Source organism: Rattus norvegicus, chromosome 2, assembly GCF_021556685.1.
Source record: "Rattus norvegicus strain SHRSP/BbbUtx chromosome 2, alternate assembly SHRSP_T2T, whole genome shotgun sequence".
In the NCBI taxonomy this organism is placed as follows: Eukaryota; Metazoa; Chordata; class Mammalia; order Rodentia; family Muridae; genus Rattus; species Rattus norvegicus.
In genome coordinates, this window is record NC_141535.1 from 211,675,354 (window position 1) to 211,736,301 (window position 60,948).

At 46.1% G+C, this 60,948-nt stretch overlaps 1 protein-coding gene and 1 long non-coding RNA gene across 3 annotated transcripts in view; both read left to right on the plus strand.

Annotated features, from left to right (window-relative positions):
• Positions 1–1,067, plus strand: part of LOC103691685 (uncharacterized) — a 5,444-nt gene extending 4,377 nt beyond the window's left edge. The window contains exon 3 of the long non-coding RNA XR_015676839.1: positions 575–1,067. This is a non-coding gene — a long non-coding RNA (uncharacterized LOC103691685). The remainder of the gene's footprint in view (positions 1–574) is intronic.
• Positions 1,068–29,388: 28,321 nt separating this feature from the next.
• Cnn3 (calponin 3) lies at positions 29,389–60,539 on the plus strand. 2 transcript variants are annotated; one of them, NM_019359.2, is given in 7 exon segments: positions 29,389–29,676; positions 52,476–52,597; positions 52,776–52,842; positions 54,497–54,634; positions 54,985–55,101; positions 57,343–57,489; positions 59,444–60,495. In NM_019359.2, coding segments are annotated over 7 exon segments (993 nt in total). In that variant the 5' UTR covers positions 29,389–29,619; the 3' UTR covers positions 59,789–60,495.
• Positions 60,540–60,948: the final 409 nt, after the last annotated feature.

The window sequence follows — 60,948 nt, forward strand, 5'->3', positions numbered from 1 at the left end:
CAAGGCCCTGGGTTCGGTCCCCAGCTCTGAAAAAAAAATTAAAAAAAATGTAAAAGAAATATTCATAACAACCTGTATCTATGCAGAGATACATGGCAAAGACCCTTTATGTCAGCCTGCATGTTGCGTCTCCCTTTCAGCTCCTCCCTCTCCTTCTAAAACCTCTGTTCCCGCCTCCCTTTCTTCTCACCCAATGACAGGCCTTGTTTTATCTTGTACCTGCCTTCAGTTGCATAATGACATCAACCTACAGGAGACTGCCGGGAGAGGCCGGGAAAGGGTGGCTTGCAGACCCCATGGTAGAGTAGTAGCAGGAGGGAGCAGATCTGACTCCAGGGAACTGACAGAAAAATGTTCCTTTATTTAATTTTTACTGCAACACAGGAGAGCAAGTGACAAGTAGAAATATGTCCTGAATGTGGGCAGCATCACCCACTGAGCTGGGGCCCGGATGGGATAAATGTTGGGGAGGAAGCCAGCCAGTATATGTGAGCTCAGCTCTGAGCCAGTGTGTTAACTGTTGCTGCTGTCGTCCTGGGCATCCGACTCCAGCTTCTTCATCCCTTCAATGTAGACTGACTTGGACAACTCTCCTTCAGCCTGGGCTTGAGACCGCATCATTGTGCCCCCTGGTTCTGAGAAGCCTGCAGGGGGCCACTGCTGGACAATTCAGTTTCCTATTGTGCAAGTCACTTGAATAAAGCCAATAGTCTACTGGATCTGTTATGAGAGACGGCCCCAAGGCACGGACATATTCTCAGCCTGAATCCACAAAGCCCAGGATAGCAGAAATGTCAAAGCCAGTACCATGGTCAAACGTTTGCAAGAGACTCCAACAGAGCTGCTGGTGACGTGTCCCTTGAAAGAAAGCAGTAAGGGATTGTGTTGTTCACGGTGTCATTCTGGGCCCTCAGAACCCCGGATGCCCCTGGGTTCGGTCCCCAGCTCCGGAAAAAAAAGAACCCCGGATGCACAGTTGGCCCCTCCTGGTTCAGCCCCCAGACATGACAATTAGTTGTGGGTTTTTTTTTTTTCTGATTTTATTAATTTTATTTGTGTGTATGAGTGCTCTGCCTACGTGTGTAAGTGTGTAGCATATGTATACCTGGTGGTGGAAGAGGCAGGACACAGTATAGGATCCCCTAGGGCTGGAATTATAGACAATTGTGAGTCCCATCTGAGAGCTGGGAGCCGAACCCCAGCTTTGGATAATATTAACCACTAAGCCATCTCTGCAGGCCCTCGCTGTGAGATTTGGGGGTTTTGTTTGTTGTTTGTTTTGAGACAAAGTCTTACTGGGTAGCTCTGATTGTCCAGGAATATGTAGACCAAGCTGGCCTTGAACTCACAGAGATCCTTCTGCCTCTGCCTCTGCCTCTGCCTCTGCCTCCCAAGTGCTGGGACTAAAGGTGTGCGCCACAATGCCCGGCCTCTAGATGTGAGATTTTGAACACATTTCCATAACACTAACTGGGTCTAAATATTCTCATCTATAAAATGAGGGAAAGGAAGAAGGACTTGTTCTGTGGTTTATTATCAAACTTTAATGATTTAAACAGTATACTGGCCTGCCTTTGGATCCTTTTCCCCTGCTGGGCTGCCTCCTCTGGCCTCAATGGGAGAGATGTGTTTGGTCCTGATGAAACTTGATGTAGCAGGGCAAGTTGGCACCAGCGGCTGTGGGGGAGAATCCTCTTCTCTGAGGGGAAGTGGGGGATGGGACGAGGGAGTGGGAGGGTAGGACTAGGAGGAAAGGAGGGAGAGGGACTGTGATCAGGATGTAAATTGAATAAATAAATGAATTAATGAAAATAAATAAATAAAAATATAAACAGTATCCGGGCGTATGATAAAGAGTCCATAAATATTACTTACAATATAAGTTTTAAAAGACCAGATATCACTTTATGAGGGAAGGATACAAAAACTTCAAATGGTGGCTGAAAGTGTAGCTGAGTCGTGGAATGCTTGCCTTCTGTGTACAGATACCAAATAAAAGGAAAACCCTTCCCGTTTACAACTGCCATTCTCGGGATTATCTCTACTGATGGTATGCATGCAGAAAGAAATTAGCAAAAAGGACCTAAACTCTCCCACAGGACAGGCCTGCTTGCCAGGTTGCCTCTCTGCTGGTGCCTGGGAACTTGAATTTTGTTAGGGTTCCTCCTGCCCTTGGTGATAAGAGGCTGTCTGTGCCTAAACTATGCAAACAATATGCTTTATGCTGAACACCTGCTTTCCTCCTGGGAGTCTCAAATTGGCACCTGTGTCAAGCAAGCAGAGGCTGCCTGTGTGACTGCCCCCTCAATAAAAACTTGGATGTGGAGTCTCTAATGAGTTCCCTGGGTGATAAGATTTCAAACAGTTTCCACATGGAGAAGTCCTTGCCTGAGGTTTCATTTGCGTCTGGCTCTCTCGGGACAGCACACACACACACACACACACACACACACCACACACACACACACACCACACACACACACACACACACACACACACACACACACACACACACACCCGGGAACCTATGCCTAGGTTTGCCCAGAGCTCCCCCTCTATGGTCTTTCTCATTACTGAATGTGTAGACATGTGTTTCCTCGCAGTGAGTCCTCATCCTGACTGGGGTTACACATGTGTCCTGGAACCTCTCAACACAATGCTGAACTTTTTACCTCAAAGAACAAACATTTCAAGGGGAAACAGCATATTACCTAATCCAGTGAAGATAAGTGAACATGTTTTCATAAAAAGACTCAAATATATAGAGTCTGAAAACTTTTTTTTTCAGGTGTGGAAGGATGGCACTGGGATCAGGAAATCAAACCCCAGGGCCTTATGCACGCTGGGTAAGCACTCTCTCTCAAAGTTCCATTCCCACCTCTTGGAAGAGCTATTCCTAACTGAATGAAGGATACAAATGCCACCAAGTTCGGTGACTTTTCCTTGATATGATAAAGTCATCAGGAGCCTTCAGGACCTTAGGGTTTAACCGCCTTACATACACTGAAACAGAAAGTGGCAGGGCTATCATTCAAATCGTTTAGGTCGTTATACACTAAAAAGCTTTCTGGTTCTGCCCCACCCATATATGACTTTTTCCCTTCCTCCTCCTTTTCCCCCTCCTTTTATGAGACAGGGTGTCACAACGCAGCCCTGACTGACCTGGACCTCATATGTAGATCACGCTGGCTTCATATTCATAGTCAACCTCCTGAGTGCTGGGATTATGGCTGTGCACCACCACACCTGGCTGCAACAACGGCTGGGTTCGTCTGGAGTTCTTCCCTTTACTTAGTTCTCACTACGCTTCACTCGACCAGCTTTTCTACTCAAGTGAAGGGAAATTGCACGTTCAGTCACAAACCCCGTGTGTCGTGGGAGTTCTGGGCCGATGTGTCAGATTGTGAATGTGCTATCACGTCTGTGTCTGTTTGAAACGCACTCAATCAGCCAGAATTAATTGAATACCTTCTTTCGTGCCCAGCAGACTTGTAAATTTCTTTGGTTGGACATGAATCCTGCAGCTTATAAGTCCTTGTTAGAAAATCCTCTGAAAATCCTGCTTTCTCCTCTTGCAGAAGAGAATCAACAAACCACGTGTTTGGCAACGTTGTGCTAGACTTCATATCCAATGTGCTAGGTATAGGTGTTGTTTTCTTTTCTTTTTTTAAGATTTATTTATTTATTATATAAGTACACTGTAGCTGTCTTCAGACACACCAGAAGAGGGCATCATTACAGATGGTTGTGAGCCACCATGTGGTTGCTGGGATTTGAACTCAGGACCTCTGGAAGAACAGTCAGTGCTCTTAACCACTGAGCCATCTCTCCAGCCCCCTGGGTGTTGTTTTCTATCTCTTTGATGGAACGCAGCATGGGAAAGAAAAGCAAACCTTCATTTTACAAAAGTTTAATAAAATGGAACTTTTTTGAGGCTGACCTGTCCAAGCCAGGGGATTACAGCCACGAGCTACAATTCCCAAAATGGTACTTTTCTCCAGCTGGTAAAATTTAAAACACTGGGAAAAAAATAAAATAAACAGTTTCATGCAAGGCTCTTCAAATCTGGCCATGGGCATATTCTCTTGAGGGTGAGCCAAGAGATTGCATTGGTTTGCCACTCACTGGTCTGCAAGCATTTGTCTACTCTGGAGGGGACTGAGCCCTCCAGCTCTCCGTAGCCCCTCTGGTTCTCATAACTGTGGTTTGCATTACCGCTGCAGCTGAAGGCCCCTTCTCTTTGAGTGCTGACAGGTTTCAAGGAAAGGCTGGGCCAAAACTGTTTCTATTTTCCTCTGCAAGTTCCGAACAGAGACATTCCCTGACGTCCTCGTGCCTTTTTCTTAGGCAGCTCGAAGCCTCCCTTACATAAATTGGCAGAAATGGTGGAGACAGATAATAAGTGCATCCAGCTGTAACAGGAAGTAAACACAGTTAAGTCAAACAATGTTTACCTACTGAGCACAGGCGCTGCTCCCTAGCCTACACCCACGTCAGGAATGAAAGAGGAAAGTGTAGGGTGCAGGCCACCAGGAACAATGGCTGCCTATCTTAGTGCTCTTTGATGACGGGAGGCTGCTGGGACTGGCTTCTGTAGGGTTGTTGTGAGCTGGGGAGGAAAGCTGTTGGGTCTCCATGATCTACCTGGTGCCAGCAAGAGGTCTGAGGATGTTGTCCTTGACTTTTAGAGGTCCCATCTCCTGCTGCTGCCTTTTCTGCATCTACTTGATGATTACCCTGTGCTCACCCACTGTCTCAACTTGAGGCAGTTGAGTCGGCTTGTCTGCCTATGACCTCACCTCCACCTTCTTGGAGAAGATGTTTTTCTAGACATGTGTCTGCACAGCTAATGGACACACTTCTGATGAGGCTCTGACCAGTGCAGTACGGGCAAGGAGGACATGTACAACCTCTGGGTCAAACTCTTGGTGTCTTCTGTCTGTTGTAAAGACAGACTCAGTTCAAAGCCAGCTGGCCTCCGACATGGGATCTGCTCACCACTCATATTTATCTTAGGTAGACACAGTTAACTCTTTCTTTTCTCCTGTTCTTTCCTTGGTCTTCATGTGGCCGAGATGCAGCAGGTGAAGTCACTGTCTTTGACCAGAGAGACAGGACCTGAAAGCTGAAGAGGGGTAACAACAGCAGAGACGTCTGGGCCCTGACCCCCAGAGCGGGAGTGATCATTAACCCTTGCTAGACCGCTTCACACTTCCCTGTAAAAGGAAAATCTCTACTTTGTTTGAGCTATTCTTAGATTGGGCCTTTGACAGAGTCTAGAACCTAGTGAGATGGTTCAGTGGGCAAAGCACTTGTTCCTCAAGCCCAAGGACCCAAGTTCTAGCCCTGTTTCTCATGGAAAGGGAACCTGACCTCCACATATGTACTGAGTCATGCCTCTTCCCCACATGTCTCACACACGCGCACAATAGAAAATAAAATAAATAAACATTTTTAAACATCTAAAACCAAACTAATAAACCCATTTTCTTATGTTCTCTATATCTGAGAAGGAAAATGATCACCTTGTCACTTCTTTTTTTTTTTTTTTTTTTTTTTTTTTTCCGGAGCTGGGGACCGAACCCAGGGCCTTGCGCTTGCTAGGCAAGTGCTCTACCACTGAGCCAAATCCCCAACCCCCACCTTGTCACTTCTAAATTTACCAGACCTCAGTTGAACTGGCCATATGAGAATTTTCATTTCTAACACCAGAAACTTTGGTCCATCTTCTGCATTCTGGTTAGCTAAACTAAGAAGGGAGAGTCAAGGGACACAAGCCTAGTTACTGGGCACCATGGGGAGGGCATTTCCAGAAGAAGGTCATCTATATTACTGACCTCTTCTCTCTCTCTCTCTCTCTCTCTCTCTCTCTCTCTCATCTATCTCTATATCTATCACTACATCTACATCTGTCTCTATATCTCCATCTCCATATGCATCCCATAATTAGTCAGGTCTCCTGGGCATGTGACATGAGACTGGAATGGCTAGTGTTGGGTGACCTCTTTCTCTCATGTAGATCTTCCAGAACATGTGGCCGTGTAAACGATGATAACAAGTCCCAACCCCTTTTGGTCAAGAATATTCAAAAAAGTGGGTATTCGTGGAATCTTAATTCAGACATAAGGAATGTACATGAGACCTGTTTGACAGAAGAAGGTTTTAGATGAAAGGAAGTTACCACCAGCGTTGATACTTCAGCCACTTCAGCAAGGCCACTCAGCTTGGGTAGTGTGTAGCATGGTTCTGCAGGCTGGAGTTCTGAGAGCAGAGTCCCTGCAGAGCTGGGCTGTGAGGAGAGGCATGCTCTCTGCCCACAGACTGCAGGTGTCTCTTTGTGTCATCACCAGGTGGAAAAGGAGCCACTTCTTAGAGAGTACGCAACTCAACCACCAGAGTCCCATTCTCAAGACCCAGTGACTTCCTAAAGGCCCAACTTCAAATACTATCACACTGGGATTAGACTACAATGTGAATTTAGGGGAGAATGGGCAAAAATTCATGGACCCTCCCCAAATGTATGCAATATCCTGACAACCAGTCCCACCAGCTCCAAATCCTTGACTCATTCCGGTGTCAGTCCTTAAGTCCAAAGACTCATTTAAATGCCATCTAAATCTTATATGGGTAAGACTCTAGGCACATCCTGAGGTGAAATCCCTTTCCTTCAGTGAACCTGTAAACCCAGTCAGCTGGGTTACTTTCAAAACAAAATGGCCACCTACTCCTCTTCTGAAGGGAGATAAGAGGCAGAAGGAAGAGGTGAAGGGTCTTGAGCAAATCCCAAACCTAGCAGACTAAGAACCACACATTCTCAGAGCTGAAGAATGACCTCTTCCGATGCCTTTCTTCAGTCAGTCAGTGGTCCTTCCTTTGTGACCCATTGGGGTGCCCTTCTAATCCCTTAGATCAGCTGGGATGGCAATCTCTCAACTGCAGCTTCCAAGACTGAGGTGCTGCACTTGGACTCTCAGTGGTAGTGCCTGAAAGTCCACTACTTTGAAAATAGTACATTTTTGCCTTCCAATAGCTCTAAGGCCTCATCAATAAAAGCCACAGAACCAATGATGACTTCTACTTCTTCTTCCTCCTCCCCCTGTTCCTCCTCTTCCTGTTCCTCCTCCTCCACTTGTTCCTCCTGCTCCTCCTCCCCCTCACCTCCTCTTCTTCCTATCCCACCTCCTCCTTCACCTCTGTCGATCTCCTCTTTGAAACAGGATCTTGCTATGTAGCCCTGGTTGACCTGGAACTCACTAGATAGACCAGGCATGCCTCAGATGTGCAATAATTTTCTCCCTCTGTCTCACAAGATCTGGAATCAGAAACGTGTACCACCATGCCTGTTCTGAGACAGGACTTACTATGTAACTCAGGATGACTCTGAACTAACTTCCCACCTCAGCTACCTAACAGAAATAAACTCCCGTGCCCAGTGTGCACCATTCACTCTTACACAGATATTCCTATGAACTTGGGCTATGTCAGTTGGCCACACCCTAAATGACTGACATCTGAGCTTGCTTCCTTGCTTTTCACAGAGTGGGTAGGGCCAGAATTTTCTAAATCTTTTACATTCTAGTTCCCTTTGCTTAACAATTCTGGCTTCAAATTTTTTCTTCCTTTTCACATTTAACTAATAGGACTGGAGCCTCTTTTCAGTGCTTGGCTTAGAAATCTATTCAGCTAAATAGCCAATTTCCCCTCTTCTCAGCCTCCCAAAAAAAAAAAAAAAAAAAAAAAAACAATAGAGCACAAACACAGGCTCTGTGCTTGGCAAGAATTGTCTTTTCCTTATTGGCCAATAACAGGTTCCTTTCTTGGAGACCTGATCATACTGGGGTACCATCCACCCATTTGCTGGCTGTAGTGGTTATAACTCTCCAAGAAGACACTTGGCAGCTTCTTTTCTTTCCTTTCAAAGGCTCTGGGAGACTTGACTTTAAAGTCCCTTCTTGGCAATCTGGACTGCTGAATCAGTCTCACCTAGACTATCCTTTACCTGGTTCCAAAGCTCCTTCAGCACTGCTAAGTGCATACACAGAACCAACACACTTCTCAGTACCAAGTTCCATCATAACGCAAGTCACAATGGCAAAGTACCCCAAAGCTGAGAAGCTACCAGCCCAGTGTCTGATGAGGATTCCTTTGCATTTAGAATTCTAACTACATAGCACACACACACACACACACACACACACACACACACACACACACACACACACACAGAGAGAGAGAGAGAGAGAGAGAGAGAGAGAGAGAGAGAGAGAGAGAGAGCGCTAATTCCACAACTGGGTATATGTGGAAAGAAATCAAAGTGAATGAACAAGAGCATGAACACACCCACTATTACTATTTACTGCAGCACTGCTCGAAACAGCCAAGATAGGAGTCAGCCTGGCGCCTATCAGCACATGAAGGGATAAGGAAAATGTGGTGTATGTGCACAATGCAGTTTTATTTCGCAATAAAGAAGAAGGAAAGTATGCTGTTTGTAAAATGAATGAACTGGAGAACCATGTTAAGCAAAAGAAGCCAGATTCAGAAAGACAAAATTCCATGTCTTCTCTCACACGACTAAACTAGATTTAGCAGCAATAAAAAGATACATAAATAGGAGGGAGGCCAGTTAGAAAAGTACGGGAAGGTAGGCGTTCTAGGTGTATATGAAAATGTCACAATGAAACACGTTATTTTGTAAAATTAATATATACAAGTGTTGGAGCACAGTCCAAGGAGTCATGTGAGAATTCTGAGGGCTGGTGAGAAAATTCCAAGAAAACAAGACAAGAGTCTCACGACTTCAATCTCTTCAAACCACAGAACTGTTCATGGAATGTGTTTGTGTGCTCTTCCCAGGTATAGCAGATAAGAGTGAGTTTACTTCAGCTGTTACTCATGTGCCTCTATGGGAAAAAACCGTTTTTTCCATGTGTGGCTTGTCCTTGTGTTTGTACACTTTATTCTGGTGAGTCTTCTTTAATCGTAAGAGTATAAATCGTCTGATGCTTGGAATAAAGTTGACTGTTGCATGAGACTTTAGTCCACCTCTTTTTAGGCTCCACAGGCTTTTTAGGTCCGTGGCACAGACTAGATCTGTAAACACACATGCATGTGTGAACAGAGAGAGATAAGGGGAGAGAGATGGAGAGAAAGAACAGTCTAGCTCTGGTGCTTCCTCATACAAGGGCACGAATCTTATTCAAGAGCTCTACCTTCGTGACCAGTCATCTCTCAAGGATGCCACCTCCTAGTACCTTCACCTACTACTGGTTTTGATTTCAACATGGATTTGGAGGACCACTAGGAGCGGTCCATGGCAGACAAAATACAACAGACTGCAGATGCTCGTGCTGGGGACTCTTCCCGCCACAGGAGTACCTGGGGCAAACGGACTGAGGATGGTTTTGTGAATGAGGATAGGAGTCTGTGTTCATCACCCTCCCTCTCTTGAAACTAACCCCAAGCAGCCAAGTAGAAACTCTAAATGAACAGGCCCTGGAGTCCCCTTCCCAACAGAAACCCTGGTGAGTTACCCTCTCAGGGCCACCTTTCATATATAGAAGGAACATAACCACAGGATTATGTAAGATTCGGAGGGAAAAACAAAACTATATGGAACATTCCACACACAGTAACCACTATGTGTTAGCTTCATTAAAATTAAGCCTCCAGAGTAGGATGTCGTAGCTCACATCTATATTCCTACACCAGAAGGCTGAGGAGAGGCTGTTGTAAATTTGAGGCTACACTGGGTTATAGAGCAAGATTCTGTCTTTAAAAACAAACAAAAAATTAAAACTCTAATTAAGTAATTAGTATTCTTTCAAGGGCACATGCTTATTGTTTATTGCCAGGAAGAAGGGACCCTCTGAGTTAAATAATTTAGTAGTACCACAACTAATCATTCTCCTTGGCTTGGACCAAATAAGTACAACTCTAAAAAGCAGGTACTGGGGAAAAGTCTTTCTCCTTTCTCCTACCCCCATAACACCACCACCACCACCACCCACCACCACTCCACCCCCGTCTCATTTTCTCTCCCTCTTTCTCTCCCTCTCCCTTTTCCTCTCTCTGTGTGTGTACATGTCCTGGCCCATGCATGGAAGTCAGGAGACAATTTGCAGGAGTTAGTTCTCTCCAGGGATCAAACCCAACTGTCAATCCTGGGAGCACATATCTTTCCAGGCTAAGCCATCTCCCCAGCCCTTAGAGAGAATTCTTATCACTAACACATCCTCCCTGCCTCATTCTCTACTACCTCCTGTACCTTCTCTTTGTTTGATATTGTTACCACAAATGAAAACAAATTACTCTCTAAGTTTAAGAACCCATAGATGGGTGAAAAAGGACCACTAGTCAATTATGATGCATTGGGTTCTAGGATGTTGTCTTAGGGTTTTACTGTTGTGAACAGACACCATGATCAAGGCAAGTCTTATAAGGACAACATTTAATAGGGGCTGGCTTACAGGTTCAGAGGTTCAGTCCATTTTCATCAAGGTGGAAACATGGCAGCATCCAGGCAGGCATGATGCAGGAGGAGCTGAGAGTTCTACATCTTTATCTGAAGGCTGCTAGCAGAGTACTGACTTCCAGGCAGCTAGGGTGAAGGTCTTAAAGTAACACACCTACTCCAACAAGGCCACACTCACTAATAGTGCCACTCCCTGGGCCTAGCATATACAAACTGTAACAGATGTGTTAAAAACTAAGTCTTGGTTCGGTCCCCAGCTCCGAAAAAAAGAAAAGAAAAAAAAAAAAACCAAAAAACTAAGTCTTGGAGTCAAGTATGATGGCTCACACCTTTGATCCCAGCCATTGTGAGGCTAGCCTGGTCTACATAGGGAGTTCCAAGACAACCAGGACTATATAGCGACCCTGTCTCAAACAAACAAAAAAACTCAGTCATGGGAAATGTCTTAGTTAGGGTCTGATTGCTGTGAGGAGACACCATGACCATAGCAACTCTTGAACGGGAAAACATTTACTTGGAGCTGGCTTACAGCTCAGAGGTTTAGTCCATCGTCATAGCTGGAAGAAGAGTGGCGTCACCCAGGTACATGGTGCTGGAGTGGTAGCTCAGAGGTCTACATCTGGATCGGCGGGCAGCAGGAAGAAAATGCAAGCCATTAGGTCTGGCTTGAGCATCTGAAACCTCAAAGCCCACCCTCCGTGACACACTTCCTCCAGCAAGGCCACACCTCCAGTAATGCCACTCCCTATGAGTCAGAGGGGGGCATTTTTATTCAGGCCACCACAGGAAGCTAGCAGCAGATCTGCAGCACTGTGAGCACATGGGGTCAGGAAAGGCTTCCTAGGGAAGATGATAGAAGAGATGAGGTAAGGCCAGTGAGCTAGAGCAACACGGGAGAACATGAAGGAGGCCTCCAGACAGATGTGTTGCTTGATGACTGAAAGTAGAATGTAAGTTAGGAACACCCACCCAGGTAGGAATGTCCGCAAAGCTCAGAGACACAATTATTCCAGGCTGCCAGCACTCAGGGGACTTCTGTAAGAGGATGGCTATAAACCCGAGGCCTGTCATAACTACGTAAAGTCCTGACACAAATACAAAGAGGGTGTCTTTTTTTTTTTTTTTTTTTTTTGGAGCTGGGGACCGAACCCAGGGCCTTGCACATGCTAGGCAAGCGCTCTACCACTGAGCTAAATCCCCAACCCCACAAAGAGGGTGTCTTAAGCCCTAAGATGTTTGGTGCTGTCCTCCAAGCACAGTTGAGTCCCCCACTAGAAGAGCAGGGTTGGTTTTGCAATTGTCCTTTTGCGCATGTAGATTTGGCTAGATATAAGATGTGAAAATAGGCCTCTGGTGGTTCAGTTGGTGGAGTATTTGCCTAGGCGTGCAAAACCTTAGGTTTAATCCTGGCACCACTAATAGTCAGAAGGTAGAGGTAGTATGATGAGAAGTTCAGGTCCATCCTTGGCCTCCTTGGTGGAGGCCAGCCTTGGGTACATGAGACCCTGTCTCAAGAGAAAGAAAGAAAAATACCTCTTGAGTTTCATAAATTAGTTTGAATAATAAATGTCCAGTAAGGTAACCCATGCTTCTCAAGGCCCAGACTTTGTTGTGCTTATAAGCTAACTTCTGAGTCCAGGACAGAACCTGGCACACAGGAGACACTCACTGGTTATTTGTTTGTTGAATGAGTGACTGAGCTAGATGAAAAGATGTGTGTATTTTAAGAGGACTGTTTGTTGACCTTTGTTCATCCTTTTGGGTTGGCCCTGATTGCAACCGTATTTTTGGCTCACGTCTGAAAGAGGCAACAATTTTTTAAGTTGTATATTAACCAGACTTTTGAATGGTTATGTAAGTGGAAACACAGTCTTCAAGAGGTAACTTTGAAACTTTAATTAAATAAAATCTAAAAAAAAAAAAAAAGGAAAGAAAACAGAAAAATGTTTTTTAAAAACGTATCTGGGCAAAATTAATAGTTGTCTTGCTAGTTTTTCATCATTATGACAAAATGCTGGAAGAAAATCAATTTACATGGAGGGAAGGTTGGTGTTGGTTCATGCTTCCAGAGATTTTAAACCTGTCATGGTAGGGTAGTCCATCATTTTTTGGCTTCTGACACATGTCAGAGCCAAAGCTGGTCACTTACTTCACCGTGGCCAGGAGGCTAAGGAGAGGAAAGGGGCTTAAGATCCCAGGGTCTCCAGTGACCTCCTCCCTCTGGGTGGTGCCTCCTCAAAGTTCCCCTTCCCTGTAACAACACCGGCCTCGGGACCTACAACTGGAAATAATGGAACAGTTTAATTCTCACAGGTCAGCCTGGCCTAGGAGCCAAATGGTCAAAGCCTACAGAGGTCAAATCTCATCTGCATAACAGCCCACAGCTATGCCCCTTCCACCTCTGCCAGGAATCCTTCCCTCACTTAAGGAGGTTTAATAAGAATTGGCTCAAGAGGCAAAACAAAACAAACAAAACCAGAAAACATTGACTGGAGTCAAGAGAAGAAGAAATCACATTTTCCACAAGATAATAAAATGTAGCTTCCTTCCTTCCTTCCTTCCTTCCTTCTTTCCTTCCTTCCTTCCTTCCTTCTTTTCTCTCTTTCCTTCTTCTTTTCACAGCGTCTTGCTATGTTGCCTAGGCTAGCCTTGCTTGCACTCCTGAACTCAAATGATCCTCCTGCTTCAGCCTCCCAAGTCCTGAAACTACCACTAGCACACAGTACAGCTCTTGCTCTGACACCCACGGTTTCTTGGGGGTGATTTATAAGCAGTAAAAGGTGATCTCTCAGTGCTCTGAGGTTGGGAAGCCTGCAGTTCAGTGCCTGCACTGGGCCCTCCTTCACACAGCACAGGACTGAGAGCAGAAGTCTCTTTTATAAAATCTTTAATCTCATCCAAGGGAGGGGCTCTCAGACCCTGCCAGTCCAATCTCCATTGCAGAGTAAGTTAGAGGACACAGTCAGACCACAGCACTCTTGGTGAGGCAGCAAAACCGGGCAATTCAGAAATGCATTTCAACAGCTGAAAGGGATTTTTTTTTTTTTTTGGCGGGGGTGGAGGATGGGGTGGTATTTGGAATAATACCTAGAAATCACCCCCATACACTCTTCTTGTAGCTATCCCTTTACTAAGAAATTTCCTTGAAAACTATTTTTTGGGAGGGGGGATTTTAGGTAAGGCCAAAATAATTTAAAAAAAAAAATCTATGATCACAATCCAAGCAATTTAAAATGCAAAGTTGGAGAAAGAAATGGAGACGAATGTGGACGCCAGCTCTGAGCGCACAAAGGGGAGTGGAAAAATTCTTTCCTATTATGCTGACCACATTCCTCTCCTAAAACATAAGCTCTCGGCTGAACCAGTATTATAATAGGCGAGTTTTTATCCAGGGCGGCTGGACAAAGGGTCCACCTACCTCTTTTTTCCAACACCGGGGGTTGAATGTAGGCTTCCCGCCTGCTATGCCATGCTCCACCACTGAGCTGCAAACTCGGCCCTCTTGACTTTTTAATTTAAAACCAGATATAATTAGCTTGCTTAGGCTGCCCTTGCCCTCTGGTTCAGGCAGGCTGTGAACTCGGGATAGTGCTACCTCAGCCTCCCAGGCAGCTGGAATTACAGGCCTGAGTTACCAGATACACTCAAGACTCCATTTTGAAAATCACCTTAATGCCTAACTAATTTGGGCTTATTTTAATCCTTCTTTAATTCAGAAAAACACACAGAGGGTTTTTTGTTTTGTTTTATTTTTTGTTTGTTTGGTTTTTTTTGTTTCTTTTTTTGGGGTGTGTGTGTGTGTGTGTGTGTGTGTGTGTGTTTTGTTTTTAACCTTTTTGACCTCCTGTCTTGTTACTTAAAGTTGTGTTTCTTGATGTTAAAATATATCTGATTCTGGTTTAAATAAAAGCTTGGGCCGAGAGGTAGCTCAGTTAATAAAGTGCTCTCATCACAAGCACAAAGGCCTGGGCTCAAGGCCCAGCGCTGCACATGATTAGACATGGTTAAGCATGCCTGAAATCCTAGTGCTTAGAGGTAGAAGTTCAAGGTCATCTCCAACTTGTTAGCAAGTTTAAAACCAGCCTGGGCTATAGACTCTGTCTCACAAAGAAGAAAGAAGGGGGACAGGGGTGGGCAGTGTGTTCCTTAACTGGAAGTTTTGGAGGCTAAAAATACAAAATCACGCAGCTAGGATGGCCCCTGGAGCAGTCTGTCAGCATGGCAGATGACATCATGGTAAGAACTTACACACCAAGAGCGACCACCTATTGAGACTGGGCGCCAGAAGCAGGCAGGGACGGACGGACGGACGGTCTTTCTCCTTTTATAACAACCCATTCTTGTGAGAACTTAAAGTTCCAAGAGAACAGCACCAATCCTTTCAGAGGGTTGTGCACTCAGGACCTAACCACATCCCACTAGGCCTCCTTGTCTGTGGGCGCATGCGTGTATGTGTGTGCGTATTCATATGTATGCAGTGCATAGAAGGTCAGAAGTCAACCTTAGGTGTCACCTCTGTTGCTTTTGGCTGATGGGTTGATCCCTTCCCCTCCCCAGAGCTAGGGTTACGAGGGTGCACCACCACCCTGGCTTTTTTATGTTGGAGATTGAACTTAGGTCCTTAACGCTCTTCCAGTAAGCACTTTACCTAAGGCCAGCTTCTTAAGGATTCTACTCTCTTATCATCACCACACGAGAGCAAGCCTCCCGCACTCGGACTTCAAGCGCATACCCTCCATCCAGCCAAACCATATCATTACCCTTTTAAGGCCAAACTCCTCACAACTTCCAAGCAACTCTTGCTCTGATGGCTGCCTGACCCTCCTAGGCCACCATCCCCCCTTACCCCCCAACTCATGCAACTCTAGCTACTTCTTTTCTGTGTTTCAAGCTGGACCTCGCCCAGGAAGCACCCTCCCTCTCTTCATCTTCTCAGTAATCTCATCTCCATTTGAACACCCAATCTTCTCCAGACTGCCCTCCCTAAAGCACACACCCAGGCCTTCAGCACAAGCTGTTTTGCCCTGTCCCTAGTAGTACCTGACTATTCCATATCCTGCTAGGTCTGATAGTTGTTGACTCTATTCTACGTCCTGCTGCCTCTTAGATTGGAAGCTCCAAAAGATCTTACCTGTCTCATTTCCCAAGTATTCCGGGAGCCTAAAAATGTCTGCCACAGGGACACTCAACAAACACTAGCTGACTTGAATGATAGCAATTCACCAGATGACAGGACTCTGTAAACTGCTTGTTTTATGCTCATTTATTAAATATGAAAAGGTACTAGGGGGCATAGATACAGCCGAGAGGTAGAGCAAGCAAGGTAACAAGGGTAAGACCTGGGCTTCTTTCACCAGGGCCTGAGGTAGAGACAGGAGGATCAGGACTATGAGGTCATCCTCAGCTACACAGTCTATTCTGGTCTGCTTGAGACCCTGACTCAGGTAAAAAGAAGAAACAATGACTCTTAAGAGTGCGTTTGAATGCAGACATATTCATGAATCAGACAGCATTGGACTCTAAACAGTGCACCTCCACACAGAGGCATCGAAGAGAAGTGTTTGCAGAAAGAGGTAAAGGAAACATCTCATTGCTTAAACCCAAAGTCCTATAAGGAGTTTAGCTAGTGGTTTCTGATTGGTTAAGCTGAACTTTCTTTGCACTACTGACAAGGTTTCATTTTACCGTAGGGCCTCCCAATTCATTACTGTAGTTGCTGCCTTGCTGAGAGGTAAACCAGGGCCTTTGCACATGCTAGGCAGAGCTCCTACCATCATAGAGTTGGCTCCTAGCCCCAACAAGATAAATATTCAATAGTGGTCGCCTCCTGTGAAGTATTGAGGTGATACATTGTTGGACAGAATGGTTCCTGCCCTCTTGAAATTTATAATCTAACGAAGGAGAACAGGGGGTTAGGCTTCCTGTATGAATGCTTTAAATGTCATTGATGGGATCCAAGCATCTTCATTACAAAAGGGAAACCGAATTGCATTCGTGTGTGTGTGTGTGTGTGTGTGTGTGTGTGTGTGTGTGTGTGTGTGTGCACCTAAACATAATTACTTTAAGAAAAAGGTGCCCAGCAACTTTGAACAGACTGGGAGCTTCCCTTGTCTCAGTGCTGGAGGAGTTGTGTGTCAGAAAGGTGTTCTGGCTTTCATATTCAGAGTAAACAAGTTTACGAAGGAATTAGACGGCATTAGTATTCTGATCCCTTCTTAAATCAAATTATCTAAGGTTTTGGTAAACCATAAAGAGGACTGGAATGTGGCACTGGAATGCAGACCATTACTTTACTCCATCCCTTTGTTCGGAGTATCTGCACTGAATAAGCTGTCTGTCATAGTTACCTTCAGTTGTCTACTCTCCATATCGGGACACTTGGAACCTTAACTGAGGAATTGCCTCCACTGGATTGGCCAGTGGGAACCTTGTCTGAGGCATTTTCTTAGTTGTTAGTAGATGGAAGAGGGCCAGCCCACTGTGGGTGGATAATTCCTGCGCAGGCAGTCCTCAGTTGTATATGGAAAGTAGCTGAGCACGGCAGAGCCAGCAAGCCAGTGAGAGCAGTCTTCCATGGTGTCTGCTCCAGTCTCCACCTCCAGAATCTTCCCTAGAGCTTCTGCCCTGACTTCCTTTGATGATGAACAGTTACCCAGAAATACAATATTTTCCTGCTCAAAATGCGTTTGTTCAGTGTTTTATGACAGCAATAGGCAAACTGCTCATTGCTTACTCTTGGGCCTGGTTATCAGATCAAATAGAACACAATGGCTGTGTTCAAGGAAGCTTTATTTTACATCATAACAGCCGTAATGGGCAAGGACTGTACTGACGGTGGCAGTTTCACTATGCCAAAGAGAAGATGAAAAGTGCTTCTTTTCAAAAAGTTATTATTGTCTTTAATTATGTGTATGTGGGGCTCTGCATGGGGAAGGACAGATGTCATATCCTCAAGCTGAAGTTATAGGTGGTTGTGAACTTCCCGAAGTAGATGCTGGTATCTACTTCCTCTGGAAGAGCAGTATGTGTTCTTAACCACTGAGCCATCTCTCCAGCCCAGCAGTATGCGTTCTTAACCACTGAGCCATCTTGAACATCTGGTTCTTCCTTTAAGTATAAATGCCATGTCATCGGAAGGCAGGGCGACTACAGTACAGTACAGACAATGTTCATAAATAGTACAATGTTCACATTGTGTTCTTACCCCTTGTTGTTACTCTCTTGTACCTAATGTATAAATCAAACTTCACCATTGCTATCTACATAGAATTAAAAACATTACACTTTGTTTAGGGTTCAGTTCTATGCTGGGTTGTTGGCACCCCCGAGGGTCTTGGAATCTGTTCAAAGTGGGTTAGGGAGCTGGTTATACTAACAGAATTGATTGCCTCAAGTAAGGGAGGAACATTCCCCAATGGGGACATAAAAGAGAAGTGTCTTCTAGAGCGATGTCAGCCATACCTGTGTGCTTCAGGAACATTCAGGAACATCTGGAACACAGGCAGCAGAGGTGGGCAGTGTGCTGCTCCCTGAACTCCACTGTGAGGCCCACGGCTCTGCCTGCCTCCCTCAGGAGTCCTGCCAGCATCAGGAGCATCCAGCCAACACCAGGGACAACCAGATGGCTAAAGGCCAGCATAAGAACATAATCAACAAGAGCCAGGGCAATACGACAACACCAGAGCCCAGCTGTCCTACTACAGCAAGCCCTAGATATCCTAACACAGTTAAAACACAAGACCACAGCTTAAATCCAATCTTATAAAGAGGATAGAGGCCTTTAAAGAGGAAATGAATAAATCCCTTAAAGAAAAACACAATCAAGCAGGTGAAGGAAATAGTGAAACTGTTCAAGACCTGATAAAGGGAATAGAAACAATAAAGAAAACACAAACTGCGGGGATCCTAGAAATGGAAAACCTAGGGAAGAGAACAGGCACTACAGACATAAGCATCACCAACAGAACACAGGAGGTGGAAGAGAGAATCTCAGGCAAAGGAGATACAATTGAAGAATCAATGCAGTGCTCAAAGAAAATGTTAAATCTAAAAAGTTCCTGGCACAAAACATCTGGGAAATCTGAGACACTGTGAAAAGACCAAACCTAAAAATAATAGGAAAAGAAGACTCCCAGCTCAAGGGCCCAGAAGATATCTTCAACATAATCATAGAATAAAACTTCCCTAACCTAAAGAAAGAGGCTATAAACATACAGGAAGCTTAAAGAACATCAAATAGATTGGACCAGGAAAAAAATCCTCCTGCCACATAATAATCAAAACACTAATGGGGTGGGGGAGGCCAAGTAACATATAAAGGCAGACCTATTAGAATTATATCTAACTTCTCAACAGAGATTCTAAAAGCCAGAGGACCTGGGAAGATGTCTGGCAGATTCTAAGAAACCACACATGTCAGCCCAGATTACTATACCCAGAAAAAGTTTTAATCTCCATAGATGAAGAAAATAAGATATTCCTCAACAAAACAAAATTTAACCATCTATTTAGCCCTACAGAAGATACTAGAAAGAAACTGCAACCCAAGAAAGCTAAGTACACCCAAGAAAACACAGCAAATAAATAATTTTACACCAGCAAAATCCAAAGAAGGGAATCTCACACACACACACACACACACACACACACACACACAATTTCCAACAACATCAAAACAACAGGAATTAACAATCATTGGTTGTTAATATCTCTCAACACGAATGGACTCAATTCCCCAATAAAAAGACACAAACTAACAGAATGGATGTGAAAACAGGATCCATCTTTCTGCTGCATATTAGAAACACACTTTAGCAACAAAGATAGATATTAACTCAGAATAAAGGCAAGCAAACCCAAGAATCAAGCTGGAGTAGCCATTCTAATATCTAATAAAATAGACTTTCAACCAACATTAATTAAAAGAGATAGGGAAGGACACTTTATACTCATCAAAGGAAAAATTCACCAAGATGACATCTCAATTCTGAACATCTTTGTCCCAGAAAACAATATTAAAGCTTAAATCTAACCCCACACAATAATAGTGGGAAACTTCAACACCCTACTCTCACTAATTGACAGGCCATCCAGACAGAAACTAAACAGAGAAAGAATGAAACTAATAGATGTTATGAATCAAACAGATACCTAACAGATACCTACAGAACATTTCACCAAAGCACAAAAGGATATACCTTCTTAGCATCTCATGGAACATTCTCCAAAATTGACCATATAGTCAGTCACAAAGCAAGCCTCAACAGATACAAGGAGATTGAAATAAGCGTGGGCATCTTATCAGCTCACCATGGACTTCAACAATAGAAACAACACAAAGCCTACAAACTTATGGAAACTGAACAACCCTACTCAATGATCACTGGGTCAAAGGAGAAATAAAGAAAGAAACCAAAGGCTTTCTAGAGTTCAAGGAAAATGAAGTCACAGCCTCCCCAAACCTATGGGACACACTGAAAGCAGTGCTTAGAGGAAACTTCACAGCACTAAGTGCCTTCATAAGGAAACTGGAGAGATCTCATACTAGCAGTGTAAAAGCGCACCCCAAAAGCTCTAGAACAAAAAGAAGCAAATACACCCCAGAGGAGTAGATGGCAGGAAATAATCAAACTCGGGGTTGAAATCAGTGAGTGAGAAACAAAGAGAACACCAAGGATCGATGAAACCAAGAGTTGATCCTTTGAAAAACTCAACAAGATAGACATAGACAAACCCTCAGCCAAAGTAACAAAAAGGCAGAGGGACAGTATCCAGATTAACAAAATCAGAAATGAAAATGGAGACATAACAAACACTGAGGAAATCCAAAGAATCATTAGGTTTTTACTTCAAAAGCCTGTACTCCACAAAGTTGGAAAATGTAAATAGAATGGACAATTTTCTTGACAGATACCACTTACCAAAGTTAAGTCAAGATCAGGTAAACAATTTAAATAGTCCTATTCCTCTAAGGAAATAGAAGCAATCAATAAGTCTTACAACAACAACAACAACAACAACCCAGGGCCAGATGGTTTTAGTGCAGAATTCTACCAGACTTTCAAAGAAAAACTAATACCAACATTCTTCAAACTATTCCCCAAAAAAGAAACAGAAGAAACATTGCCAAACTCATTCTATGATGCCATAGTCACCCTGATACCTGAACCACACAAAGACTCTACAAAGAAGGAGAATTTCACATTGATTTCCCTTATGAACATTGATGTAAAAATGCACAATAAAAAACTTGCAACTCGATCCAAGAACACATCAAAAGCATCATCCACCATGATCAACTAGGGTATTCCTAGGGATGCAGGGATGGTTCAATACACAGAAATCCATCAGTGTAACCCACCATGTAATGAACTGAAAAAAAAAATCACAGGATCATCTCATTAGATGTTGACAAAACCTTTGACAAAATCCAACAAAATCCCTTCTTGGAGAGATCAGGTATACAAGGTCCATACCTAAACATACTAAAAGCAAAATACAGCAAACCAATAGCCAACATCAAATTAAATACTGAGAAACTTAAAGCAATTCTACTAAAATCAGAAACAAGACAAGGCTGTCCACTCTCTCCATATCTGTTCAATAGAGCAATAAGACAATCAAAGGAGATAAGAGGGATATGAATTAGAAAGAAAGAGGTCAAAGCATTGCTAATTGCAGATGATATGCTAGTATACATAAGCAATCCCCAAAATTCTACCAGAGAACTCCTACAGCTGATAAACACATTCAGCAAAGTGGCTGGATGCAAAATTAACAACAACAACAGAATCAGTAGCCCTCCTTTATATAAATGATAAATGGGCTGAGAAAGAAATTAGGAAAACAACACACTTTACAATAGCCACAAATAATATAAAATATCTTGACGTAGGTCTAATCAAGCAAGTGAGAGATCCAGATGACAAGAATTTCAAGTCCCTGATGAAAGAAATTGAAGAAGAGATTAGAAGATGGAAAAATCTTCCAGGCTCATGGTTCAGTAGGATTAACATAGTAAAAATGGCCATCTTACCAAAAGCAATGTACAGATTCAATGCAATTCCCGTAAAAATTCCAACACAATTCTATACAGACCTCGAAAGAGCAATTTTCAACTTCATATGAAAAGACAAAACAAAAAAAGAAACAAACAAAAACCCAAACAAACCTAGGATAGCTCAAACAGCTCTGTAAATAAAATAACTTCTGGATGTACCCATCCCTGATTTCAAGCTGTGCTACAGAGCGAAAGGGACGAAAACTGCATGGTATGGGCATAAAAACAGACAGGTTGATCAACCCACAAATAAACCCACACACCCACAGACACTTGACTTTTGACAAAGAAGTCAAAACTTATACAATCAATCTAATAGAAGAGGAAGTGAGGAATAACCTTGATATTGGTACAGGAGACAACTTCCTGAACAGAACACTAACAGCTCAGGCACTAAGATCAACAATTAATAAATGGGACCTCACGAAACTGAAAAGCTTCTGTGAGGCAAAGGACACACACCGTCAATAGGACAAAAGAGCAGCCTACAGAATAGTTAAAGGTCTTCACCAACCCTGTATCTGATGGAGGGTTAATAGCCAAAATATATAAAGAACTCAAGAAATTAGGCACCAACAAACCAAACAACCCAATTTTAAAAATGGGGTACAAGCTAAACAGGGAATTCTCAACAGAGGAATCTCGAATGGCTGAGAACACTTAAAATGTTCAGAGTCCTTAGTAATCAGGGAAATGCAAATCAAAATGACTCAGATGCCATCTTAAACCTGGTTAAAATGTCTAAGATCAAAAACTCAAGTGACAGCACATGCCGGTGAGGATGTGGAGCAAGAGGAACACTCCTCCATTGTTGGTGGAAGTGCAACCACTCTGGAAATCAATTTGGCAGTTGCTCAAAAATTTGGGGATAGTTCTATCTAAAAGTACCTTTTATTCATCTGATGTAATTGTCGTCAGGAGGCTCACTGCCTCAGTCTGCCAACCTAGGCCTGGTCTGGAAGCTTCTAGCCTCTACAACCTTATCTAGGCCTAGAATGTTTCAGCCTGTGAGACTTACTGCTGGATAAGCTCACCCTTCCTAGTTCTTTATGAACACGGTTTGGGTGATTCAGCTCAGCTGCTCAGGCTCCCGCTCCTCTCCAAGCTGACTGTCAGTCTAGCGTCTATCAGCCTCTCCTGAACTGCTCTGCTTGGCCTCACATTAACTCTGGCTGTATGCTGTAATCTCCTGGCTCCTCCTTATTTTCTAGGTTGTTCTGTCTTCACCTGTGCTTAGCTCGTTCTCGCTCTGCACCCTGTTTCTGTACAACTCTTCTGGTAAAACTGCCTCCTTCTTTTTTCTTCCTGTGCTGCTCTCTTAAGTAGCTTCCCTTCCCTCTCTCTTCTCGCGAGAGTTGGGCAGATCCCATTCTGTCAAATCTTTCTCGGATTCGTCACATTGTCTGTCACTCAATTAGACATCGCTTTCAAACATAGGCGCTTCCTTCCACAAACTAACTTTATTTTCATTGTTTTGGATTAAAGATGTGCACTAAAGGCCTGTCTGCATTCCAGCTAGAGGGATTAAAAGTGTGTGCTAAGGCAAATAGTCCAATCTTGGGGTTCACAACGTGATCAAATGTCTCAAAACAGTTCTACCTCAAGATCCAGCTATACCACTCCTGGGCTCCAACATACCACAAGGGCATGATTCAACTATGCTCACAGAAGCTTTATTCGTAATAGTCAGAAACTGAAAATATCCTAAATGTTACTCAACTGAAGAATGGATAAAGAAAATGTGGTACCTTTACATAATGGGATAGTACTAAGGTATCAAAACAAGGTCATCACGAAATTTGCAGACAAATGGATGGAACTAGAAAATCATGCCAAATGAGGTAACTTAGGCCCAGAAAGACATGCATGGTATATACTCACTTATAAGTGGATATTAGCCTAAAATACAGGATAACCATGCTACAATCCACAGACCCAATGAAGCTAAGTAACAAGGAGGGCCCAAAGGAAGATGCTTGAATCTCACTCAGAAGGGGAAATAAAACAGTCGTCAGAGTTGTAAAGAGCAAATGAACTGCTTGGGAGAGGAGGTAGAGAGGGAATGGGGTGGGGATCGGGTGTGTGGGAGAGGTGGGGTGGGGGCTGGAGGGAGGACTGGGAGAGAGAAGGAAATCTGTGTGGTGGTGGTGGCCGTCGATGGAATGCCTCGATGGAGGAGGCTCTGGGAGTCCCTGAGGGTTGGTGATCTAGTTGAGAAGCCTGGCAGTAGAGGATATGCAGCCTGAAGTGGCCACCTCCTGTAGCTGGGCTGGACTTGTAGTGATGGGAGACGGAAACCAACCGCAAAACCTCGACCCAAAGCTGGTACTGCCTATGCAAGGGTAAAGATGGAGCAGAGGTTAAGGGACCAATTAGTGGCCTAATCTGAGACCCATCCCATGGGACAAAGCCAACCCCTGACACTGTTAATGATACTATGCTATGCTTGCAGACAGGAACCTAGTGCAACTGTCTCCTGAGAGGCTTCACCCAGCAGCTGATGGAAACAGATGCTGAGACGCCCAGCCAAACACTAGGCAGAGCTCAGGGGGCCTGGTGGAAGGTTAGAGAAAGGGAGATCTGAGGAAGCCAGAGGGGTCAAGGACATCCTAAGAAGACCTACAGAATCAACTAATCTGGGTCCATGGGGCTCACAGATACTGAACCACCGACCAAAAGTATCCTTGTGCTGGACCTAGGACCCTTACATGTATGTAGCTGATATGCAGCTTGGCCTTCATGTGAGTCCCCTAACAACTGGAGCAAAGGCAGTTTTTGACTCTGTTACCTGCCTTTGGATCCCCTCTCCTTGACTGGGCTGTCTTATCTGGCCTCAGTGGGAGAGGAGCACTTAGTCCTGAACCGACTTGATATTCCAGGGTAGGGTGGTACCCATGAGTGGTTTCCCCTTCTCTGAGGAGAAAAGGAGGCAGGCAAGGTGGGAAGGGGGTACTGGGATGGGGGAGGGGGGCTGCAATCAGGATGTAAAGTGAATAAACAATCTTTAAAGTAAAAACTAGGGGTTGGGGATTTAGCTCAGTGGTAGAGCGCTTACCTAGGAAGCGCAAGGCCCTGGGTTCGGTCCCCAGCTCCCAAAAAAAAGAACCAAAAAAAAAAAAAAAAAAGTGAAAACTAGAGTATTTTTCTAACATATCCCAAAAGATATCAGCTATAAAGCAATTATTCAAATTCTCCAGGGATTCCAGGAGTTTTTTGAAAATCATCCTATACCAGGCCTGGTTTTAAGGTTTGTGCATGTGGAGCTCAGAGCTGACCTCAGCTGTTCTCCCTCAGGCCCCATCTATCTCCGTCCCCCATTGGCCGGATGGTCAGTCATTTGGCTGGGCTGCCTGGCTGATTAGACCCAGAGATTTGCCTCCTCCTCCTCAGGATTATGAGCACAGCACACCACCCACTTTTACCTTTTTTAATAGGAGGTGTGGACCCGAGATTCAAACTCAGACCCTTGTGCTTCATGCACTACACCAACAGAGCTATCTTCCCAGCCCAGGAGAATGCATTCTAACAAAAAGCAAACGTCCTTTACAGCTCTCCAAAGCCTGCTTTCGACTAACAAATATTTGAAAATGAAGTTACGCTGTTTAAGAGCGCCCACTTCAATTCAAAGTATTCTTCACATTTGAACATAAAATCAGTGAAAATGCCCTCCCTGGTGACATACTCTCTTGTTAGAATTTGGTCAGGGTTTATCTGAATTTATCTTAACAGTAAGTGAAAGACGCACTGTAAAAAGAAAACAGTTGGCTAGGCATGGGGACTCATGTCTACAACACCAGTACTTAGAGGCTGAGGCAGGAGAATTGCCATGAGTTTGAGGCCAGTGTGTACTACACAGTAGGGCACTGCCAGTTAAAAATTAATTAATCAATTAGCAAACAAATAAATATCCAGGCATGTTAATGCATGCCTTTAACCCCAAGCACAAGCAGACAAATTTCCACAAATTCAAGACCAGCTTGGTTGACATATTGCTGTTGTCTCAACCTTCCCAATGCTGAGACCCTTTAATACAGTTCCTCAGGTTCTACTGGCCCAAACCGTAAAACTATTTCATTGCTATCTTATAACTGTAGTTTTGCTACTGATGAATCCTAATGTAAATGTCTGATATGTGACCCCTTAGAGGGATCTTAACCCACGGGTTAACCCACTGACATATTGAATTCTAGATCATCCAGGCTGCCATGTGGAAACCCTATCTCAAAGGAGAAGGGAGACTTCAAAGAGAATTAAAAAAAAAAAAATTCAGGTAGCAAGTGAGTACAAGAGATCCTAAACATGCTGTTAGAAATCCTGAAATGTAAACAATGAAGTACCACTCCATAGAAACACACCGCGTGCTGGCACCAGTTTAAATCATGCTTGCTGCTGGGAACATGAAACACGACCATGATGTTGGGAAAAGATAGGTTGTTTCTTTCAAAGAAACTTTTTTTTTTTTTTGGTTCTTTTTTTCGGAGCTGAGGACCGAACCCAGGGCCTTGCGCTTCCTAGGCAAGCGCTCTACCACTGAGCTAAATCCCCAGCCCCATCAAAGAAACTTTTTAATTACCACTATTTGTGAGTGAGTGTGTGCGTGTACATATGAGCCCGTGAAGCTTGGAGGCAAAGCCTCTGCTTTCTCAGCCATCTCATTCATTCAGCTGTTTGTTAAAAAGTGAAACACACGCCTCTCATCTGCCAGCCTCTCTTGGAGTTTGTATCTAAGAGGAATGAAAGCCTATGTTAATAGCATGTTCATGAATGACTGCAGCACCTTTTTTGGTGGTCCCTGATTGAGGGTGTTTTATGATCTCGCAACTTACAGTATTGTGAAAGTGACATGCACCTAGTAGAAACTCCGGTGGAAATTACAAATTCTTTATATATATGTACACCCCCCCCACCAATATAAAGACAGAGCGTCTCTACATAGCTTGGACTTCCTGGAACTTGCTACATGGACAAACTGGCCTCCAGTTCACAGAGATCTGCCTGCCTCTACCTCCCCAGTACACCCTCATGCCCAGCCAAATTACAACTTCCTATCTTCTCCCAAGAACGTGCTAGGCGTCTAAGGCTTTCTCCTGAGCAGTAGCAGAGAATCACAGCTCCAGACAACCAGGTGATCCAGACAGTAAACAACCATTCAAACCTGGTAACTCACACCGGTAATCCTAGCATTTGAGACAACACAGGTGGGTTACTGCAAATGGGAGGCCAGCCTGGGCTACAGTGAGTTTTAGGCTAGCTTAGGTTACAAGTACCCTGTCAATAATAATAATAATAATAATAATAATAATAATAATAATAATAATAAATAATAATAATAATAAATCAACTGAGGATGATCTGTGGCACACAGTGCACTGCTCAGCTGTGGCGCTCTGTAGATTGGGCGTGATAACTTTATTTCCGTTTATGATATTTTCAATTTACTATGGGTTTATTGAGATGGAATGTCATTAGAAATCAAAGTACACATGAAGATGACTTGATGGAGTGGGCTCTCTTCTTCCTCCATGTGTCCTCTGTGACCAACCTCAGGTCGTCAGGCAACGCCGCACGCACCTTTAGCACTGAGATATTTCTTGGCCCAGTTATCCGCAGTTCTAAAAGTCTTCACACCCCTCCCTTTTCATTCCTTCCTTAGGACCAGCTCTGGCTGGTTTTGAACACACAGTGATCCACCTACCTCTACCTCAAGGGTCCTAGGACTGAGGGAGTGCTCTGTCTGTCACATTCATTCTTGAACACAGCATTACTTCTGCCTGGCAGTGAGTTAAGTGACTAGAGGAACCTTCAGGTGCGCTGACAGAGCCCACGAGGACTAACAATACTCTGTGAGTGTTAGCAGCAGTGACCAGAACACCATGTACTTTGGAGAGGATAATGGTTGTCTAAAGGAACAGAGCAAATGTTAATGCTGGTTTTGAAGCCACACAGGGGGACAGGAGTGTTAAATTCCCATAGTTGTGACAGCCGATACTATCGACTGGCAGTATCATTTCATGTCACAAACCTTTGAAACTCTGCAGTCCTTAATGACAACCTGGAAAGTGCTAGAAACCACACCTCCAATGACAGAACCGAATAAAAATCCCCAAGCTTTCTTTCAAGTATGATTTAGGAGAGTCAAGTGGCATTACCCACGGCTCCTTACCCACTGCAGCCAGAGGCCCTGAGGTTTAGGGTTCTGGAGAAGAGCTAGGGGGTGAGGGCTGTAATTTCGACTTCATATCTGGCTCAAGTATTGGCTCTAGAAAGTGGGTTTGGTCTTGTGGATGACAGAGAGCCACTATCACCGGACTGGAAAAACAGCTCCAACTGCTTGTATTGTCATACTGGGTCAGCTGCATCATCTTTCTGTGGAAAGAATGCCCTAATTATTCTAAGTACCTTCAGAATCAATCAGTAAATCATTGGAAGTCCTTTCACGTTTCTGCCAATTTGACTCGTTATTGGTCTATCACATTGTACCTTACATCCTTGATGGAAAAGTCTTTCAGCTAACAGAAATTTTGTGCCCTTTCTCTTCTCTGTAGCTCAGACAGACCTCGAGTTCAAGTGTACAGCAATCCTCCTTGTGCCAGCATAGAAAGCTTGGGACACAATGGACGCTGCACTCCCTTATTTCTATCCCAGAAAGGTTTCAACTTGGGCTATTTGGGTTTCTCTTTCCATGCAGGCAGCAGCCTCTTCTGGAATGTCAGCTTGTATTTGGGAAACATAAACCAACATACTGGGACTCAGAGGACTGAAACCTGTCCTAGATGTGCCCAAAGACACCAAGGCAATCGGTGACACTCTGGAGGCAGTGGTGGTGCTCACATTAGGAATTTGAGTTGCAGCCTTCAAGCCACTAAAACGGATTATGAAGTCTACCGATTAAGTTTTGGGGAAGTAAACGAGCTAACCTTTCAAAGACATACAGTCCAGTGTAGTTCCAGGAACAAGGCAGGGGACAACGCTCTGTTCTCATCTTTCCTTTATCAGTTTGCCTTTGAGATCAGAAGAAAGGAAAGGGACGGGAAAGTATACAAAGTGCTGGATTCAAAGAGATTCCTGATTAAAAAAACAAACAAAAGCAGGTAGACTTCACAGTCAAGGCAGTCCTCTAATTAAAAACAAACGAACCACCTAGACTCTTGGGCTGGCTGAACTCCTGGTGAAGATGATTGCTGAGGGTAACTGGTGTGAATCCAGAAAAGGACTTGAAAAGTCGCCCCAACCCCTGCCCCTGGCTTTGCCACAGCATTTCCCCACTTTCTTTCGCTCTGCATTCAAAGTTTAGACAGAATGAGGATTTTGGCCAAGAGGCAGAGGTCAATCCCACAGGTACGACCCACAGGGGAGGGAGACTTGGCAGGTGTCGGTGCAGGCCTCCCGGACCTGGCACGTGGGCTTGAAGGCTGATCCCGGGGTTTCCAGCGCAGCATCTGGGCGCGCTGTAGCCGGGGAGGAGACGGATGGAGTGGCTGGTCAGCGGCGGGCCAGCTCGGGGAGCTTCCTGTCCTTTCCATCGTACCAGTGCATGAACGCCTGAGAGTTGATGAGAACCAAAGCGGCTGGGAAGCCCCTAGGCGCCGGGGCGGGGCGGCCGCAGCCCGCTGACCAGCCGGGAGGAGGGGCGCCGAGGTCTTCGGTGGCGTGAGGGCGGGGCCAGGGGCTGGGACCCGCGGGAGGGAGCGCCGCGCCCGCCGCGCTGCCATTGGCGGGGAAGCCCCGGAGCAGGCGAGGGGGAGGAGGCGGCACTCCATTGGTCCGGCTCGCTGGCCAATCCCTAGAGGCCCGGGTGCGGGGGGGTGGGGACCTGGCTGGGGCCAGAGCGTGCGGAGCGGCAGAGCGAGCAGCTAGCAGGGCAGCCGGTCCCACTCCAGTGCGACCCGGAGCCTCCGCGGGACTCGAGTCCGAGCGAACCTCGAAGCATCATCCGCGTCCGTCTGCCGCGTTCCGGCTTCTGCGCCGCGCAGAGTAGCGAGCTTGTGCATCACCCGCGCGGCCACAGCTGGGGGCTAAGAGCAGGGACACCGAGGGTGACTGACCCCGACTCCGAGCGCAGCCCCTTCCTGTGGTCCGAACAGCCATGACCCACTTCAACAAGGGCCCTTCCTACGGGCTCTCCGCCGAGGTCAAGAACAAGGTACGCGCGCGGGGGAACTGGGGGTCTCCCGGGCCGGGGGGTGGGGGGGGAGGGCTGCGAGCCGCGGCGGAGCGACTTCGAGGCAGCGGGAGAGATAGATGCTTCCCGGCTCGCTGAGCCGGCTCGCACGCGCTGGTCCTGGCTTTGTTCCCGCGCCTAGCCCCCGGCGGGCTGTGGGTTCCTGGACGCCTGGAGTCCCGCAGCGCCGCGGGGCCCGCTCGAAGGTTGTAGGGTGCGCCCCTCCGGGAAGGGGGCGCTCCTGAGTGGCCTGCGGCCCTTAGGCGGGGCCGTGCCTCGCGGCTGGGTCTCAGAGAGTTGCCGCCCCCGCCATCCGCCAGGGCCCGGGCTGCTGTGGGACCCTGCGTCTCCTCCCATCCCCTCCTGGCCCCCTCCTCCCACAAGCGAAGTTGGGCGGTTACGTGTCCAAACCGGGCCCCTCATTGTTCCTTTCCTCCTCCATGGGAGGGGACGCAGAGTGTCCCGCCGACCCCTGGGACCCGCGGGCGGAAAGGAAGCCCGTCGGTGGTGTCTTGATGCAATCGTCGCTGGTGCGGGAAACCCAGACAAAGCCTGAATGCGCAGCAGCCTGCGAGCCGGATCAGCTGTAGATGGGAGACTTAGAAATGCAATCCTGAGAAGTTTGCAGCGCGTTGAATTGTCACGATATCTCGGCAGGGTCGCTTTTGTTCGGGGTTTATTTGCTGTGGCGGGTAGCAATTTTGGAGTGATTGGAATCTGGCTACGCTGCTTTGCCGAGTACTCATCTCAAGAATGCATCAGGGTTTATCTTTCAGACTTTTGGCCTGGGGAAGAGATGAGAGGCGTCCCCCTCCCCAAATCCTCTCCTTCCTTCCTCCCTGCCTGCATTCCAAGTCCATGACATCAGGGGTTTCGGGGAGTGGGGGTGACCAGCCAATCGGCGTGGAACTGCGCACAGACCGCTCATTGTCTCCCTTTTGCTGTTCCGGCCATAGCCCCACAAAGGAGGGCTGCTGTGGTTTAATTCCCATTAACCTCCCGGGAGCCGAAGCATGTCAGGATTGTCACGACGCTGTCCCACCTCCGGTAGAATACTTGGGCATCATCAGGGCAGCGAACACCCCTAGAGTTGGGGGTGTCTGGGGTGTGAAGGGAATTACATAGAAGTAATGAAGCGCACCGTTGTCAGACCCAAGCGAGAGTGGTTTATTCCTTCCCGCTGCTGTGTCTGCCGCACCCCTTTGTACTTCATCTAGAAGATTCTAAGCAATCTTTGAAGCAAAGGGGCTAATTTTATTCTGTGTTAAAAAATTGTAATCTTTGGGGTTTTAGCCTTTTCAAGTGTTTTTGTCTGTTTAAAGGTTTCCCTAAAGAGGCAGAAAAGTTTGTTTGGACGACAGCTCTCGACAACTGAAAACGTCGTTGCAAAATAGCGGTCCTTCCAAGTTTATAGCCCTAGCTTTAGGAAGTCGAGGGCGTTGTCGTGTGAGAACTGGGTGGTTTGTGCCCTGGTGCCGCCTGGCCCAGGATTTGCAATTCCTTCTGGGATTCTGGCGCCCACTGAGTCTCTTTACCTTTGCATTGTAAATGAGGGACTGGTGACTTTGGCAGCCCTACAAGTGACTGGACTTTTCCTGGTTCTTGGTATCCAAGCTTTCTTTTTGCTGACTGGAGTAATAGCTTCTCCCCGTGTAGTTCTCATTGAGCCAACAACTCCAGGAAGGAAATGCAGAGACTCGGGCTGGATTACCGGTACTGCAAGAGTTGGGAACTCTAAATCCTCAGCTTTTTGGAAACTTTGGAATGTTGTAAAAGCTGTAGGGGTTAAACACCAAGCCCATTTAAACAAAACAAAACACCCCCTTTAGTTTCTGTAGGGCTGTCGTCCAGGACCCTTTCATAAAAATCCTTTTGATCTCCCTAGATCTGTGCTCTGTGAGGTGGGAGCCTCACTGGGATTCCAGCACCCCGTTTTCCGATAGGGTGTGACTGGCCCAAGGTTGCTGGAGAAACTTGGAGTATTCTAAGAATTTCAACAAGCAGTGTCTTAAGTATAGATATGTTCAACTACAAGACCTGTTGTCTGTCCCTGCCCATCCCCTATTTCGGTCATCCACCTGTCACTACTTGACATTGTAATTATTCCTGTAACAATATTTGTCATCTGTTCAGGGCTCCAAAACCAGATCTGCACATTTGAATGAGATGTTGGGTTTTGGACAAAAAGAGCGGACATATGGAAACTGGAATTTGACATTGCGTCTTCACAGTTATGCCTGCCTTTTTTTTATGTATAATTTATGACTTGATTAAATATCAGGATTTTGTTGTATCATTTTATGTGTATGGGAGTTTTGTTTGCATATATATGTTTGTGTACCATGTGCCTACAGTGCCTGGGAAGGCCAGGAGAGGGCTTTGCATCCCCCTGGAACTGGAGTTGATGATTTGAGCCACCAGGTGGGTCCTGGGGGTCTAACCCAGGTTGTCTGCAAGGGCAACCAGCACTCTTAGGCATTTAACTATAGCTCCAGTCCCCCTAGTTTTGTTCCTTAAAATATCATTTAAGTCCTGAGGAGGGAGTGTGGAGTGAAGAGTTCAGCAGATGTCAATTCTAAGTCCCCCTTGGCCAGTCCCTGCTTCCGATGACGTGGGCTGGCTGTCGGAATCCCGATTAATGAAATGGAAGGGGATATTGTCACCCCTGAAACACTTTGTCATGGAGGAGTGTCCACTTGGTTATTGTTCAGTGACTGTCTTGTGAGTCAGCTCTAGTAAGAGGGGCTTGTCCTTTCTCCATTCGTCTGCTCTGCTCTCCTAAGAGTTCTCTTTGTATCACACAGCGTTGAGCTTATACTTTAGTAGTGAAAGCAGCCCACTGACGGACTGAAGGAGTCTTTGATCTTCAATGCTTCGAATCTGTAAAATTCCTGAGCAGCGTCTTTGGAAATAACATTTATTTGGTGGGATGCCAATACGTAGCAGAAACATACGAACTTCTGTAAAAAGCTGGGGGGTGGGGGGGCAAGAAAATGTGGAAACCTGGATTTAAAAATAGTAGAGTCCTCAGCGTGTGCTGTGAACAGGCTGTTTCTGCTTTGCTTTCTTGACACCGGGTGTGAAGGCTGTGAATGGAGTGAAGGCTGGTCTTGAACTCCTATTCCTGCCTTTGCCTCCCAGTTGAGAGCTGGATTACAGGCACGCACACACCATAGCCAGCCTGTCTTTAAATAACAACAAAAGAAAGAAGCAATAAAAGGACCAGTGCCTGTGATCCACATTGAATCCAAATGGGGCCCTTCGAGTCGAAGTGGACCCTGAAGGAGGACGGGTTCTCTCATAAGTGATGCTGTCTGTCCCGGTGGAACAGGCTCTGTGGGGACTAGAAGGGAAAACACAATAAAACCAACAGATCCTCCGCGGAAGGGCAACATCTCCTGTTGGACACAGTTGGGTCTCGACAAAATGTTGGAGTGGGGCGGGTAAAGCCGGCTTGGGTGGATGTCTGGACTGTACAGCTCTCAGGGTAGTGGAGGAAACCGGCTGGTTGGGGAAGGGTGTGGCGCCCCCAGTAGTTTTACCTCAGCTCTCTTTTGGTGGTGGAGGCTGAGCGTTAAGAATGAGATTGGAACGTGAGATCGGAATGTGTGCTATTCTCACAGTCGTCTGTTGCCACTCAGAAAGCCTGGTTTCAGCAAACTGGCTACCTGAAGAATCTTCTAGATCGCCCAGTGGTATTCCAAACCGCCGAAAGCCACCTTGGAAGACTCACTCCTACACTTTTAAGCCACTTAAAAGTAAACTCCAACAGTCGCATAGTAAAATGAGGACTTGGGACCCAGGACATCCTTGCCTGCAGCTGCCTGTCCTATGTCTTTCAAACAAACAACTGCTTTTAGGGTGGCCTGGATCAGAATATCTCCCAGGTGACACAAGTATAACGTCTTTACTCCCAGCACCTGAGAGGCAGCAACAGGTGGATTTCTGTGAACAGCCATGACTATGTAGTTGAGACCCTGTCTCAGAAAATCAGAAAAGGAAAGTAATGGTAAAACCACGTAAGGTGGCACAGCAGAATCACAGGAAACAGTGTGTAGCTGGGCTGGGCTTTTTATTGTTGTTTTCCCTTAAAGCACTGAAGTTAAAATTTCTCACAAGAGAACCTTGTTACTGTTTATTTCTTTCCAACAGGGATTAAGAGCTGGGTCTTATTCAGGGTTGGATCTCAAGGTCTGTATTAGGTGTTTTTGAAGGATGATACTAGAGTTTCTGTGAAACCAAATAAAATTCTCAGTATAAGAAATGAAAGTTGAAGGGGGCTGGGGATTTAGCTCAGTGGTAGAGCGCTTACCTAGGAAGCGCAAGGCCCTGGGTTCGGTCCCCAGCTCCGAAAAAAAAAAAAAAAAAAAAAAAAAGAAATGAAAGTTGAGTGGTGGTAGCTCAAGCCTTTGAAGGCAGAGACAGGAGGATCACTGTGAGTTGGAGGCCAGTCTGGTCTACAGAGATAGTTCAGACAGCCAAGGCTACACAGAGAAACCCTGTCTTGAAAACAAAGCAAAAATTTAAAAAAAAATGGAAACACATCTTGCAAGTTGTAGTAAATATTTATCGGTTTAATGAGTGTATCAGGAATACTCTCTCTAACAGCGGGAAGTCAGCCCCTCTGAGTAACTCTCCTATAAGAGAACACTATCGTGCAGGTCTGATGTTTGTGAAAGGCTTAGATGTTTTTGTTTCGTTAGTTTCTTGAGCCTGGGGCTGACTATGTGGGCCTGGAACTGCCTGTGTAGACTGGGTTGCCTGGAACTCACTGAGATCCACCTGCCTCTGCCTCTCAAGTGCTGGGACTTCATACAGAAGTGTGTCCTCACCCTGGCCATTCTTGTTTTTCTTTTTTTTTTTTTTTTTCCCCTTTTCTTTTTTTCAGAGCTGGGGACCGAACCCAGGGCCTTGCGCTTGCTAGGCAAGTGCTCTACCACTGGGCTAAATCCCCAACCCCCATTCTTGTTTTTCAAAGCGTTTGTTCTGTGTATACACAGAAAACTTAACCACTAAAATAATTCCATCTTTGTTGCTCATTTGGGGATTATCTCCTAGGGGAAACTCTTTCTTGAATTCCCAGTTAGAGGGAGATGGTGGAGAGCCCCTCTTTCAGGTCCCCTTTGACAGGCTGCTTCCAGTGCTGCCTTCCAGAGATGGGACAGACTGGTTCTTCAACCAGAGCAGGGTCTTCGCTGCTGGAGGGATTAATTGTTGAGGTTTGTCTGCTAGCTTGTGTTTCTTCACCCCCATCACCTCATCTTGACCAAAACATGAAGAAGATGCACTTCAATAGGATAGGAGAGGTACTGCTCCTACTCCGGGACACTTCCTTAACCATGCTCACTGTCCTGTGGTCTTTCACAGTCCAGGAACATTGTATTGTCAGCTGTACCTGCAGTTTCAGATTTCAGAAATAGGCTGACCACTAAAACATTGCCAGTGCTTCCAGTATGTACGTGTGTGTGTGTGTGTGTGTGTGTGTGTGTGTATCCATCCATCCGTCCATCTGTCTGTCCATCCGTCCTCCATGATTGTTCACCTTCCAGATGATGAGGACGGGAGGATCAATGAGTGTCTTCTGTCTTTTGTTGTGGGTGTTTTGCCGGCGTGTAGGTTTAATGAATTTTTTTCCTCTGCACTCCATTCATAGTATTCATAGCTAATGTTATTCGTGACTGCAGTTTTCTCTTTTAAAGCACAATTGGATGACTTTGGGTTTTGTTTCCCCATCATTGTATCTATCTTAACTTTTCAGGGAGTGTTTGTGGCTGTGGAAAGCTTGTCTTTACTGTGGGGCTGGTCCCATGTTCTTGAGTTTAGCCCTATTCTGTGTGCATTGGTTCTCTCTGGCTCTAAACTCAGCCATGCATGGGCTCTTAGCTGTTAAGGCCTGTCTCCTTGTATCCTCACATCTTTTGGTATTTCTGGGAATGGGGAGTACATCCAGGTTGTTTGTGGGGACTCACACTTAGGGTAAAATACAAGTACAGTTTGCAAATGTAATAAATGAATTTCTGAGCACTGAAAGGCCTCCTGGTACCATCATCTCTGGTTCCTGTCAGTGACTGATGATGAAGCTTTCAGTGAAGAGTGGGCACCTGGGTTTGAATCCTGTTCCTTAAGACTCCACCTGGACTTTGGGCGAGTGACTTAGATGTGACCCCGAGCATTACACGGTTGGTGGGAGAAATCCCTCACCTGGATCACTTTCTCGCTTCAAGCCTTCAGAGTAATGCCTGCAGCCCAAAGCTCACACAGCACAGATGTAATGTTGGGCATCTTGCTGACTGGGCAAGCATTTTACTGGCTGCTCAGATTCAGTTCTGACTTCTGAACCGTATTTGCCTGTGACTCTTGATACTGTCTCCAAAAGCTGAGCTTTCATTTGTGTCTGAGGCTTCTGGTAGGAAGGAGGTTGGAACGCCAAGCATCCTGTTTCCCTTTCTCATCAGGAATTTGATGGGTTCCTGGATCCCTGTCCAGAAGCCCCTGTAGCATCCTGATGCCTTCCCCCAGAGGGCCCAGGACCTCTGCTCCTTTCTGGCCTGTTTTCCCTGGGAGGTCGGGGAGAGCTTCTCTGTGTGTCTTCCTTCTGAGCAGGGGAGGGAAGCTGTGGGGAGTGGGTGTGCCTCTTGGGTGGAGCATCTACAGCGGGAAGGCTGGAGAACTGGGAGCCGAAGGCAGCAAGAAGAGGCCCTTTTTTTCTCTTCCTCTCAGATCTGCCTTTTTTAAACCCCAGCTTCCCAGCCCTGCTGGCTCCTTACACCCAGGCTCAGCCAGTGGGTAGAGTGTGAGCCTCATTGCTGTACTTTTCTCCCTCTCTTGCTTCATGTGGGAGGAAATCCGAGAAAAATAATTAATACCATGTGTAGCAACTCTCTTGCTGTTGGTTAATTCAGACATACGATTCTACTTAGGAAGCAACAGCAAGCCAAAGGCCGTAGATCAGCTGGTAGGCTGTTTGCCTAGCCTACACAAAGCACTGTATAAACCCAGCATGGTCACAGAAGCCTATAATCCTAGCACTTGGGAGGTGCAGGCAGGAAGATCAAGAGTTCAAAGCCATCCTTGGCTGTGTGGTGAGTTTGAAGGCAGCTTGAGTCATGTGTGCTTGAAAAAATGGGGATGGGGTGAGAATTCAGTGCTTGCCATGAGGACCCGAGGTCAATTCCGATGGGAAAACGGAAATGACTGGGTTATGTTAGCACGTGCTTGTAATCCCAGCTCTGAGGATGGGCATCTCTAGAGCTCACTGCTCAGGTAGCCTAGCCTACTTAGCAAGTCTCAGTCAGGGCTGTGAGAAAGAAACCCTCTTGGGGGATGGGGGCAGGAGTAGATGATGCTTGAGGAATGAATGACACCCCTAGGTGTCCCCTCTCTTCCACAAATATACATACTCCCCAAAGGAAAAGCAACAGCAGTTATCTTACGTGTCCCATCATGTGTAGAAATTGTACATGAACCTCATAAGCTTGTCAGGGTCCACGACCGTTAGCAGCAAAATTGCATCCCTCGAGATGTTGTGAGGTTGTGGGCCCGGACATTTGCTGTGGGTTTTCCTTCTGTCTCTGCGGAGACCCTGGGTGCTGTATTAGGAATGAGCCCTCATGCTGCCCACCCGGGCCAAGTCCACCTAGACATATATCTTACCCCCTAGATTTCCATCTCTAGTTTCTTCTTCCTCTCCTGGCTTGGTCCTGCTGCTCTTTCTTTTCATTCTCAGTGGCCAGAGACTCTGTTTTAGATGTTTTTCTGTAGTCGATTTTCTAGTACCATTCAAAACACCCATAGCAAGGGGCTACTTGCCAGAGCAGCCAGTAGAATAGTTTTCAATCTGAGATATCCTTGAGAAATATCTTCGTGTGAACTTTTGAACCGTGCTGGCACTGCCCCTTGAGACTTCCAGATTCCCCAGGCTGTTGGAAGCAGAGCTCTTCGCTGGCAGCGGGCTCTGGGGTATCAGTGCGATACAGTGACACCGAGGAACAGGGATAGTGGTTGTTTTTTTGTTTTTTTTTTTCTTTTTCTTTTTTGAGGTGGATGGATCTTCTATATTGCCCAGATTGATTTCTTTAATTCCTAGGCCCAAGCGGTCCACTCTCCTCCTTTCTCTGCAGTGACTTGGGAGTCTAGGTATACTCTACCCTCTTCTCCTGGTACTTTGAGATGGACGACGTTTAACCTGGATAAGGAGGGGAGCAGAAAGGGCGCAGACTCTGGGGCAGACCTGGGGCTAGACTCCTGCTTGGCACCCAGTCTTTGGATGTGTCCTCTGTGCTTTCCTCCCTGCTGACGAGACTTCTCTAACTCTTTAATCTTTGATCGGTGAATGCAAGAATTGTGCGGAGTGGGAACGGTGCCAACCAGTAAGAGTAGTAAAAGAACCCTGTATCCCTGGCCCTCATCTCCATGGCTCCTCACCTCCATCCACTCAGATACTCAGAAACTGAACTCAGACACTTTGTATCCCTGGCCCTCATCTCCATGGCTCCTCACCTCCATCCACTCAGATATTGCCGAGACTGAATTCTGGTCTGTTGTACGGACTTCATATTTGTTCTCTGCTTCCAACCTGGGAAAGCTCATTTAAAGATGCTTCTGTAGGAAAGCGTATAGCTCTGGACACAGACTCATGTGTATATTAAATATTAAACAGTTTTCATTTCTTAAAAAATCAGTTTATACTCCTATCCCGATAGTGTGAAGCAGAGAAAGGCCACTTTTTTTTTTTTTTTTTTTTTTTAATCAACTGAGAAACAGTGTCTGGAAGGTGGAGAATGGAGGATTAGGATTCAAGGCTATCTACAGCTACATAGTAAGTTTCAAGGCCATTCTGGGCTCCGTGAGACCCTCCCCAAAAGCCAGACAATGGAGTGGAGAGATGGCTCATTGGTAAAGAGCGTGGGTCTTAGTTCCTATGTAACAACCCCTGGCTGTAACCCCAGCATGAGGACGGTAGAGGCAGAAGGCTCTCTGTGGCATGCCGGGGCCAGGTCAGGCAGAGACCCTGTCTCAAAGGAAGAGGTGGCAAGCGATAGAGAGGACACCTGATGCCCTTTCCTCGGGTCACAGTGTACACAGGTACACACACATACACATGCAAGCCAGACAAGCAACCACCAACCAAACAAAGCTAGGTAGTGGCTTTCGAGGCTCAAGGCACACGCTCCAGTGTTCATTATCATACGGTAAGTCACCAACATCTGTCATCCCGCTTTCACTGTTCATCCTTGCGGGCTTGGGGACCCAACAGAAGGCCCGGGGTGAGGACACTTCCTTTAGAAATTACTTGATAAGCAGTACTTGGGTGGCATCGGAATGGTCCCATGTTAAGTGGCCATCAGATGGTATCGGCTAACTAACTGTAATGATGTGCAGCCAACGGTCTGTGGCTCTGAGCTTCACACTCCTGTCGTCAAACAACTCCGATGGAAAGTAAACCCCAAAATGTTTGTGTCCATACTGAACCTGTGCACAGACTTTGCTGCCTATCGTCTAAGCAGTATAGGATGGCGGCCATTTATAAAGCATTTGCACTTCTCTTAGGCAACGTAAGCAATCTAGAGAGGATTCTCAAATACATAGTAGGGGGGTTGGAGGTGGAACTGTAGGTGTAGAGTGCCTAATTAGCAGGCGAGGCAGTGGGCCATCTCCAGCAGTATACATTTTCAAAGTCACAGAAGGATGTGATCACTTGCCCGTACTATTTAAAATGTCATTTTATGCAAGGGGCCTGAGCATCCGGTATTTTGATATTTGTAGTGCAGAAGGAATGCCCTGGATTTAGTCTCTATGGATACCAAGGGACAGTTGCTGAATGGGAAGAGTCTTCCAGTGTCTTGATGAGAATGGCCAACAAAGTACAGGAGAGGAGGGACGTTTAGGGAGTTCCTGCAGGGTTCATGAATGTCGATTCTCAGCTGCCCTGGGATATGAAGGCCGCTAAGGATCTCCTGTTTGCAGCAGAGGAAGGAAGTCTGGCCTGAGTGCAGATACCCCAGCATTTTCTAGACCTCTGCTTTAGTTAGGGGCAAAGAAAAAGGTGCTGAGCCTGGAGAGGGCAGGCCATGGTAAGGAATCCCAGGACAGGGTCCTTTGACGGTATGCAGAGGAGGAGAGGTGGAGAGGAGGAGAGGTCCAGGAAGGCTGGAAACAGGCCTGGTTTGGCTGCTGAGCAATTACTGCTAACCTTTCTCGACCGTCCGGGTGAGGTGGAGCACTTTCTCCGGCAGGTAGGAGCACAGAGAGAGGAAGCGAGACGGCTGGCTGACATGAAAGAGATGGTGTCAGGGTTGCTTGATGGTTTGCTGTTTCAGTTAACACGGGAGCCTGTGCTCACCGGAAGGCTAGCGAGAGAGAGAGAGTGGGGACAGAGTGGGGTCGAGGGGTAGCAGAGGTGGGGAGAAAGTGGAGGACCCTAAAACATAGAGGCGATGTGGACTGGACCTCTATGTGTCACTTGGCCTTGGCCTGGCCTGGAGCTTCTGAAGTGGCGGCATAGGCCACAGGGAGTGAAGGTGGTCTGGCCAGTGTGTGGAATACACTGCACTCGGCTGCGAGCCCTGCTGGGCCCCTTTGCTGTCAGAGTCTTTTTCCCTCCACCCATTCCTCTGGCCCTGGACCTGGAGGGGAGGGAAAGTTGGATTTCCTCTGGATTCTGTGCCTGTCACATCACCTTTGGGAGGCCTTTGTCCGAGGACAAGCGCACTGGGTACACTACAGTTCACGAGGGCGGAGTTTGCTCCTCTTGGGTGTATTCAGAGTGCGTGACAGTCACATACAATGTGCGTTGTCTGTACTGTTAATAGGGATGTCCTGGAGCCTCTAATCAGATCCTAGCTGAAAGGAGGAAGCTGTGTTCAAGGTGTTTGTTCTGTGAAGAACCTGAGACTTAGCCTCCTCCTTTGCTGTGGTGGGTGAGAAGCTTGCACTCCGGTGTGCATCTAACCTGTCCACAGTAGCATTTGTGCAAGTCATGGTGGCATGCAGGTACGTGACCACAACTCCCACTTTACTATTTTTCACATTATCATATTAAGAGAAAAAAGCCAGGCGCGGTGGCACAGGCCTTTGGTCCCAGCACTTGGGAGGCAGAGGCAGGTGGATCTCTGAGTTTGAGGCCAACGTGGTCTACAAAGCAAGTGCAGGACAGCCAGGGCTTATTAATTTAGGGTTTCTTGTAGCGGTAAATATTAAATAAATAGATGTGGGACACCAGGCACCATGTTACGCTACCTCCTGCTACTCTCTGTCCCCGGTGGTCTCTCCGCCTCCATGGCTAGCCCATGTTGGTGCCAGCTACTCTCTGGCCCCAGCAGCGGCCGCCCTCTTGCCACTCTCTGCTGGGAACCCCTATTCACAATCCCAGCATCCCAGTAAAATCAAAATTCTAGAAGCTTGTAATTTATCAGTTAGATTCATATCAGTAAATTCTCACTCCACATAATAAACTCAGAACCAATTGATATTGATATAAACTGCCCACCTAGATAAGACAAATTGTCCTGTAATTATCCATCCCTTATGAAATATTCATAGCCACCTGTGGCCATTTAAGGCTACCTGTGGCCATTTAAGGCTACCTGTGGCCATTTAAGGCTACCTGTGGCCATTTAAGGCCTCACAGATCTGGGTCGTGCTCCTCTGCCTCCATCTTCTTGGTTCTTCTCCTTTCTTCTCTCCTCTCTCCAAAACTCTGCTCTTGCCTTATCTTGTGCCTGCTCTCACCTGCACATCGACATCAATCCACAAGTCCTTACACAGCTTGGGTCTGGGAACCTGACTAGGGTCTGATGTGAGAATGAAGGAAGGCCAGACACACATACAGAAGAGCTGGGGTAGGATGTACTAAGCTCTCTGAAGGAGAAACCACAGAGCCTGGAGTTCAGTGGGTTTGGTCTGTGCAGTTGAATAGAGAGGTGGGGTTGTTACATAGAACTGACATCCACCCTCCCACAGTTCCTCATCCCATTCTGTCACCCCACCCATCTCCAAGAGGATGGCCCCATTCCCCCACTCTACCAGACCTCCCCACTCCCTGGGGCCTCAAGTCTCAAGTCTCTCACACAGTCGCACATCTTCTCCCTTTGAGGCCAGGCCAGCAGTCCTCTGCTGTCTGTGTGTCGGGGCCTCATATCAGCTGGTATATGCTGCCTGGTTGGTGGCTCAGTGTCTGAGGTCTCAGGGGTCCAGGTTAGTTGAGAATGTGCCTCTTCCTCCTCACCTTCCTCCTCAGCTTCTTCCAGCCTTTCCCTAATTTAACCTCAGGGGTCCCCGACTTCAGCCCAATGGTTGGGTGTAAATATCTGCATCTGTCTCAGCTGCTTGTTGGGCCTCTGAGAGGGCAGCCATGCTAGGATTCTATTCGTAAACGCACCAAACCATCAGTAATAGTGTCAGAACTTGGAGAGGAGGCATGGTTTTTAAAGACGGTTGAGTGAAGCAGTCTCTGGTCAGGAGTCTCCTCAAGTTGTAAACGTGGAGCAGAGAAGCTATGCTGTTTATTTTCTTTTCTCTCTCTCTCTCTCTCTCATTTGCACTGGGACCAGAAAAAGGCTTTGCCTCTGAGTTTCACTTGGCTATGATAGTGTGAGCAGCACACTGTCACTCAGGGCTTGAGGTGCTCCCTAAAGGTCACTTCCCATGTCATTCATGAGGCACAGGGGAGCTTTCTTAACCACTGAGCCATCTCTCCAGCCCACAGGGGAGCTTTCTTAAAGGGGGGGAATTTAATGGAAACTTTGTGTCCTCTAATTTTCATAGAGGAAGAATGCAGTGCCTTCCTGCACATTTAATACATTTGCGTGAGGCCCTAGCCAGCTTGTAACCTGCCTTTAACCTATAGTGGTCAAGATCTGCAGCTGGTTTTATTTTTTTATTTTATTTTATTGGTTCTTTTTTTTTGGAGCTGGGGACCGAACCCAGGGCCTTGCACTTCCTAGGCAAGCGCTCTACCACTGAGCTAAATCCCCAACCCCGCTGGTTTTATAATAAAGGCACTCGCAGTCCAAGATAACAGATCTGGGTGCCCAGGTGGAGGACCATAGTTAGGGCTGACTGAAGTGCTGATAAGGTGCCTCCAACCTGTCCTAATCCTGCTCGTGACTAGTGGGAACTCTCAGGGGATGGAACGTTCACCTGGGTGGAGGGCTTCCGAGGTCCCTGTCACCAAGGAGGTTCCAGCACTCTGTTTTTGAATTATGATCAAGCTTTTGTGTATCTTGAGACACAGCAAACTTGTTGAAGTGAATGAATGTGCACCCCAAAGCTGCAGAAGGTGCCGAGCCAACATAGCTCACGTAGACTTCAGCGCTGCCCATGTGTGGGCTCAAGGGTTCTGGAGGTGGCTACCATCCTGAATCCAGAACGCAGGGAAGAACTGACAGCACCAGCTGCTGTGGAGATCAGGTGAACAGAGAACACAAATTTGAGAAAGAAGCAGCCTTGTTGACATCCAATGGGGCTTCTGCTGGGGCTTTCTGTCATCAAAATCTCTGTCGATCTCTCAGACTGACAAGGGAGGCCATTATCTAGGGGATCTTCTCCAGCCAGCTTTCTTACAGGTGGACTTTCTGCTTATGCTTAACTGATGCTAACACGTGTTTTCCTTCTAGCTGTTACTCCATCTCCTTGGGTCTCCTGTGTATTCATCCCGGAGTCTAACCTCCCTGTGCCTCAGAATAAACTGGCTTTCTCTCCTATAAACTTACAGTTAATGTTCTGATTACAGCTGACCTCCCTCATAAACTTCCAGGCCCCTCCTAGGGTGTGTATAGTCACTCCTAGCCCAGTTCTTCACAATAGGCTACACATGATTGATTTGACACTCATTCATTCATTCATTCATTCATTCATTCATTCATTCGAGGCAGGCTAGGTTCCGACTTGAAATCCTCCTGCCTCCGAGTGCTGGGATATCAACATGAGTCGCTATGCTTGGCTATATCAGATTTCTTTCATTTTTTTTTTTTAACCTCTCTGGGTCTCTCTAGAGACTGATGTCAGTTTGTCATTCTCTAGTTGGACGCATATGCATCTGTATTGTGATGGATGTGGTCCAACCAGGTTTCAAGGTACCCAATAAGAAATTCTGTATTTGATTCTAAACTTACCTCCAACCTCAGTCAGCCTGATAACCTGGTGATGAGGAAAAGGCATCTCTGTAGACAAGAGTCTAGACCAGTGGTTCTCGACCTGTGGGTCCTGACCCCCACAGGGGTCACATATCAGGTAATTACAGTCATGAAGTAACGACGAAGTAATGTTGTGGTTGGGGTTTCATCACAGACGAGGAACTGTATTAAAGGGTCACAGCATTAGGAAGGTTGAGAGCCGCTGCTCTAAACAATAATTTGGCAAATGGATTTTGGCTTCTGTACAGTTAGCTGATAATAAGTGCAGACGGTTTAATAGTTCACCTCCTCTTTTCACGCCTGTTTCTTGTAAGTCATGTCTTCCTTGGGTATCGCTCGAGGCTCTGGTGATTCAGACAAACAATAATTATATCGTACACAAGGAGAACATTAGTTTACCTCGCTCACTGAGGAAGCACTGTTAGCTCTGGACCTTTGGGGCAGGGTTTCAGGTATATCTTGAATGATTTACTTATTGTACTAAGTGAGATCTTTCCGACTCCCAGTTTAAGTTTTATAAGCACACCGTGGTTTCTGGATCACTCATTACCTGAGCAGAAGGGCACTGAGCCCTGGTGACTGCTCCTGGCCTCCCTTCCAGGCCTACTGCAGACAGCGTCCTGAGTGGGCCATCTAAGATTACTAGATTAGCTGGTCAGGGAGAAGTGACGCACGCCTGTGGTAAGCACAGCAGCACTCAGGTGCAGGTGTCTCCCAGTCACAAGACAGACCTTTAAATCTGAGGCCGTAGGCTGCTGATGGGACCCCGAGATGAAGGTCACTGTCTATTGTACCGTGTGTGCAGTTCGGAGCCACAGGTGAAGTGCCTGTTTTACGTCATGGAAGGAGACCTGGGCAGCTGTTCTTGGATGTGATTTCTGCCAGGTGCTTGCTCACTCTCACTGAGGTGCCCCTCCCTGCCCCGACCCCTCTGGGGCAGCCATCCTCTCCTATCAGTAAAAGAGACTCTTGTTATTGGAATAGAAAGTGGGCCGACCTTGCCTCCAGGATTTCATTCATCATAATTCACTGAGTGAGATGTTTCTGTCCTTATTAACTGCAGTTTTTGAGTCTTAGTGTGTTCTAAGGAAGCCAGTCTCAATACTTGTGCATCCCCCCGTCCCCCGTGTGTGTGTGTGTGTGTGTGTGTGTGTGTGTTTAGGGTCACACTCTCAATCTATTTCTAAGTATGTGTGTTCTGCATTCAAGAATCTAAAGATGATTTTACTAGACAGAGAGGCTGAAGTGTTTTTCCTTGTGTGCTGTGCTGCTTGGATTAGGCCCTAGATTGGTTCCTCTTGGTACTTTTAAAGCTTTAGCTTCTTCCAGTTTCACAGCATGTGGACCTCACCAAGCCATAGGGTCCTTGTGTTTTCTGACTGTTAGAATTTGAATTGGGCAAGGCTCTATGGAAAGCTTGGTTGTCTCCCTGTGGTGGCCTGAAGGTCTGGCTGTACCTTTGAGAGAAAGGCCTGCCTTTGAGATGCCCTTAGACTCCACTGTGTAACCTGCCACAGAGCCAGTTGTTCTTGACTTTCACATTTCCCTAGCACATCCCCACTATATAATGACTTGGTTTCTGTACTATTAAAATAAGATCTTTTAGGGCAGGCTCTGCCTTTGAACTGTGCTTCCTAGACGTTAGCACAGAACATAAACAAAAGACTGAAGAAGCTGGAAGAAGAATCCAGGAAACACATGGCAGATGCTGTTTTAGTTACTGTTCTGTCATTGTGAGGAGACACCATGTCCAAGGCAATTCATAAAATAAAGCCGTTAGTTGGGGGCTTGCTTATAGCTTTGAGAGCTAGTTCATGATCATCATGGCAGGAACAGCCATGGTCCTGGAGCAGCGGATGACCTTTACATCCTAATCCACAGGCAGCAGGCAGAGAGAGACAGAGAGACAGGGTCTGACATGGGCTTTTGAAACTTCAATGCCCACACTCTCAGTGACACTCCGCCTAATCTTTCTCAGTTTCACTAACTGCAGACTAAGCATTCAAACATGAACCTTCCTCAAACATGAACATGGGGCTTCCTCATGTAAACCACCCCAGATACTCACACGAGTGTGATTTTTAGGTAGATAGTTTGGGGTTATGCTGAGTCATCTGAGTGGCTCAAACACAGCACCAGGAGAATTCAAGCATGGCTGGAAGTTAGGAGACTGTTGTCAGCACTAGAAACAATAACCTGGAATATTGCTTCTGGGTCTTAACAGTCTCTGTGATGATTTATTGCAAAAGGGAAAATTGATTGGTTCCTTGTATTCATGGGCAGGCACCTGCAGATTTAGTCAGTCACGACAGAAATGTGAAGAGAGAAAGGGTGTTTAACAAGCATGTATTTTCACTGTCATTCCCTGAGCTCTAATATACTAGCATATGCAAGCTCACACGCACAGTATTTACATTGTACCAGGTATGGTAATAATCAACAGATGATTTAAACTATACAGGGTATGCATGGGCTGTGTGTAAATGCTATGCTATCTTATGTAAGGGTCTATGGCAGCTAGGGATTTGGGTGTCTGTAGGGGTCCTGACTCAGAGCCCTATGGCGGATTGAGGAATAACAGTGCTCTTCACTCTTCCATAGACAGCAGTGTGCCCGGAATGTGGCCTCAGGCAGCTCTTTCCGGGAGGGTGAGCCCTCTGCCTTTAGGTGTGCCAGCAGCATCTTGTTGAATGCTTGCTGCTTACCACAAAACAGCACCAGGTCTGTTTCTAGTCCTTTGCTGAGATGACTTTGAAACCTTTTGTCTTCTAGTTAATGTGTCTCCCTGTTGAAGACTTCCAGTGAAACCTCTCTAAAACCAGCCAGTTCTGGGCTGGCTCTTAGCAACTAGAAGGCTTTTTATCTGATGTAGTGTCTCTTTCTACTATTAGGAAGCACAGGCCCTTAGGGCTTGTGGTTTCGATGACAATCTTTTTCCTGTGTTTTATGTTTTATTTGACAGAGGAAGGGGTTGAGATTAGGAGGGGCTTGAAGAGAGATTTATATATTATAGTTCACCTGGCATTTCTTACCTGTCTGTCACTGTCACTTTATCCTCGTAACCTGCTCCTAGTGTCTCTGATCACTGCCAGATTTAACTACCAAGAAATGAAGCTGTTGAGTGGGCTGAGCTTTGAAGAGTCCTAAGTTTGTCCCTAAAGTTCCTCTCTGCCCGTGTCACCCCGTGTGTGTTCTACAGACCTACATAGTTTACCGTTTGTGAACAGATACTGTGGCAGAGTCTGAAGGTAGGATTAAAGATGAGCCACACAGGATTGGCCTGCACTTGAGGAATGTGCAACTCCAAATGGATGCCCTCTGAGTTGTCCAGACCAGAGAGCCGGGCTAGGGCAGATAATAGAGGCTCCACACAGAGAAGAGACACAGGCTGGTGACTCAACTTATTGCCCTTGAGTTGGGTTCTGAAGGAAGGATGGACAGACAGTTGATGTTCATGGGGTGTGAGAGCAGACTGGGCATTAGTTGGTAGAGGAGGATGGATGACCCAGTTAACACCAAAGGCCTTTTTCCCAATCTTCCTGCCTAACCGTGTTTGCAGAAGATGCTGTCCAGCCTCTGTGAGGAGGCTCCATCTGCTGTGCCCAGGCATGGTTCTCCTCAGCGCTGTGCTCTTTGCTTCTTTCTTTTGTTCTGTTCTGTCGCTCAGTTTTATTGAGATAGGGTTTTCTGTCTGTAACTCTGGGTGTCCTGGAACTCACTCTGTAGACCAGGCTGGCCTGGAACTCACAGAAATCCATCTGCCTCTGCCTCCCTAGTGCTGGGGTTAAAGATGTGCACCATTACACTCTACTATGATTTCTTTTTTTTTGGGGGGGGGGTTCTTTTTTTCTGAGCTGGGGTCCGAACCCAGGGCCTTGCGGTTCCTAGGCAAGCGCTCTACCACTGAGCTAAATCCCCAACCCCTACTACGATTTCTTTCTTTCTTTCTTTTCCTTCCTCCCTTCCTCCCTCCCTCCCTTCGAATTTATTTAGGGTGTCTGTGTGAGGGTGTTGGATCCCCTGGAACAGGAGTTACAGACAGCTGTGAGCTCCCACGTAAATGCTGGGAACTGGATCCAGGTCCTCTGGAAGAGCAGCAGCCAGTGCTCTTAACCTCGGAGTCACCTCCAGCCCCTGATTTCACTTTCTATGTGTATTTGTACCAGCTTTTTGTCCGTTCATGTATTAGTTCTATTTTCGGTTTTCGAGGGGCCTCTATGCTGATTTACTATTTCCTGCAACTCTGGAGTCCACACTCCCTCACTAGTGTGTGTGAAGGCTCCTTTCCCCCACACTGTGTTCTATGTTGTCAATTGTTTTCTGGATGGCAGTTCTTCTAACTGGAGTGAGGTGGAATTTCAAAGCACTTCTAGTTTGCATTTCCCTGATGCCTGAGGTCGTTCAGCTGAAAAGCACTAATTTGACCATTGTGTTTCTCTTGAGAACTGTTTCATAGCCTGCTTATAGATTGGACGGTGTTTGATGTTTCCTGTATTTGAAGTTCTTTATATATTCTATTTATATAGTCTAGATATTAATATCCCAGGCGTGCACCTCCACACCTTACCGAGCCAAGCTTTCTTACTCCTTTCTGTAGGCTGTGCCTTCTGACATTGGGGTCATTGCTTTTTGGGTTGTTTTGGTTTGGCCTTTTATTTTTGCTTTGTTATATATAAGGGAGAAAATGTCATTTTAGCCTATGTTCAGAAATTAAAGCTTTTAAGGTGAAAACAGTGAACAAACTGAATTGGCTAGAAGGTTTTTTGTTTTATTTGTTTTTTTCTTATTTATGCTGTTTTGATCAAACCCATTCTGCCCACCGTTTTCCCTCCCAGCCCCATGTGCTTTATTTTTAGCCCCACTGAGTCCACTTGGCTCTGTCTGAATGGGCATGGTGTATCCTCTCAGGATCACATCCCTGAAGAAAACTCTCCTTATTCCTCCAGGATCCATCATCTGCCAGTGTCCAGGAGTGGGGCATCACGGACCCTTCTGTGCTGGGATTTTGGCTGTTTTGATCTTGGGCAAGTCTTGAGCACGTGCTGACACCTGAGTTCATGTGCCCAACAGCCCTGTCATGCCAGGCAGCTGCTTTGCTGCAGGAGCCTCCTTACCTCTGCTTCTACAACTTACCCCTTGTTCTGTGCATGTTGACCAGTTGTGGGTCTCTGTATTAAGCACAAAAACAAGCATCTCTGAGGGTGGGAAGGTGCATTAATCTGTGTTATTGGGAACTTAGGGTGCAGCTTATTACTGTGTCTGTTTAGCAGAGTAAGAGTGGGGGGCTCTTCTCTCTGACTTAGGCAGCCGTGGGTTTTTGGCCCGATCAACAGTGCCAACTCATGAGTAACGTGAGTAAGGAGTGAGCCTCAAGTCCAGTCAGAGAGATTGGTTATTCTTACAGCCTCTGTTCCTCTATTCACCCTTGGCCATATCTTGCCAGACTGGTTGGTAATAGCTTTCAAGGTTCACAGCTGTTGTTTGCTTTTCTCTCCCAGTAGGAGACTGACTTCCTGTCAGTACCAGGTTGATTCCTCCATGTTCTATGACTCAAATATATGTGATGTCTTTGGGGCTTAGCATTAAATTCTGGGGGTAGCCAAGACTGGCAGTAGCCTATAATGTTTTTTTTTGGGGGGGGGTGTTCTATGCTACTCAAAAAAGGTATCCCATACCTGGTGCTGGGCTTTTAAAATTATTCTGCAGTATCTAGGTGAGACTGTCCCTCTGTCTCCATTTGACCTATATACTATCTAGAGACAAGAGAGACCCTGCCTCAAAACCAAGGTGGAAGGAGAGAACCAAATCTGAATTGTTCTCTGACTACACCCTTTACATCATACAAGCACACACATACTAATAAAAGATTATTTTTAAAAAGCCATCACCACCATCTTACCACAAAGAACAGTCCCTGAAATAGTTTCATCTCATCATTTGAAAAAGCAAGAGGATATTCCCACCTGCATCCCACTATGTAGCTCATTGGCTTTACGTCACATGACTCCACTCGCCTCTCTTCTGTGCTGGGACTACAACTTTGCAACACTTTTTTTGTTTTTAGATTTATTTATTTTTTAATGTATATGAGTGTTTTACCCAAGTGTATGTCTGTGCCGCCATGTGTCTGTGGTTCCTTTTTTTTTTTTTTTTAATTTATTTTATGTATGTGAGTACAATGTAACTGTCTTCAGACACACCAGAAGAGGGCATCAGATCCCATTACAGATGGTTGTGAGCCACCATGTGGTTGCTGGGAATTGAACTCAGGTCCTCTGGAAGAGCAGCCAGTGCTCTTAACCACTGAGCCATCTCTCCAGCTCTATGTCTGCAGTTCTTGGAGATTCTAGTTGTGCAGACAACCAGAAGGAACTTAGTGAACTTGTTGAAGTCAGTCTCGCTGTTGTGCAGACAGGAACTGACTGGATCAGAAGTTAGGCTCCTAGTGAAGGCAGCTAGAGCAGAGAAGTGTCCTACAAAAATGGACCTGTTTGTCGTGTTGGAGACAAATTATCCACCAGCGACGATCTGGAGTAGGAGCGTAGCTGCTGCTTACCTGTCCCTCACTGACAAGTTGAATCTCAGGCAGACTCTTTACTATCCATACCTCCCCCTTCCTGCTCCTCCACTCAGCCCAGTGTTACCCGAGCTGGTGTGGAATAAAAGGAGATCTTCTCAAGGACTGAGGGAGGACAAAGGCAGGAAGCTTGTTGCACAGGAAGTAGATCTTATATTATAATATGAACTAGCCTCCAGGCTGGATTTGATCCTCGAAACTCTGCAGTGCTGTCTTACAATAGAAACCTGTTAGGTTTCCTTTTGTAATCCTGGTTAAGCAAACACACAGTTGAAGTAAATTATCCATTATCCAATCCCCTTTCTCTAATTAAGGGTAATGGAGTGTGAAGGGGACACAGTAATCCCTGAAATCTTGTTTACTTCAGCGGAGCCTCCCCTTGGTGATGGGGGAGGGGAGACACCTGCCACCATCAGCCGCCTTTACACCATTCTGGGACTCTCTGAAAGCTTTCTTGAGCCTACAAGAGGAGGATGTGACGCTTTTATTTATTTGACGTGAGAAATGACATCTTTCCCAACTTGGAGTAAAAATTGAAAAGCCGCCATTGTCCTATCTGTTGAAGAGGAACCACAGTCAGGTGTGGTCTCTTGAGCCCATTTCTGTTTAAGATTCAGTGCTGACCTTCATTGTTAGACATAACCTAGCCATCTTCTCCCTTGTCCCCTGGCCCTGCTGACACACGGTTCTCTCTTAGAAAGGACACACATTCAGCCTCAAGTCCTACATAGTTGTGCGTGTCTCCTGCCTGGCTAGTTAGACCTGAACTCCAAGGACCTCCTCCTGAGCCATGTAGTGGTGTGCACTGCTCAGTAATTAAGCCTAATTGTGTTTTATGGCCAGCAAACACCCGTACTGTTCATTTCCATTTTTGACAGCGTAGTAATTGATGCCCAAGCTCCTGTCTAGCCCCTGGGCTCTGCCTAAGTGTGTTTGCTTGGCATTTTCACCTGTGCTGAATGAAGAGACAGGAGTATATGATCTTGCCTTGTTTCCAGCTGCTTCCACTGCCACCGCCGCTTCCCCTCCCCCACCCACCCTCCTTTTTTGAGACAGTGTCTGCTGTGTAGCTCCTGCTGTTCTGGAACTCACTCTGTAGCCCAGACTGGCCTTGGTCTCCAAGACCCATCTCCTCCGCCTCCCGAGAGGATTAGAGGTGTGCTGCGAGCTGTTTTAAAACTTTTCACTTTTTAAAAAAAGTTTAGAGTAGCTGGGCAGGGGTAGCTCAGGCCTTTAATCCCAGCACTCCCGAGATAGAGGTAAGCGGATCTCTATGAGTTCAAGGCCAGCCTGGTCCACAGAGTGAATTCCAGGAAAGCCAGGGATACACAAAGAAACCGTGTCTCAAGAGAGGAAACTGAAGTATAGGGCGCCGCTCCCTTGATAGACTCTGACCGGTACTGTCTTCTGGTCCTCTGCACAGACATGCATACAAGCACAACACCCGTAGGCATAAAGAAAGAAATCTCCAAAAAAAAAGAGAGAAAAAAAAAGGCTTAGGTTTATGGTCTTGTTGTGAAATTCAATGGCAGTGGTTTTGAAGTCCTGAGCACTGTTTTTAAAATGTGTGCTGATGTGCCTGCACACGCACGTGCAGTGTAACATGTAATACAAGGCAGATCCCAGAACTTCGGGGAACTCCTGGAATGGTATGTTCTAGATAGCTGAGATACTGTGTTAAGTAGCCCCATGTGTCGGAATCTCCCCATCCTTCTTTGGAATGTGGTGATTCATGACTCAGTCTTTAAAAGTTAAAGGTCCAGCTGATGGCTGGCGTATTGCAACTAAATCCTGTCCGTTGCGTCATGCACGACTGGGGCTTCATCTTGTATTGTTCTCTCCTTGGTCCGGCTTCTCTCTTCATGCTCCTTACCTGACACTGCCTTCACCCACGGTCTGTGCATGGTTCCTGCAGCTGCAACAGCTGGGTAAGGTCGCCAGCAAGCGCTCCTGCATGGGGGAAGCTACCTGTCACAGCTGGGGCTTAGAAGTGGAAGACTTGGTGAGCCAGTGGTGGGCGTCCCCGAGAGTTACTGAGTCCCTCTGAAGTTCCGGAACTTGTATTTCAGATCGCATCCAAGTATGACCAGCAGGCCGAGGAGGATCTGCGCAACTGGATAGAAGAGGTGACAGGCATGGGCATTGGGACCAACTTCCAGCTGGGCCTGAAGGACGGCATCATCCTCTGCGAGTGAGTGGCCGAGCGGCCTCCCCCTCCCCCTCCCACCCGGCCTCTCCCTTCATTCTGGTCCCTGATACTCTACCACTGTGTGATGCCCTCCCTTCCTGACAGCCGGGGCCGGAGAATCAGCTTAATATTCTGGCCCTTGCTTTTGGTCCATAAAATGTCATTGTAATTCTGTTTTTAGACTCATAAACAAGCTACAGCCAGGCTCTGTGAAGAAAGTCAACGAGTCCTCACTAAACTGGCCGCAGGTAATTGTCAAACAGGCAACCTCCTGTCCACCCTTTCCCTCCCTCCCCCCCTCTCTGTTCTCTCCACTACTTTCCCTCTCTTGTTCCCCTTCCCTTTCTCCCTCCCCTCCCAGTTTTCCCTCCCTCTCTTTTCTCCGTTCCTTCTGTTGTTTGAGGTAAGAGTTTCATGTTGTAGCCCAGGCTGGCCTCACATTCATTAAACACTCCATGATGGCCAGACAGAACGTGGACCATTCCTGCCTCTGCCTCTCTAGGCCTAGTCTTACAGACTGCACTGTATGTTATTAACTCTGTGTGGCACTACTCCAGTTGGTTTCTTTTTATTTGGTTAAAAAAAAAAAGTCAAAACTTTTGTTTGCAGTGTGTGTGTGTGTGTGTGTACAGAAAGTTGTGCACATGGCTAGATTTGTTTTTGCCATTGTTGCTGATTGAACCGGCCCTGTTAATATCTAGTTTTAGATGATTTTACATTTAGTCTACTTTGAAGGGTTTGATAAACTTACACAACACCCATGGACCACAAGGCTAAAGTGGGGAGGGCAAGGTGTTAATTCACTGACTCGGTTCATGGTGGAATAGTGTAGCACAGCTTCTTTTCATGAGTCTGAAGTAACATCAACATGACTAGTGATTGGTCTTAACTGTGTTCGGGAGATGGGGACCGTTCATCAACCAGCTAACTCTGAAACTGAAAACGTACAGTAAGCCGTTAATGTATGTGTGTAAGTTTTGGCAAGAGAAGTCCAGGCCTCGAGAGCACTGGTGTAGAGTTCTTAAATTCATGCAAGGATAATGGGCCCAGGGAGTAAATGTACAAAGAGCTTGCCACCCATGCCTGAGGACTGGAGTTCAGAACCCTGTAAAAGCTGGGTGGACCATAATCCCAGTTGTCTGGGAGTTAGACACAGGGAATTGCTAGGACAAGCTGGCTAGCTAGACTGGCTAAGCTAACTAGGTGAGTCCTGGGTGTATCAGAGACTCTCCCTGCCTCCGCAGAGGATGATGGATGGAAATACCAAATGTCAACCTTTTTTTTTTTTTTTTTTTTTTTTTTTTTTTTTTTTGGGTTCTTTTTTTCGGAGCTGGGGACCGAACCCAGGGCCTTGCGCTTCCTAGGTAAGCGCTCTACCACTGAGCTAAATCCCCAGCCCCCCAAATGTCAACCTTTAGCTTGGACATGTGTACACGCACACATGCATGCATGCTCATGCACCTACAACTAAATACATGCACCACCACACATAAATGCATATTACACACACATATACACATGGCCAGTTCTGCCCTGTGGTCCCAGTTTGCAGAGTGCATACATGAAGTCCTGGGTTAGATCCCCAGCACAGCACTCATAGGGAGGGTAGTACTCACCTGTAATTATAGCACCAGGTCTGCAGACTGAGTCTTGGCAAAGAGGATCAGAAATCCAAGGCCCTTGTTGGCTCTACGACCAGTTTTATATAGGTTTGAGCTTCATGAGAACAGCAAAAAAGAACCAACTTTAAAAGACCGTTCTATTGGCCCTTTTCAAGTTGCACACTTACTGTGTATCAGATAGAGTCCTCACTCTGTCTGGTGTCTTGTCACCAGTCACCCAGACTGAAGAATCTCAGCATGTCCATATTTAATTTCAAACCTTATGTGACTCTGTTTACAGTTGGAGAACATCGGCAACTTTATTAAAGCCATCCAGGCTTACGGTATGAAGCCCCATGACATATTTGAGGCAAACGACCTTTTTGAGAATGGCAACATGACCCAGGTTCAGACTACGCTGGTGGCTCTAGCAGGTCTGGTAGGTAACCTCTCTTCATTAAAGGAACTTTCCTGCACATGGTGATGAATAATGACACCACTGTTCTCCCAGGGATGCAGGGACCGGGTGGGGAGGGGCCTCCTGTGTCCTCCGTAATTGCTAACTTTGTGAAGAGGCTGCTGACATCAGCTTGGGCTAGATAGGTTAATTAGAGCCCTCACCTTTCAGAGGGTACAGTGTTATCATTGAAGAGGCCTGAGTGTGTTTTCTACCTCTGGTATGCCATGAGCTCACCACCGAGAAGCCTGTCTGTGGGCATTAGTTCTTCACTGTTTTCTCTTCAGAGAAATCTCTGCTCCAGCTCAGGTGGTGAATGTGTTTCTGTCTAGGCGAAAACAAAAGGATTCCATACAACCATTGACATCGGCGTTAAGTACGCAGAAAAACAGACACGACGCTTCGATGAAGGCAAGCTAAAGGCTGGCCAAAGTGTAATCGGTTTACAGGTAAGTGGTGTGGTGTCCTTTCTTAATGCATCTGCAGAGTGTCATGATTTACTGTCACACAAAATGCTATGCCTCTCATTAGTAAAATATGCATGGACATTCCATAATTTAGATAGCTTGATATATACATGGAATTCATAGTTTTTGCCTGTATAAGGCTCATAGGGCACACGGCATGGTGCACTTGTAATCCCACACTTAGCAAGCTAAGGTAGAAGGACTGCTCTGAGTTTGAAGCCATCCTGGGCTACATGTGAGTTCAAGGCCAGCCTGGTCTACAGAATGACCTTGTCTCAACAGATGAAAATTAAATAATAGAAAATGATGATGTTTTAAAAAATCTTCAGTTATGTCACCCAGCTTGACTGTTGTTTCTTTAGGAAATTAAGTTTATAAATTTATAAATGCTTAGGTGTTACTGACCAAGGGAAGCAATGTATAAAAGGCCAGCATGCTGAAGTCATTATGTGCTGGCGCTGTGTGGTGCTGTGTCAGCCTTGCTGACTTGGAAAGCACTTGGTTAAGGTGACTTTTACAGTCTCCCTGGAGAGCACACCAAAACACAGCTAGGCTGTGTCAGTGCTCAGGACCTCCTTGGTGGTGTCACGGACCTCTTGACTGGGTCTCTGTCAGGTGGCTTTAATTTTAAAAAGTACACATTGTATAAATGGTGGGAAATTGGAAAGAGTCCGAATACTGATCAGTTAGTAAGTTAGAACTCCCAGCGAGTTGGAGCATGCAGCCTAAACAGTGTTTAAACTGGTGTTTGAAAAGATAGGTTAAGAGACAGTTATAAAATACTGTTAACTTTTAGGGGTTGGGGATTTGGCTCAGTGGTAGAGCGCTTGCCTAGCAAGCGCAAGGCCCTGGGTTCGATCCCCAGCTCTGAAAAAAAAAAAAAGAATAGAAAAAAATAAAATACTGTTAACTTTTAAAGAGGCGTGTGTGTCTTTTTGTAAAATGTGGGTTTCTATGTGAGCGTATGGCTCTGGACATACACAGGGACACATACACACTAAAACCCCAGGGTATTCAAAGATGTCTGTTGCACTCTCTAGTTGTAGTTGTTATACAAAGGTTAATGTTGCAGTGACATTTTCCCCCCATCTCCTTTTTTTTGGGGGGGGATGTGTTATGAATTGTGTGAATCTTTTCTATTGTATGGGTTTTGATTTTAGTAATGAAAATTTTCTAAGTGTTCCCTGAGCCTGGTGATGTACACCTACCTGTGACCCCAGTTTTTGGAAAGTGGAGGACCAGAAGTTTAAGATTATCCTTGACTACCTAGGGAGTGCAAGGCCAGCCTGCGTTTATGAGAGATTGTCTCAAAAACTATTTTTAAGGAGAAAACCATCTCTGGTGGAGAAACCCACAGGCTGCTGCAAGTGCTTCAGGGACCTGTAGTTCTTAGCAGGGAGAGACGTTAATTATTCCTTGGAACCCTGTTCCTTTCATTTCACTTCATGCTCCTCTTACTGCCTTGATCTGGTTCTGGCCGGAGAGTTGAGAAAATAAATGTATTTTTCCCCATGAAAATGTTGATGGTGCCTGGCATTTGCTTTTCTGCTTTAACTCTGAGCATGCAGTTGAAGATAGCTGTGGGTTCGGCCCAGTGCAAAGTTGTAAACACCAAACAGTACAAGATTTCTTTTTGTAAATTGCTGCTTAATCCCTCCCCGCCCCTCACCCCCATGCAGTTCTGGAGGGTGAACTTTGCAGCCAACAGGAACAAGGTTGGGGGGCAGCAGTAGTTGGGTGTAGTTGGAAGCCTTGTTGTCTGGTCTCCTCCACTAGCTGTGGTTTCTCTGAAGAGGATACGCTTTATTTAATCTGGTACCCGTTACAGAGAAAAGAGCATCAGGGAAGTCTATATCTCCTTCAGCAAGTTTACACGCGCTAACTGTGCTATGGGTTTCTTATATTTAAGAGAGCTTGGAATTTTTCTTCTAAGGTTAGCTTTCACACAGTTTCTTTTCCAGAGCACAGAAGGGAGGGGAGTTCATGCCTAGTTGCCTAAGCAAATTCCTCAGCTCAGGAATTTATAAGTCCCTGGCTTTCCTTAACTTTTTCCTTTTTTTTTCTTTTGTGGTGCTTGGGCGTTGAAGGGAGATCTTTGTGTACAGGAGAGACTCCGAGCTTCATCCTGCTCTGCTCTCCCTCTCCTTAGAAATACAGAGCAGTCTCTTGTGCGGATGTTGTTACTGACCTCTGATAATTAATGCTGATCTTTTAACTTAAAAGATGGGGACCAACAAATGTGCCAGCCAGGCGGGTATGACAGCCTATGGGACTCGGAGGCATCTTTATGATCCCAAAATGCAGACTGACAAACCCTTTGACCAGACCACCATCAGCCTGCAGATGGGCACCAACAAAGGAGCCAGCCAGGTAAGCCGTGCCTTCTCAGTGCTTGACAAAGAGGGCACAGAGGGTGCCCCATGTTAGCGCCGACCCTGTAGCTACACTCACAAGTGGGACTTTTCCCGTAGTACTTTTAGTCTTCAGGAAAGTGGATTTTGCTGAGAGCGAAAGAATCAAAGGACTCTTTCTCCGGCCTGCAAAGTGTAGCGTGACTAATGGTTTTGGTTGGCAGTAAGAACAGCTGGCCTTTCTGCCTAACAGAAGGAAAAATCGGTGTTTATATATGTTCCTACTCCAAAGGCCGAGGAAAGGGTAGTTGGTTCTCCCCTGCCCCATTTTGGTTTTGGTTTTAATGGGGCCCATTTAAATGGGTGTAGAAGATTATTTGGCATTTCTGGTAAGAGCTGTTTAGTCAGAATTCTTAGGAAATATTAGAGTAACAGAAATGAATTTGTATGAAATGCTAGTTAAATAATTTTTAAGATAATGGGGAGGAAAGGGTGGTTTATTCTGCTTACATTTCCATGCCGTAGTTCATCCTCCAGGGCAGCCAGAGCAGGAACCTGGGTCAGGAGCTGAAGCAGAGACCACAGAGGAGTGTCACCCACCTACTCAGCCACCTTTCTTAGACAGCTAGGCCTACCTGCCCTGGGGCCTCCAGCATCCATTAGCAATCAAGAAAATGCCCCACAGACACGCACACAGGCCAATCTGAAAAAGCTCATTCCTTCACTGAGCTTACAGTTCCCATGTGTGTCTACCCGAGAGCCAAGATTAGTGGTCACAGGTTTTAAGTAGATGAGGGTGTGGACGAGATGACCCGGGGTAAAGGCGGTTATCTGGTGATGTGAGTTTGACCCCTAGAAGCCTTGAATATGGAAGGAAAGCGCCAGCTCCACAGAGATATTGCCATTTGTACCTGGACCCATGTCTGTCTAGTGCCTTCTCCACCACCCCAAACACACACACAAATAGTAAAACCAGTGAGATACCAATAACTATTTCAAAGCAGCAGGATTTTATATCTACAAATAGTGGGGCTGAGTTTTGGTAAGCCTTCCTGTTTTCACGGTGGCATCTGTCACTCTCTGTGTGGAGCGCCTGTCACCTGCAGTTGATTCTCTTAGCTGTCACTCATGCTTGCCTTTCACTCACTTACATCTAAAGTGTGTGCTTGACATCAGTGGACACTGAGGCGTGAGCTACGCACTGTGAAAGGAAGAAAGGAAACGTCTGAGGCGAGGGCTCTTTGTGACGGCCATTTGAGAAGACTCAGTCCCTGAGATCTGCTCAGCATGATTCTTGTTAAAGACATGAATGCTTTCTTAAAATTGGAGACCTGGGTGGTCGTCAATAGACCATGTTCATGTGTAACTTTTAGATATGCAGATATGGGGCTTTTCCAGCAATGTATGAAAAAAAAAAGTAGAGTTTTATGTGTATAGCTCTTTTGCCTGCTTGTATGTATGTGAACCATGTATATGCCTGGTTACCCTTGGAAGTCAGGAATGGCCTGGGATGCCCTGAACCTGAGTTACACAGTGTAGGTGCTGGGAACTGGCCCTGGGTCCTCTGCAGACAGACAAGTGCTCTTAGCCACAGAGCTGTCACTTCCAGCCCTGGGCTTGGTTTCACTTTGTATCTGTCCTTCACTTAGTAGAATGTTGTAGTGCTTCTAAATTACACATAGGAAGTTAAAGTCAAGGTAAGTTAATTTGCTTGATACCATATAGTGATCTTCAGCGGACAGAGATTTGAAGGAAGGCCAGGCTCCGCTCAACAGCGCAGGAGTCAGGGAATCCCATCATAAAAATAAATGACTGGTGTAAGAATATTTTGGTAAGTTAGGGCCACATCAGACCAACTGAGAGTTGCTGTGTTAATGCATTCTGTGTGAGTTTGATAATTTAGACAGTAGTAAGAAGTATAGATCTTCGCTGATCTCTTACCTTGTATACTAACTGTTATGATCTAATATCAGGCTGGCATGTCGGCACCGGGTACCAGAAGAGACATCTATGACCAGAAGCTAACATTACAGCCGGTGGACAACTCGACCATTTCTCTACAGATGGGCACCAACAAAGTTGCTTCCCAGAAAGGAATGAGCGTGTATGGGCTTGGGCGGCAAGTGTATGACCCCAAGTACTGTGCCGCACCCACAGAACCTGTCATTCACAACGGAAGCCAGGGCACGGGAACAAATGGGTCAGAAATCAGTGATAGCGATTACCAGGCAGAATACCCCGATGAGTATCATGGCGAGTACCCAGATGAGTACCCTCGAGAGTACCAGTATGGTGACGACCAGGGCATCGATTACTAGAGTCACACACAGGAGTGCAGTATTTAGTCCATTGTTTATCCAGTGAGACCCAAGCTAGCCTTGAGTAATTCTTATCTCGTCTTCCTAAACACTATTACGCTTACTGTACCTTTAAAGAATGCCTTACGTACATTCCTTTCTCCCTTTCCTGCCTCCTCCCTAAATTGCCTTCTAGTGCTGTAGCGAGGGAAGCCTACAGCCTAACCAGTAACTCGCGTTGGAAGAAGTGAGAAGGAACGCTGTGCGAGGGCAGCCAGCTCTTTCGTTGAAGATCTATGCATTTTTTTACACTTACACGTAAACTGGTATTTTCAAACAATAGGAAACTATTTTTTTCTTTTTTACAGTTTAGTATGTATCTGGCTTGTACACGGAAGACTAAGAAGTTGATTTGCTAAGTGTGGTCTTTGCCAAGTAATCTAACATGCAGCTTTAGAACCTGACACGTGGATGCTTCTGCACAGTGTTGTCTGCTAAGTTTTAAATAAAGTCGTGATCAGTGTGATTCGTGATTACATGTGTACTCATTCTTTCCCGAAGCTGACAAGGTCTCTCCCGAGTGGCGCTCTAAAGGCGCGTCTACAGAAATGGCCGCAGACATGTAGGTGTGGGTGGCGTGCCTGCAGACTTCATTTGTGCCAATGTATTACTGTAGAGTCGCTGTTCCCTTCAACTGTATTTATTGCTGCATTTCTCAGCATAAACTTATCCCATTGTATTTTTTATAAATAAATATTTTTTTTGAACATTATATGAACCACGGGCTGGTTATTTTCTGGTTCTCTACGTAGGCAGAATAAGGTCAGAAACCAGATGCCTTGTTCCGTGGGCACTAAGAGAAGGCTATTCTGATGTTAATTAATCTGTACCACGTGGCACTCAGTGGAGACTGAGTCTAAGCTGGGGGTGACAACTTAACACCAGTGATCCCAGCACTAGGGAGGCTGAAGCAGGAAGATTTCTGTGAGTTTGAGGTCAGCGTGGGCTGCAGAGACCCTGTTTTAAAGCTACAAAAACAAAACAGTGACAACCAAAAGAAGAAAAGGACCCATTGCATATTGCAACCAGGAATTAGGTGCTCCTTGATTTATTATGACTTGGCTGCCCTAGGCTTATCTGAAATTCAATTTGGAATTCTCTTAAAAGAAAGAGAATTGGGG

Bases quoted from the DNA above. Each gene is read 5' to 3' on its own strand.
- Cnn3 (XM_087631685.1), top strand. From the start codon at position 52,542: ATGGGCATTGGGACCAACTTCCAGCTGGGCCTGAAGGACGGCATCATC. The intron at 54,635-54,984 runs GTAGGTAACCTC...GTTTCTGTCTAG, and splicing joins TGGTGGCTCTAGCAGGTCTG to GCGAAAACAAAAGGATTCCA. The intron at 55,102-57,342 runs GTAAGTGGTGTG...TTAACTTAAAAG, and splicing joins AAAGTGTAATCGGTTTACAG to ATGGGGACCAACAAATGTGC.